Genomic DNA, 70,220 nt, shown 5'->3' with positions numbered 1-70,220 from the left:
ATCCAAAAAGAGAGAAGAAGCCATCTAGCTACTAACTATGGACCCGTAGGTCTGAGGTAAACTACTTACACTTCATCGGAGAGGCTATGGTGTTGATGTAGAAGCCCTCCGTGATCGATGCCCCCTCCGGCGGAGCTCCGAAACAGGCCCCAATATGGGATCTCGTGGATACAGAAAGTTACGGCGGTGGAATTAGGGTTTTGGCTCCGTATCTGGTCATTTGGGGGTACGTGGATATATATAGGAGGAAGGAGTACGTCGGTGGAGTAACAGGGGGCCGACGAGGGTGGAGGGCGTGCCTAGGATAGGCAGGCGCGCCCCCTACCTCGTGGCCTCCTCTTTTGTTTCTTGACGTAGGGTCCAAGTCTCCCGGGTCTTGTTCATTGAGAAAATCACGGCCCCGAAGGTTCCATTCCGTTTGGACTCTGTTTGATATTCCTTTTCTTCGAAACCCTAAAACAGGCAAAAAAACAGCAATTCTGGGTTGGGCCTCCGGTTAATAGGTTAGTCCCAAAAATAATATAAAAGTGGATAATAAAGCCCAATAATGTCCAAAATAGTAGATAATATAGCATGGAGCAATCAAAAATTATAGATACGTTGGAGACGTATCAAGCATCCCCAACCTTAATTCCTGCTCGTCCTCGAGTAGGTAAATGATAAAAACAGATTTTTGATGCGGAGTGCTACTTGGCATAATTTTAATGTAATTCTTCTTAATTGTGGTATGAATATTCAGATCCGAAAGATTCAAGACAAAAGTTCATATTGACATAAAAATAATAATACTTCAAGCATACTAACAAAGCAATTATGTCTTCTCAAAATAACATGGCTAAAGAAAGTTATCCCTACAAAATCATATAGTCTGGCTATGCTCTATCTTCACCACACAAAATATTTAAATCATGCACAACCCCGGTGACAAGCCAAGCAATTGTTTCATACTTTTGACATTCTCAAAACTTTTTCAATCTTCACGCAATACATGAGCGTGATCCATGGATATAGCACTATAGGTGTAATAGAGTGGTGGTTGTGGAGAAGACAAAAAGGGAGAAGATAGTCTCACATCAACTAGGCGTATCAACGGGCTATGGAGATGCCCAGCAATAGGTATCAATGTGAGTGAGTAGGGATTTCCATGCAACGGATGCACTAGAGCTATAAGTATATGAAAGCTCAAAATGAAACTAAGTGGGTGTGCATCCAACTTGCTTGCTCATGAAGACCTAGGGCATTTTGAGGAAGCCCATCATTGGAATATACAAGCCAAGTTCTATAATGAAAATTCCCACTAGTATATGAAAGTGATAACATGAGAGACTCTCTACTATGAAGATCATGGTGCTACTTTGAAGCACAAGTGTGGTAAAAGGATAGTAGCATTGTCCCTTCTCTCTTTTTCTCTCATTTTTTTTATTTGGGCCTTTTTTCTGTCTCTCTTTTTTTGGCCTCTTTTCTTTCTCTTTTTTTATTTTTCGTCCGGAGTCTCATCCCGACTTGTGGGGGAATCATAGTCTCCATCATCCTTTCCTCACTGGGACAATGCTCTAATAATGATGATCATCACACTTTTATTTTTCTTACAACTCGATACTTAGAACAAAATATGACTCTATATGAATGCCTCCGGCGGTGTACCGGGATATGCAATGACTCATGAGTGACATGTATAAAATAATTATGAATGGTGGCTTTGCCACAAATACGATGTCAACTACATGATCATGCTAAGCAATATGACAATGATGGAGTGTGTCATAATAAATGGAACGGTGGAAAGTTGTATGGCAATATATCTCGGAATGGCTATGGAAATGCCATAATAGGTAGGTATGGTGGCTGTTTTGAGGAAGGTATATGGTGGGTGTATGATACCGGCGAAAGGTGCGCGGTATTAGAGAGGCTAGCAAAGGTGGAAGGGTGAGAGTGCGTATAATCCATGGATTCAACATTAGTCATAAAGAACTCATATACTTATTGCAAAAATCTACAAGTTATCAAAGCAAAGTATTACGTGCATGCTCCTATGGGGATAGATTGGTAGGAAAATACCATCGCTCGTCCCCGACCGCCACTCATAAGGAAGGCAATCAAAAAATAAATCATGCTCCGACTTCATCACATAACGGTTCACCATACGTGCATGCTACGGGAATCACAAACTTCAACACAAGTATTTCTCAAATTCACAACTACTCAACTAGCACAACTTTAATATCACCATCTTTATATCTCAAAACAATTATCAAGTATCAAACTTATCATAGTATTCAACACACTCATAAGAAAGTTTTTATTCTTGAATACCTAGCATATTAGGATTTTAAGCAAATTACCATGATATTTAAGACTCAAAATAATCTAAGTGAAGCATGAGAGATCAATAGTTTCTATAAAACAAATCCACCACCGCTCTCTAAAAGATATAAGAGAAGTACTAGAGCAAAATTAGATAACTCAAAAGATATAAGCGAAGCACATAGAGTATTCTAACAAATTATAAATCATGTATGGCTCTCTCAAAAGGTGTGTATAGAAAGTATGTTTGTGGTAAACTAACAAGCAAAGACTCAAATAATACAAGACGCTCCAAGCAAAACACATATCATGTGCCGAATAAAAATATAGCTCCAAGTAAAGTTACCGATAGAAGTAGACGAAAGAGGGGATGCCTTCCGGGGCATCCCCAAGCTTTGGCTTTTAGGTGTCCTTAGATTATGTTGGGGGTGCCATGGGCATCCCCAAGCTTAGGCTCTTGCCACTCCTTGTTCCATAATCCATCAAATCTTTACCCAAAACTTGAAAACTTCACAACACAAAACTTAAAGTAGAAAATCTCGTGAGCTCCGTTAGCGAAAGAAAACAAAAGACCACTTCAAGGTACTGTAATGAACTCATTCTTTATTTATATTGGTGTTATACCTACTGTATTCCAACTTCTCTATGGTTTATAAACTATTTTACTAGCCATAGATTCATCAAAATATGCAAACAACACACGAAAAACAGAATCTGTCAAAAACAGAACAGTCTGTAGTAATCTGTAGCTAGCGCAAGATCTGGAACCCCAAAAATTCTAAAATAAATTTCTGGAAGTGAGGAATTTATCTATTATCATCTGCAAAAAGAATTAACTAAATATCACTTTCCAAATAAAAATGACAGCAGTTCTCGTGAGCGCTAAAGTTTCTGTTTTTTACAGCAAGTTCAACAAGACTTTCCCCAAGTCTTCCCAACGGTTCTACTTGGCACAAACACTAATTAAACACAAAAAACACAACAAAAACAGATGCTAGATAAATTATTTATTAATAAACAGGAGCAAAAAGAAAGGAATAAAAATAAAATTGGGTCTCCTCTCAACAAGCGCTATCGTTTAACGCCCCTAGCTAGGCATAACAAGCAAGAATAGATCTAGGAATTTCCATCTTTGGTAGGCAATCCATAAGTGGCTCTCATAATAGATTCATAAGGTAATTTAATTTTCTTTCTAGGAAAGTGTTCCATGCCTTTCCTTAATGGAAATTGAAATCTAATATTTCCTTCCTTCATATCAATAATTGCACCAATCGTTCTAAGGAAAGGTCTACCAAGAATAATAGGACATGAAGGATTACAATCTATGTCAAGAACAATAAAATCTATGGGCACATAATTCCTATTTGCAACAATAAGAACATCATTAATTCTTCCCATAGGTTTCTTAATATTGGAATCCCCAAGGTGCAAGTTTAAAGAGCAATCATCAAAATCACGGAAACCTAACAAATCACACAAAGTCTTTGGAATCGTGGAAACACTAGCACCCAAATCACATAAAGTATAGCATTCATGATCTTTAATTTTAATTTTAATAGTTGGTTCCCACTCATCATAAAGTTTTCTAGGGATAGAAACTTCCAGTTCAAGTTTTTTTTCATAAGATTGCATCAAGGCATCAATGATATGTTTAGTAAACGCTTTATTTTGACTATAAGCATGAGGAGAATTTAGCACGGATTGCAACAAGGAAATACAATAAATCAAAGAGCAATTTTCATAGTTAAATTCCTTGAAATCCATAATAGTGGGTTTAGCAACATCTAGGGTTTTAATTTCTTCAATCCCACTTTTATCAATTTTAGCATCAAGATCAACAAATTCCAAATTCTTGGAACGCCTTCTAGGTAAAGGTGGATCATATTCAGTCCCATCATTATCAAGATTCATATTGCAAAACAAAGATTTAATAGGGGACACATCAATAACTTTTAGATCTTCATCTTTATTTTCATAGGAACTAGAAGAACACGCTCTTATAAAGGCATCTTTCTTAGCACGCATCCTAGCGGTTCTTTCTTTGCACTCATCAATGAAAATTCTCATGGATTTGAGAGACTCATTGATATCATGCTTAGGTGGAATAGATATAAGTTTCAAAGAATCAACATCAAGAGCAATTCTATCAACGTTCCTAGCCAAATCATCAATCTTAAGCAATTTTTCTTTAATCATAGCATTAAAATTCTTTTGCGAAGTAATAAATTGTTTAATATTAGATTCAAAATCAGAGGGCATCTTATTATAATTTCCATAAGAATTGTTGTAGGAATTACCATGATTATTAGAGGGATTACTAGGGTAAGGCCTAGGGTTGAAATTTCCTCTATACGCGTTGTTACCAAAATTGTTCCTACCAACAAAATTCACATCCATAGATTCATTATTATTCTCAATCAAAGTAGACAAGGGCATATCCTTAGGGTCAGAAGAAACACTCTTATTAGCAAATAATTTCATAAGTTCATCCATCTTCCCACTCAAAACATTAATTTCTTCTATCGCATGCACCTTTTTATTAGTAGATCTTTCAGTATGCCATTGAGAATAATTAACCATAATATTATCTAGGAGTTTAGTAGCTTCTCCTAAAGTGATTTCCATAAAAGTGCCTCCCGCGGCCGAATCTAAAAGATTTCTAGAAGCAAAATTCAATCCGGCATAAAAATTTGTATAATCATCCACAAATCTAAACCATGAGTAGGGCAATTACGTATCATTAATTTCATTCTCTCCCAAGCTTGTGCAACATGTTCATGATCAAGTTGCTTAAAATTCATAATATTGTTTCTAAGAGAGATGATCTTAGCGGTAAGAAAATACTTAGAGATAAAAGCATCTTTGCACTTGTTCCATGAATCAATACTATTTTTAGGCAAAGACGAAAACCAAGCTTTAGCACGATCTCTAAGCGAAAAAGGAAATAGCTTCAATTTAACAATATCATTATCCACATCTTTCTTCTTTTGCATGTCACACAAATCAACGAAGCTATTTAGATGAGTAGCGGCATCTTCACTAGGAAGGCCGGAGAATGGATCTTCCATAACAAGATTCAGCAAAGCAGTATTAATTTCACAAGATTTAGCATCGGTAAGAGGAGCAATCGGAGGCTAATAAAATCATTGTTGTTGGTGTTGGTGAAGTCACACAATATAGTATTATCTTGAGCCATCGTGACAAGCAAGCAAACTAACACACAAGCAAACAAAAGGCAAGCGGGCAAAAAGAGGCAAATAGAGAGGGAGGATAGAGAGAGAGGGCGAATAAAACGGCAAGGGTGAAGTGGGGGGAGAGGGAAACGAGAGACTAATGGCAAATAATGTAATGCGGGAGATAAGGGTATGTGATGGGTACTTGGTATGTTGACTTTTGCGTAGACATCCCCAGCAACGGCGCCAGAAATCCTTCTTGCTACCTCTTGAGCACTGCGTTGGTTTTCCTCGAAGAGGAAGGGATGATGCAGCAAGTAGCGTAAGTATTTCCCTCAGTTTTTGAGAACCAAGGTATCAATCCAGTAGGAGGCTACGCATGAGTCCCTCGCACCTGCACAAAACAAATAAATCCTCGTAACCAACGCAAATAGGGGTTGTGAATCCCTATAAGGCCACTTACGAGAGTGAGATCTGATAGATATGATAAGATAATATTTTTGGTATTTTTATAATAAAGATGCAAAGTAAAATAAAGGCAAAGTAAATAACAAAGGAAATAACTAAGTAGTAGGAGATCAATATGATAAAGATAGACCCGGAGGCCATAGGTTTCACTAGTGGCTTCTCTCGAGAGCATAAGTATTCTACGGTGGGTGAACAAATTACTGTTGAGCAATTGACAGAATTGAGCATAGTTATGAGAATATCTAGGTATGATCATGTATATAGGCATCACATCCGAGACAAGTAGACCGACTCCTGCCTGCATCTACTACTATTACTCCACTCATCGACCGCTATCCAGCATGCATCTAGAGTATTAAGTTAAAAACAAAGTAACGCCTTAAGCAAGATGACATGATGTAGAGGGATAGATTCATGCAATATGAAGAAAACCCCCATCTTGCTATCCTCGATGGCAACAATACAATACGTGCATTGCTGCCCTTGCTATCACCGGGAAAGGACACCGCAAGATTGAACCCAAAGCTAAGCACTTCTCCCATTGCAAGAAAGATCAATCTAGTAGGCCAAACCAAACTGATAATTCAAAGAGACTTGCAAAGATAACCAATCATACATAAAAGAATTCAGAGAAGATTCAAATATTATTCATAGATAGACTTGATCATAAACCCACAATTCATCGATCTCAACAAACACACCGCAAAAAGAAGATTACATCGAATAGTTCTCCACAAGAGAGGGGGAGAACATCGTATTGAGATCCAAAAAGAGAGAAGAAGCCATCTAGCTACTAACTATGGACCCATAGGTCTGAGGTAAACTACTCACACTTCATCGGAGAGGCTATGGTGTTGATGTAGAAGCCCTCCGTGATCGATGCCCCCTCCGACGGAGCTCCGAAACAGGCCCCAAGATGGGATCTCGTGGATACAGAAAGTTACGGCGATGGAATTAGGGTTTTGGCTCCGTATCTGGTCGTTTGGGGGTACGTGGATATATATAGGAGGAAGGAGTACATCGGTGGAGCAACAGGGGGCCCACGAGGGTGGAGAGCGCGCCTAGGGTAGGCAGGCGCGCCCCCTACCTCGTGGCCTCCTCTTTTCTTTCTTGACGTAGGGTCCAAGTCTCTCGGGTCTTGTTCGTTGAGAAAATCACGTTCCCGAAGGTTTCATTCCGTTTGGACTCCATTAGATATTTATTTTCTTCGAAACCCTAAAACAGGCAAAATAACAGCAATTCTGGGCTGGGCCTCCGGTTAATAGGTTAGTCCCAAAAATAATATAAAAGTGGATAATAAAGCCCAATAATGTCCAAAAGAGTAGATAATATAGCATGGAGCAATCAAAAATTATAGATACATTGGAGACGTATCATAGCACAATAGATCGGGAGTTCCGCCGCCAGAATCCTCCGTAGCCACCGAAAGCCAATCTAGACCCGTTCTGGCACCCTGCCGGAGGGGGAATCCCTCTGCGGTGGCCATCTTCATCATCCCGGTGCTCTCCATGACGAGGAGGGAGTAGTTCTCCCTCGGGGCTGAGGGTATGTACCAGTACCTATGTGTTTGATCTCTCTCTCTCGTGTTCTTGATTTGGCACGATCTTGATGTATCGCGAGCTTTGCTATTATAGTTGGATCTTATGTTTCTCCTCCCCCTCTACTCTCTTGTAATGGATTGAGTTTCCCCTTTGAAGTTATCTTATCGGATTGAGTCTTTAAAGATTTGAGAACACTTGATGTATGTCTTGTCATGCGTATCTGTGGTGACAATGGCCCACATGATTCACTTGATGTATGTTTTGGTGATCAACTTGTGGGTTCCGCCCGTGAACCTATGCATAGGGGTTGGCACACGTTTTCGTCGTGATTCTCCAGTAGAAACTTTGGGGCACTCTTTGAGGTTCTATGTGTTGGTTGAATAGATGAATCTGAGATTGTGTGATGCATATCGTATAATCATACCCACGGATACTTGAGATGACATTGGAGTATCTAGGTGACATTAGGGTTTTGGTTGACTTGTGTCTTAAGGTGTTATTCTAGTACGAACTCCAGGGCTGTTTGTGACACTTATATGAATAGCCCAATGGATTGATTGGAAAGAATAACTTTGAGGTGGTCTCGTACCCTACCATAATCTCTTTGTTTGTTCTCCACTATTAGTGACTTTGGAGTGACTCTTTGTTGCATGTTGAGGGATAGTTATGTGATCCAATTATGTTATTATTGTTGAGAGAACTTGCACTAGTGAAAGTATGAACCCTAGGCCTTGTTTCTAGCATTGCAATACCGTTTGTGCTCACTTTTATCATTAATTACCTTGCTATTTTTATATTTTCAGATTACAAAAACCTATATCTACCATCCATATTGCACTCGTATCACCATCTCTTCGCCGAACTAGTGCACCTATACAATTTACTATTGTATTGGGTGTGTTGGGGACACAAGAGACTCTTTGTTATTTGGTTGCAGGGTTGCTTGAGAGAGACCATCTTCATCCTACGCCTCCCACAGATTGATAAACCTTAGGTCATCCACTTGAGGGAAATTTGCTACTGTCCTACAAACCTCTGCACTTGGAGGCCCAACAACGTCTACAAGAAGAAGGTTGTGTAGTAGACATCAAGCTCTTTTTTGGCGCCGTTGCCGGGGAGGTTAGCGCTTGAAGGTATATCTTTAGATTTTGCAATCGAATCTTTTTGTTTCTTGTTTTAGCACTAGTTTAGTTTATAAAAGAAAACTACAAAAAAATGGAATTGAGTTTGCCTTATACGCTTCATCTTTTTAATATCTTTCGTGAGTATGATGGAAAGGAAAATTGTGCCAAAGTGTTAGAAGAAGAATGCATTAGAATGTTTGGCACTAAATATTTGTATGATGAGCATGATTGCAATGTTGTTAGTATGAATTCCTTGAATATCTATGATGTTAATGATATGCAAAGCTACAAGCTTGGGGAAGCTATGTTTGATGAAGATGATATTTTTTGTCCCCCAAGTTTTTATGTGCAAATTTATTATGATGAAAGCATGCCTCCTATTTATGATGATTATATTGATGAAAGTGGATTTGGAGAGGTCATGACTTTATTTTGTGATGAATCCAGTATTCTGGAAGAGGTTCCAATTGATTATGAGAACAAAGTTGCTATCTATGATGATTATTGTGATGACTTGTATGCTATAAAGAATAATGATAACCATGAAACTTGTCATCACGATTTTAGTTTTCAATTGGATTATGCCTCACATGATAGTTATTTTGTTGAGTTTGCTCCCACTATTATTCATGAGAAGAAATTTGCTTATGTGGAGAGTAGTAAATTTTCTATGCTTGTAGATCATGAAAATAATGCTTTATTTGATGGTTATATTGTTGAATTCATTCATTATGCTACTGAAAATTATTATGAGGGAGGAATATATGCTTGTAGAAGTTGCAATAATATCAAGTTTCCTCTCTACATGTTGAAAATCTTGAAGTGTTGCTTGCTTTACCTTCCTATGCAAGCTGATTCTTGTTCACATAAGTTGTTTGCTCACAAAATCCCTATGCATAGGAAGTGGGTTAGAATTAAATGTGCTAGTAATATTCTTCATGATGCTCTCTTTATGTTTCAATTCTTATCTTTTATGTGAGCATCATTGAAATCATCATGCCTTGCTTGGGGAGTTAAATGATAGCGCTTGTTGGGAGGCAACCCAATCCTATTCTTGTTCTTTACTTTTTGTTCCTGTTTAGTAATTAATAATTCATCTAGACTCTGTTTAGATGTGGTTTTATGCTTTTAATTAGTGATTGTGCCAAGTAGAACCTTTGGGAAGACTTGGGGAAAGTCTTTGCGATCATGCTGTTAAAAACAGAAAATTTAGCGCTCACGAGAATTGCTGCCATTTTTTATTGGAGAGTGATATTTAGTTAATTATTTTTGCAGATGATTAATAGATAAATTCCTCATGCCCAGAAATTTATTTTAGAATTTTTGGGTTTCCAGAAGTTTGCATTAAATACAGATTACTACAAACTGTTCTGTTTTTGACAGATTCTGTTTTTCATGTGTTGTTTACTTATTTTGATGAATCTATGGCTAGTAAAAGAGTTTATAAAGCATAGAAAAGTTGGAATACAGTAGTTTTAACACCAATATAAATAAATAATGAGTTAATTACAGTACCTTTAAGTGGTGTCTTGTTTTCTTTCGCTAACGGAGCTTACGAGTTTTCTGTTAAGTTTTGTGTTGTGAAGTTTTCAAGTTTTGGTTAAAGATTCGATGGACTATGGAATAAGGAGTGGCAAGAGCCTAAGCTTGGGGATGCCCAAGGCACCCCAAGGTAATATTCAAGGACAACCAAAAGCCTAAGCTTGGGGATGCCCCGGAAGGCATCCCCTCTTTCGTCTTCGTTCATCGGTAACTTTACTTGAAACTATATTTTTATTTACCACATGATATGTGTTTTGCTTGGAGCGTCATTTTATTTTATTTAGTGTTGCTTGCTGTTTGAATAAAATACCAAGATCTGAGATTATTAAATGTTAGATAGTCTTGACATAGTTGCATAATTATTCGACTACTCATTGATCTTCACTTATATCTTTCGGAGTAGTTTGCCATTTGCTCTATTGCTTCACTTATATCCTTTTAGAGCACGGTGGTGGTTTTATTTTATAGAAATAGATTAACTCTCATGCGTCACTTATATCATTTTGAGAGTCTTTAGAACAGCATGTTAATTTGCTTTGGTTATGAACTTAGTCCTAATATGATGGGCATCCAAGAGGGATACAATAAAAACTTTCATATGAAGTGCATTGAATACTAAGAGAAGTTTGATACTTGATAATTGTTTTGAGATATGGAGATGGTGATATTAGAGTCATGCTAGTTGAGTAGTTGTGAATTTGAGAGATACTTGTGTTGAAGTTTGTGATTCCCGTAGCATGCACGTATGGTGAACCGTTATGTGACGAAGTTGGAGCATGATTTATTTATTGATTATCTTCCTTATGAGTGGCGGTCGGGGGCGAGCGATGGTCTTTTCCTACCAATCTATCCCCTAGGAGCATGCGCGTAGTACTTTGTTTCGATAACTAATAGATTTTTGCAATAAGTATATGAGTTCTTTATGACTAATGTTGAGTCCATGGATTATACGCACTCTCACCCTTCCACCATTGCTAGCCTCTCTGTAAGTGCATCTAGTGCCACCCCTAGTTGGTTTTGGAGTATTGACGACAAACCTAGTTGAGGGACTAATGTGTTTGTGAGAATTGCAGGATAACACAGGTAGAAGTCCCTCATTGATTCGGTTTTACTACCAGAGATGACCCCTAAAAATGTATGAAGACATTGAAGTCAAAGGTGGTATATGAAGATATTCACATTGAAGACTATGACAAAAGAAGACACGATATGAAGCCTATGGAGCTCGAAGACTTAGATCCTTCATAGTTCTTTTTCTTTTGTGTTGAGTCATAGGAACCATCGTACTGTTAAGTGGGGTCCAGGAGAACCAGTCAGAATGACTGAAGTGATGCCTAAACCAAAAACCTATGTCTTCGAGTGAAGATAATGAGAGCGAATCTTGTCCAGAGCCGGACAAGTCAGCTTTGCTTGTAGCCCAAGTAAAGTTGTCGCGTGAGTTTGAAATCTGACCGTTGGAACACGTGTCAGTTCCTTAGTGACCCAGGGTCATTTCGGACAAATCAGGTCAGGTTGCCAAGTGGCTATAAATAGCCCACCCCCTACAACCATCAACGGTTGGCTGCTCAGATTTCAGTGCATGGCTTTTGTCGTTTGAGAGCAACCCACCTCGAAGCCTTTGAGAGAGAATTCCTTGCGAGGATAAAGCCCTAACCACCCAGAGCCAGAGAGAATTGGGCATCACTTAAGTCTTCTTGTCAGTGTGATCTGAGCACTTGAGGACTGTGCATCCTCCAGACGGTTAGGCGTCACGTTCTGAGCATCCAAGAGACATTGTGGATTGTCAGTGAAGGTTTGGGAGTCTACCTTGAAGACTTACCAGAGTGATTGGGCGAGGACTATGTGACCTTAGCTCAAGGAGAATACGGTGAGGACTTGGTGTCCTGAGCTGCGTGTTCAGGACTGGGTGTCCGGGACTGTGTGTCCTAAGGTTTAAATACCTAGCCGCTCCAACCAGACGTACAGTTGTCACAGCAACTGGAACTGGTCCAACACATCATTGTCTTCAATGAGTCACTGGTTTCATCTTCACTTCCTTTTACTTACTGATTACTCATTGTGAAGTCATTGCATGTCTGTTCTATCTTTTGTCTTCACAACGTGAGTGTATGATCTGTTTGGCTTCATAATATCTTCCTACCTGATCCTTATTACACTGCAGCCATTTGTCACTGTGCTTTCACTCTGTTGATACTTGGCCATGGCTTGCCTAGTGTAGTCTACCTTCCGTTGCATAGTAATAGGCATATTTCTGCTGTTTGTCTTCATAACTTCCACGTTTTGAAGACTCTCATAAAAATCGCCTATTCACCCCCCCTCTAGTCGATATAACGCACTTTCAATTGGTATCAGAGCAAGGTGCTCCCTTGTTCTGTGTGATTCGGTTTAACCACCTGGAGTTTTAGCTATGTCGACTGTAGGGATAATTAAAGTCTCCGCTGCGTGCCCCGTCTTCGATGGAACTGAATATCCCTACTGGAAGAATAAGATGCGTATGCATCTTGAAGCCATTGACGTCGACCTATGGTATGTCGTCGAGAATGGTGTTCCCAAGGCTGGAGAAGGTGTCAATGCTGCTGATGTCAAGAAATTCGTTCAACTGGACTCTACTGCCAAGAACATCATCTGTGGTCATCTGACCAAAGGACAGTATGGCCGTGTGAGTGCTTTGAAGACATCCAAGCTGGTCTGGGACTGGCTCTCCAAGGTCAATGAAGGCATCTCAACCCAGAGAGATCAGAGAATCAGCATTCTTCGCAACCTCTTCAACCGCTTCAAGCGAAATGACAATGAGAATGTCCAGCACACATTTGATCGGCTCACTGACATCACAAATGAGCTTCAAGCCCTCGGCGCTACTGAGATCACCAAACATGAAATCGTCAAGACACTGCTGAGATCACTTGATAGTTCGTTTGACATCCTAGCCCTGATGATTCAAGAACGTCCTGATTTCAAGACACTCGATCCATCTGACATACTTGAGAGGCTCAACACACATGAGTTTCAGCTTTCTGAGAAAAGAGATATCTACGGTCCAAACTATGGGCGAACTCGTGTCTTGAAGGCAAAAGCTGTTTCCTCATCTGAAGAAGAATCTGACAGCAGTTCTGATGATCCTGAAGACATTGGAAGGGAACTTGCAATGCTAGTAAAGAAGTTCCAAAAATTCACCAAGAAGAAAGGCTTCAGAAAGTCTTCACGATCAAGCTCAAGGAATAATGAAGCTTCTGCTCATGACTACAAGAAGAAAACATGCCACAAGTGCAAGAAAACTGGACACTTCATCTCTGAGTGTCCATAGTGGGACAATGAGAACAGAAAGAAGAAGAAGAGCAAGGAATATGACTCTGACGACAAAAAGAAGAAGAAATACACAAAGTCTTCTTCCAAGTCTTCCTCAAAGTCTTCATCACACAAGAAGAGCTCATCTGGCAAGGCACGTGCATTTGTTGGCAAGGAAATGGATTCAGAGGAGGAGTCCGCTTCTGAGGAGGCGGAGGTGGAGTCTGAGGAGGAGTCTGATTCTGGCATTGCAAGTCTGGCTACAGCATACGTCGCCAAGTCCATCTTCAACACTGAAGACAATGACCTCATCACCAACACCGATGCAAATGACAAGGACTACTCCACTCCTACCTACTACTTCATGGCACGCGGTGCCAAGGTAAACAAACGCACTACTCACTATCAAACATCTAGTGACGATGACTCTAATTGTGATTCAAAACCCAGTTACAAAACACTCGCTAAAATTGCAACTGAACAATAGAAAGCCATGGAACATATTCAAAAACTCTTAGACAGAAGCGACGATCTGTTGGGTGCTGAAATGACTCGATCTGAATCCTTAATTAAAGACATAAAAAATCTTCACGTTAAGTATCAGGAACTTGAAGATCGTCATGATACTCTCTCAACAACTCATGAAAAGCTTTCCTATGATTATCTTCAAAGAAAGCAAGAACTTGAGAAATTGAGTGCGGCTCATGAATATCTTCAAAAGGAAAACGAGTCACTTCGCGTCGAACAGATCAGTTCCGCTCAGGAAGGATTTGAACCATCATGTCTTAAATGCATTGAGCGTGATAATGCTACTTCTGTTGCTGAATGTTCCACTGCTACTGCTGTTGCAATATCTTCAACTGTTGATGTGGTAACTAACCCCTCTGCTGAGGATACCACTGCTATTGCTGATGAGAATGCTAGGTTGAAGACATTGCTTGAAACAGGGATGTACAAAAGCCTTAAAGGGCATCAGACGCTATGTGATGTCCTGAAAAAGCAAATTCTGAACCAAAACCCTAGGAAAGAGGGTGTAGGGTTCGTAAGGAAAATAAATGCAGATGGCTCTGACTGGAAACCTGAGCAGTACCCCAAAACCAAGTGGGTTGCTACAAAGGAACCTTCAGCAGATCCATCCAATTTATCTGGCTTCACTTGTGCTAACCCCATTATCATTGATGAATCCTTTGATGCAAACTATAAACTGTTTAAGTATCAGAATGGTGAAGTGTTTGCCAGGTACATTGGTACTAACTGCAGGAATGGACCGCCTATGAAGAAGATCTGGGTTCCGAAAACGTGTCTGGAAAATCTTCCTGTGAATGTCTTCATGACACCTCACATGAAGAAGACAAACCTCAGACCAAAAGCATCATACGGTCCAAAGGCTTCATACAGACAGAGGACTCACCTGAGTCGCACTAACGCAAATGTTTTGCAGGGAAACCATAATCAGGCATATGAATATGAGAGCCATTCATCAAACCGTCATGTTCATATGACCAAGAACTATTCTGCCTATTCTTATGAGTACTATTGTCCGCCTGCTAGACTGTTTGCTAGGGTTCCAAAGCCAAAATTCTCAGATGCTGCACTTAGACTTATTGCTTCTAAGCCACCCTTGAAGATGTGGGTGGTTAAGAAAGCTTAACTCTCTTTTGCAGGGAAAGGTCTCCAGCAGAAAAACAAAATCTTCTGACGCTATTGCTGGGGACCTTAAAAATCTTGTAGGACGCAAGATAAAATGCCCGAATGGCATCATTATGTACTTCGTTCCTGAATCGCATGCTACTCTCCCTATTAGTCCTAATCTGGATCTAAGTTTTCATAACCCACTGGTTCGTCAAATGTTTTGCTTCACAATTCTCTTCGTGAAGCCTATCCCCCAAAATGCACTGTAGGGTACGACACCAGCGTCTTCAAAGTCTTCAGAATGGATTATTGACAGTGGGTGTACAAATCACATGACTGGCAAAAGAAGCCTTCTTATGGACTCAACCTTACGTCCATGCGACAAGAGCCACATCACATTTGCTGACACTGGTAAAAGTAAGGTATTGGGTCTAGGTAGAGTTGCAATCTCAAGGGATCAACACATGGATAAAGTCATGCTTGTTGAATCCCTTGGCTTCAACTTAATGTCTGTCTCAATGCTTTGCGATTTGAACATGATCGTAATGTTTGGAAAATATCGTTGCCTTGTACTAATGGAGTATGACAAGTCTCTAGTGTTTGAAGGGTATCGAAAAGATGATCTGTATGTGGTAGATTTCTCAGCAGGACCACAGCTTGCAGTATGTCTTCTAGCAAAGGCTTCAGAATGCTGGCTATGGCATCGGAGGCTTGGACATGCTGGCATGAGGAACCTCCACACTCTTGCGAAGAAGAAACATGTCATAGGCATCGAGGGCGTCAAGTTCAAGAAAGATCACTTATGCGGTGCCTGTGAAGCAGGGAAGATGACGAGGGCAAAACATCCCTCGAAGACAATCATGACCACTACTCGACCCTTCGAACTGCTTCACATGGATCTTTTTGGTCCCACTCACTACTCAACTTTTACTACTACTGCTTACCTCTATGGCTTTGTCATTGTTGATGATTACTCTAGATATACTTGGGTGCACATAACCCTTTATAAGACTAAAGTGCAGGATGTCTTCAGACGCTTCGCCAATCGAGCTATGAACACTTACGGCGCCAAGATAAAGCACATCAGAAGTGACAATGGCACTGAATTCAAGAACACTGGCCTTGATACATATCTTGATACCTTGGGAATCACACATGAATTCTCAGCTCCGTACACGCCACAGCAGAATGGCGTCGTCGAACGCAAGAACAGAACACTCATTGAGATGGCCAGAACGATGCTAGATGAATACAAGACTCCAAGAAAATTCTGGACTGAAGCCATTGACACTGCATGCCATACAATCAATCGTGTTTATCTTCACAAGCTTCTAAACAAGACATCTTATGAGCTCTTTACTGGCAAAAAGCCAAATGTCAGTTACTTCAGAGTATTTGGTGCAAGGTGCTGGATCAAGGACCCACATCACACCTCAAAATTTGCACCAAAAGCAAATGAGGGTTTTATGCTTGGATATGGAAAGGATTCACACTCCTACAGAGTCTTCAATCTCTTTCATTACAAAGTGGTTGAAACAGTGGATGTGCGGTTCGATGAGACCAACGGATCACAAAGAGAACAGCTGCCAAGTGTGCTAGATGAAGTTCCATCCAGTGAATCAATCAAGCTAATGGGAACTGGAGAGATTATACCTTCTGAAGCTCATCCTGAAGAAGAACTTATCATTTCAGCACCTGATCAATGCACCTGGTCCACTCACTTGTTCAAGGGAAACTCAGCTAGCAAATTTCTGTGGGCACTTCGCATTCGTCTCAATATCAGAACCCAAGAAAGTTGAAGAAGCCTTCATGGAACCTGAATGGATTCAAGCTATGCAAGAAGAGCTTCAACAGTTCGAGCTGAATAATGTATGGGAACTAGTTAAGCGTCCTGATCCACGGAAGCACAACATAATAGGCACCAAATGGATATATCACAACAAGCAAGATGAGCATGGTCAAGTTGTCAGAAACAAAGCTCGTCTCGTTGCTCAAGGATATACTCAAGTGGAAGGCATTGACTTCGATGAAACATTTGCTCCTGTGGCTAGGCTTGAAGCCATACGCATACTGCTGGCCTATGCAAATCATCATAACATACTTCTATATCAAATGGATGTGAAGAGTGCCTTTCTCAATGGCAAGATTGAAGAAGAAGTATATGTTGCACAACCGCCTGGCTTTGAAAATCCAAAACATCCTGACATGGTATACAAGCTCAACAAGGCACTGTATGGCCTCAAACAAGCCCCTAGGGCCTGGTATGACACACTCAAATACTTCCTGAAGAGCAAAGGCTTCATACCTGGTTCCCTAGATCCCACTCTTTTCACGAAGACATATGATGGTGAACTGTTTGTGTGCCAAATATATGTGGATGACAATTATCTTCGACTGCACCAATCAGAAGTACAGTGAAGAGTTTGGATATATGATGCAAGAGCAATATCAGATGTCCATGATGGGGGAGCTGAAGTTCTTCCTTGGTCTTCAAATACGACAACAACGCAATGGCATCTTCATATCTCAAGAGAAGTATCTCAAAGATTGCCTGAAGAAGTTCGGTATGCAAGACTGCAAAGGCTTCACAACACCAATGCCAGCCAAACATCATCTGGGTCCTGACGACAATGGTAAAGAGTTCGATCAAAAGGTATACCGCTCCATGATTGGTTCTTTACTTTATTTATGTGCATCTAGGCCAGATATTATGCTTAGTGTTTGCATGTGTGCTCGATTTCAAGCGGCACCAAAGGAGTCGCATCACTTAGCTGTGAAGCGAATTCTTCGATATTTGGCTCACACCCCAACTCTAGGATTATGGTATCCAAAGGGCTCAGAGTTTGATTTGGTTGGATTCTCGGATGCTGATTATGCTAGTGACAAAGTTGATCGCAAGTCTACATCAGGCACATGTCACTTTCTGGGACGATCACTTGTATGTTGGTCTTCAAAAAGGCAGAACTGTGTATCTCTCTCCACTGTTGAATCTGAATACATTGTTGTTGGATCGTGCTGCGCTCAGCTTCTGTGGATGAAGCAAACACTCAAGTACTATGGCATTCATCTGAAGAAAGTGCCACTTTACTGCGACAACGAAAGCGCCATCAAGATTGCCAACAACCCAGTTCAGCACTCGAAGACAAAGCACATTGAAATTCGTCATCACTTTCTCAGAGATCATGTTGTGAAGGAGGACATTGATATCATACACGTCAACACTGAAGAGCAATTGGCAGATATCTTCACCAAGCCCTTGGATGAGAAGAGGTTTTGCAAGTTACGGTGTGAGCTAAATATCCTAGAATCCTCAAATGTCCTGTGATCAGGCACACATCCTAACCCTTATGCATATTGATGACTTAGATGTGCATCACACGAAGTAAAGTATATCTTCAATCAATGAAGACATACATTCTGAGTGTGAATACATTAATGTGGAATTTGACTTCGGAGCGCCACGATAATTGTGCGCCGTGTCTGGGTCTAATACTTCCTATACGGTGGGTAACGCCACCACCAAACGTTCTATTTTGAAGTGTTTCACTCATGCGTTACCTTGCAATGTCTTCACATTTGGTTTGGCTTCAATCTCAACATGTCTTCATGATTATCTTCACTATGTTGATTATATATATATATATATATATATATATACTAGTGTTCTGTCCTCTACAGCATTCACTTATAGCTATGTCTTCATGTTGAATCTTTTGAACTAAGTGAATGTGATCGGACCCCAACTTCTCTATGCTTCCTATCTCAAATACTATCTCTCCAAGTCATATGCATTCTATTGAAACTGTCGAATGTCTTCACTGCATCCTTGTCAGCAGAAGATACAGAGACAACCATTAAGTCCGTTTTCAATGCTCATTCCTCCACATAAAATCCGGAGAAGTAGGAACGACCACCCAACAATCCAGGCGTGCGTGGGACGTGGAACAAACCCCAAACTTCCGCAAACTGGCCACGCGTTCCTCAGATGCGAATCTCCAGGGGCACCTGTGTAATAGCACAGTGTCGCCCCTGTGTCTATAAATACACACTCACAGCGGTAACTATCTCTTCTTCCACCCTCACACGAACCCTAGCGCCACCGCTAGCTCTAGACGACGCCGGCGACGAAGCGCTTCGCTGCTGCAACCTCTCCGACGCCGTCTTCACGCCGACCGCGGACATCGTCCTCTCCTCCGTCGCCAAGTTAGGGCACGGACGAGTGAACTGCTCGGCCTCATCTCCCACTCCGTCTAGCAGTTCTCAGTGTGGTAAATAAAACTCCCTTTTTACAGCACCGTTGATCCTATTGATCTGTCACATTCTACCACAAGTAGTTTCTGTTCACACAAGCTAGATCTATCTCAAACTGCATCTCATAACATGCCTAGTATATTCACTTGTGCTTCACAAAGTAGTTAGATTCCTCACTTGTACTGATCTGTGGATTCGTACAAATCTGGAACCAACTTCTTATCTATGAGTGAATGTCTTCGCACGATGAGGTCAATGTCTTGTAAACTGATTTATCTTCAAAATCTTCTGAGAATGCATATGACCTCTTCCCCTTCCCTCGCACCTTAATGCTGTCACAGATACATGTCCGTGGGAGAATCCTTTGGTTCTCATAGTCTGCATTCATTTGCAGAATTCTTACAGCATCACATAAATTCTCCTGAAGCCAGTTCCTGTTGGTCCAGCAAAAGAAAGCCTTTGAACGTATTGAAGCCTTCCAAGATAAGGTTTATGGCTTCAGAAATAGCAGCAAGGAAGGGGGGCAGACAGCGACGTGGAGGAACATCCAAAGATCTGCCTGATGAACTGGCAGAAATGTATAAAACAGATCCTAAAGAGAATTATGGTTAGCGCAAGACCCGAATCCAATGGATTCAACGCTATTGGGCAGAACAATGGTTCAAGTACCGCTTCACAACCCAAGAGTATGCTGAGAAGAGTGCCATCAAAAGACCGTGGGGAGACATCTTATTCAAGAACCTTGTACCCAGGTCCAAAGATGAAGCTATTGCCCAAAGCTTCTATCCATGCATGGTTCGTGGGCCACAGCCTGATGATGCACATCCGTCGTCACTACTCTGGTGTCGAGACGACAATCTGTTCAAGCGCAACTTCCAGTTTGCCCAAAACTCAGCGAAGCAGAACAAGAAGAAATTTGGGTTAGACTTCAACCCTGGTCCCTCAGCACCAAGGGCAGATGGCACGCGAGAAGCAGAACCTAATGTCATCGGTCCATATGCCAACCTTGAAGGCCTCATCACCTACATCTTGGTTCAAGGGACTGCAGTGAATGAGCCTGCAGCTGATACTGAGTCTGATGAAGCGCCTGCAGTGCCGAAGCCAAGGCAGTTGAAGAAGCCAAAAGCTTCAAAGCCGGCCCCTTCACCAAAAATATCAAAGGCGAAGCCATTGGCGACTGCACCTCCTGAAGACAGTGTGCAGTCTGAAGACTTATCATGCGTCTCAAGGCACCAGAAGGCCAAGATGCCTCTGTCTCACACTGGCAAAGAGCTCACAGCTGTTGCCATCCTGCGCAGTGAAGCCATTGATCTGTCAAGTGATGAAGATCTTGGAGATGACGCTCTTGAGCAACTCATCAAGAGCAAAGAAGAAGCAGAAATCTTCAACAATCTGCCTCTCTTTGATGTCGCCATCATCCACAACTTCATTGACGAGTGGTTTGCCACACCAAACATCAGCTTTGAAGATCTACAGCTGCCCGTTGGCCTAAGTGTCACCTTCCAAGGTGCTATAGCTTCAGAACTTGCCATTGCCCAGCGCATTGTTGAACTGAAGCAGAAAATTGATCATGAAAAGGCTCAGTTCAAGAAGAATATGGCCAAGCTCAGCGTGCAAGAAGTGAAGAGCTTCAAGATCATGTTGCATGAGCTAAAGGAAAACTTTCTGAAGAAGCGTGCAGAAGCTCAGGGTTCACATGAGCGGATGAAGTCTCTGGCTGACAGATGTGTGCAAGCCTACAATGAGGCTGAGAAGCGCAAGGCACTTGGGCGTCCTGGCATCGACCCCAAGATGGCCGCAAAGAAAAAGAAGAAGACTGTTCCAGCTGAACCAGAGGCACCAAGGCAGGAAGCAGTTCCGCTTGTCTTCCCAACTGCAATGACTGGCTCGAAGCCAAAGAGCCGGTCAACAGCTTTAGAGCTCAAGAAGACAAGAACTGCAGAGGCTGAGGCCAGGAAGAGGAAAAGCTCTGAAGCCTCTCCTACTGCCCCCAGCAAGAAAAAGGGAAAGATCAAGAAATCTCGGGCTGCTCCCACAGAGCCCTTGATAGTTGAACCCATTTCTATGGTTCACCCTGACGCAGAACGTCAACTGACGGTTCATGAGCCTGCTTCCACAGAGGCTCCTGAAGCTGAAGACATTCCAGCAGCCGACCCCATCGCTGCTGAAGACATTGGTCATCATGACAATGTAGAAGATGATGCAGCCCTTCCTCAGTTAGAACACAGCGAACTCATCAGCGTTGGTCGTCCACTAACGCCAATTGCACAGGATGCTTCATGGGCGGATCGCCCTCAAGAGGAAGAAGACTATGAGGCCCAGCCAACTCCAACTCCTCAGGCGTCGTCTGCGTTCCGCAGGCTTCGCAAAGGTCCAAGGCCTCAAGTCTCTGCTGAAGACATTCCGGCTGCATCAGCCGCAGATGAAGTACCACAAGATCCCACTCCCCTGCTCCACCAAGAAGCAGTTCTCCAAGAGAACGTGCTTGTGTCCGACCCTCCAGCTCGTCAAGTGGAGGAAGCAAATCGTGAGGCTGCCACATCTAACATTGAAGCTAATGTGGAGCCCTCCCCACCAAAAGCTTCAGAAGACAGCGAAGCTACTGATCCTGACACTTCTGTTCCTGAGTCTGCTGCCGGTCCGCAATTCAACTACCATGTTCAGCACAGGCCTCAGGTTCAGAAGCCAATCCCAAGACTGCCAAGGTTCCCAGGTTCTGCATCAGCACCTGGTTCCTTCAACATCAATAGCTTCAGGGCAGATAATACTTTCTTCAATAGCTCCAAGAACCCCTATTCAAGGGAAAGGATTTCATCAGATAGGTTCTGGAGCTATCCTCAGCGCAGCTACTACTCTTGCATACTATACAACCAAGGTCGCATTTTCCCGCACAAGCGCCTTGATATTGAAGCTATTGCTGGTCTGCCCTGTCTAGAGGAAGCGTTGGATTGCTTCAAACAAGTGGGTCTGCTGCAGTTTGTCACTGATGAAGAGCATTGGAACGAAGAGCTCCTGCTACAATTCTATGCCACACTGCACATCAAAGGATACAACAGAGATCCGAAGACTTGGGTCCTGGAGTGGATGACCGGCAACGTTCATCACGAAGCCAATGCATTGATATCATTGAGCTCACTAGCCTGCCCACTCCAGGTGAATTCTTCGAGCAAGGCTGTCGGCTACACACTGAAGCTATTGAGAGCATATTTCAGAGGCTTGAACCGAATATGAGTCAGATGCTCTCCATGATGAAGCCATTGCCCCATGATGCTCCTTATCCCACAGAGTTCTTTGTTGAAGACCTTGAGTACCTGCCCAGGACCATCTATCACATCATTCGGCGGACTCTCTGGCCCATTAAAGGACACTCTCCAAATGCCAAGATCGAGGGTGCAATGAAGACTCTGATATTCTGTATCCTTCATGGCAAATGCTTCAACGCACAGGATTTCTTCATACGCCAACTAGCTGCATCAGGCTCAGATCTGTTTGGTTTAAAGTTCTATGCTCCTTGGGTAATGAGGCTGATCAAACTTCACTCTGCCATCTCGTATCAACCCTCAGCCCGCAACCATCGGATCTTCTTGCCTGATGTGGATACCTCTGCTGAAGCCATTTATCCTGAACCTGCCAAGCAACCTCTGAGTCTTCAGAATGCAGAACACCAGAGCTTCACTCAAAACGTTGAAGGTGTTGAAGCCATCTCCAGGGTATATCCTTTGGCTGGCACTACACGTGCACCACATCCTGCTTCAACTGAAGCCACTGACAGTGCCACTGCTTCAAGACCCAAGAAGCGCACTCGTGTTCTCAATGACCGAGAGCTTCTTGTGGCCCTTCATCAAAAGCAGGATAGGCATCATGACTGGTTGAAGAGACAGATGAAAAGCCTCTTGGTGGATGTAAATCGCATCCGAAATCTTGCCACCAAGAATGCATTCGTTGCCCATGAAACCTGTCACCGCACATGGAAAGGGCTAACGATGATGCTTCAACACCTAAGAGACATTGTGGATTGCCAGTGAACGAAGTCAGTGAAGGTTTGGGAGTCTACCTTGAAGACTTACCAGAGTGATTGGGCGAGGACTATGTGACCTTAGCTCAAGGAGAATACGGTGAGGACTTGGTGTCCTGAGCTGCGTGTTCAGGACTGGGTGTCCGGGACTGTGTGTCCTAAGGTTTAAATACCTAGCTGCTCCAACCAGACGTACAGTTGTCACAGCAACTGAAACTGGTCCAACACATCATTGTCTTCAACGAGTCACTGGTTTCATCTTCACTTCCTTTTACTTACTGATTACTCATTGTGAAGTCATTGCATGTCTATTCTATCTTTTGTCTTCACAACGTGAGTGTATGATCTGTTTGGCTTCATAATATCTTCCTACCTGATCCTTATTACACTGCAGCCATTTGTCACTATGCTTTCACTCTGTTGATACTTGACCATGGCTTGCCTAGTGTAGTCTACCTTCCGCTGCATAGTAATAGGCATATTTCTGCTGTTTGTCTTCATAACTTCCACGTTTTGAAGACTCTCATAAAAATCGCCTATTCACCCCCCCTCTAGTCGATATAACGCACTTTCACTCTCTATTACCGCGCACCTTTCGCTGGTATCATACACCCACCATATACCTTCCTCAAAACAGCCACCATACCTACCTATCATGGCATTTCCATAGCCATTCCGAGATATATTTCCATGCAACTTTCCACCGTTCCGTTTATTATGACACGCTCCATCATTGTCATATTGCTTTGCATGATCATGTAGTTGACATTGTATTTATGGCAAAGCCACCATTCATAATCCTTTCATACATGTCACCCATGAGTCATTGCACATCCCGGTAGACCGCCGGAAGCATTCATATAGAGTCATATTTTGTTCTAAGTATCGAGTTGTAATTCTTGAGTTGTAAGTAAATAAAAGTGTGATGATCATCATTATTAGAGCATTGTCCCTGTGAGGAAAGGATGATGGAGACTATGATTCCCCCACAAGTCGGGATGAGACTCCGGACAAAAAAAAGAGGCCAAAGAAGCCCAAATAAAAAAAGAGGCCATAAAAAAAAGAGAAGGCCCAAATAAAAAATAATAAAAAATAAAAAATGAGAGAAAAAGAGAGAAGGGACAATGCTAGTATCCTTTTACCACACTTGTGCTTCAAAGTAGCACCATAATCTTCATGATAGAGAGTCTCCTATGTTGTCACTTTCATATACTAGTGGGAATCTTTCATTATAGAACTTGGCTTGTATATTCCAATGGTGGGCTTCCTCAAAATGCCCTAGGTCTTCGTGAGCAAGCAAGTTGGATGCACACCCACTTAGTTTCTTTTTGAGCTTTCATACACTTATAGCTTTAGTGCACCCGTTGCATGGCAATCCCTACTCACTCACATTGATATCTATTGATGGGCATCTCCATAGCCCGTTAATACGCCTAGTTGATGTGACACTATCTTCTCCTTTTTGTCTTCTCCACAACCACCATTCTATTCCACCTGTAGTGCTATGTCCATGGCTCACGCTCATGTATTGCGTGAAGATTCAAAAAGTTTGAGAACATCAAAAGTATGAAACAATTGCTTGGCTTGTCGTCGGGGTTGTGCATGATTTAAATATTTTGTGTGGTGAAGATGGAGCATATCCAGACTATATGATTTTGTAGGGATAACTTTCTTTGGCCATGTTATTTTGAGAAGACATGATTGCTTAGTTAGTATGCTTGAGGTATTTTTTTATGTCAATATTAAACTTTTGTCTTGAATCTTATGGATCTGAACATTCATGCCAAAATGAAGATAATTACTTAGAGAAATATGTTAGGTAGCATTCCACATCAAAAATTCTGTTTTTATCATTTACCTACTCGAGGACGAGCAGGAATTAAGCTTGAGGATGCTGATACGTCTCCAACGTATCTATAATTTTTTATTGTTCCATGCTATTATATTATCTGTTTTGGATATTTTATATGCATTTATATGATTTTTGGGACTAACCTATTAACCCAGAGCCCAGTGCCAGTTTCTGTTATTTCCTTGTTTTAGAGTATCGCAGAAAAGGAAAATCAAACGGAGTCCAATTGACCTGAAACTTCACGGAACTTATTTTTGGACCAGAAGAAGCCCACAGAGTATCGGAGATGGACCAGGAGAGTCCCGGGCTGCCCACGAGGGTGGGGGGCGCGCCCCCCTGTCTTGTGGCCAGCCCGGAGATCCACCGACGTACTTCTTCCTCCTATATATACCCATATACCCTAAAAACTTCGAGGAGCACAATAGATCGGGAGTTCCGCCGCCAGAAGCCTCCGTAGCCACCGAAAGCCAATCTAGACCCGTTCCGGCACCCTGCCGGAGGGGGAATCCCTCTCCAGTGGCCATCTTCATCATCCCGGTGCTCTCCATGACGAGGAGGGAGTAGTTCTCCCTCGGGGCTGAGGGTATGTACCAGTAGCTATGTGTTTGATCTCTCTCTCTCTCGTGTTCTTGATTTGGCACGATCTTGATGTATCACGAGCTTTTGCTATTATAGTTGGATCTTATGTTTCTCCTCCCCCTCTACTCTCTTGTAATGGATTGAGTTTCCCCTTTGAAGTTATCTTATCGGATTGAGTCTTTAAAGATTTGAGAACACTTGATGTATGTCTTGCCATGCGTATCTGTGGTGACAATGGCCCACGTGATTCACTTGATGTATGTTTTGGTGATCAACTTGCGGGTTCCGCCCATGAACCTATGCATAGGGGTTGGCACACGTTTTCATCGTGATTCTCCGGTAGAAACTTTGGGGCACTCTTTGAGGTTCTATGTGTTGGTTGAATAGATGAATCTGAGATTGTGTGATGCATATAGTATAATCATACCCACGTATACTTAATGTGACATTGGAGTATCTAGGTGACGTTAGGGTTTTGGTTGATTTGTGTCTTAAGGTGTTATTCTAGTACGAACTCTAGGGCTGTTTGTGACACATATGAATAGCCCAACGGATTGATTGGAAAGAATAACTTTGAGGTGGTCTCGTATCCTACCATTATCTCTTCGTTTGTTCTTCGCTATTAGTGACTTTGGAGTGACTCTTTGTTGCATGTTGAGGGATAGTTATGTGATCCAATTATGTTATTATTGTTGAGAGAACTTGCACTAGTGAAAGTACGAACCCTAGGCCTTGTTTCCTAGCATTGCAATACCGTTTGTGCTCACTTTTATCATTAGTTACCTTGCTGTTTTTATATTTTCAGATTACAAAAACCTATATCTACCATCCATATTGCACTTGTATCACCATCTCTTCGCCGAACTAGTGCACCTATACAATTTACTATTGTATTGGGTGTGTTGGGGACACAAGAGACTCTTTGTTATTTGGTTGCAGAGTTGCTTGAGAGAGACCATCTTCATCCTATGCCTCCCACGGATTGATAAATCTTAGGTCATCCACTTGAGGGAAATTTTCTACTGTCCTACAAACCTCTGCACTTGGAGGCCCAACAACGTCTACAAGAAGAAGGTTGTGTAGTAGACATCAGCAGCAAGCAACAGTTTTCCTCAAGTGACCAGAAGGTTTATCGAGCCAACATGAGTTTGAGTACACATCTAGCGATCAACACCTACACACATAGATAAATACTACCTTGCCCCCATGAAACTAGCAAGGTTGTCAATCTCGATAGTTTTGCTGGTTATAAAGGAATTGAAAGCACACGTGTATGGAATATTTGATTGTAGCAACAAAGTAAAAAAGACAATGTAAATTCTAATTGAAAGATTATAAGGAGAAGATGGTTCTGGATCCATAGGTTCATTTGTGGTTCTCTCGAAAGGACAACATGGTGTGGTGAGCAATGATGTCTACTACACAACCTTCTTCTTGTAGACGTTGTTGGGCCTCCAAGTGTAGAGGTTTGTAGGACAGTAACAAATTTCCCTCAAGTGGTTGACCTAAGGTTTATCAATCTGTGGGAGGCGTAGGATGAAGATGGTCTCTCTCAAGCAACCCTGCAACCAAATAACAAAGAGTCTCTTGTGTCCCCAACACACCCAATACAATCGTAAATTGTATAGGTGCACTAGTTCGGCGAAGAGATGGAGATACAAGTAGTAGATAATGGTTTTTGTAATATGAAAATATAAAAACACAAGGTAACTAATGATAAAAGTGAGCACAAACGGTATTGCAATGTGTTGAAACAAGGCCTAGGGTTCATACTTTCACTAGTGCAAGTCCTCTCAACAATAATAACATAATTGGATCATATAACTATCCCTCAACATGCAACAAAGAGTCACTCCAAAGTCACTAATAGCGGAGAACAAACGAAGAGATTATTGTAGGGTACGAAACCACCTCAAAGTTATCCTTTCTGATCGATCTATTCAAGAGTCCATAGTAAAATAACACGAAGCTATTCTTTCTGTTCAATCTATCATATAGTTCGTACTAGAATAACACCTTAAGACACAAATCAACCAAAACCCTAATGTCACCTAGATACTCCAATGTCACCTCAAGTATCCGTGGGTATGATTATACGATATGCATCACACAATCTCAGATTCATCTATTCAACCAACACAAAGAACTTCAAAGAGTGCCCCACAGATTCTACCGAAGAGTCAAGATGAAAACATGTGCCAACCCCTATGCATAAGTTCACGAGGTCACGAAACTCGCAAGTTGATCACCAAAACATACATCAAGTGGATCACGTGATATCCCATTGTCACCACAGATAAGCACATGCAAGACATTACATCAAGTGTTCTCAAATCCTTAAAGACTCAATCCGATAAGATAACTTCAAAGGGAAAACTCAATCCATCACAAGAAAGTAGAGGGGGAGAAACATCATAAGATCCAAATATAATAGCAAAGCTCGCAATACATCAAGATCGTACCACCTCAAGAACACAAGAGAGAGAGAGATCAAACACATAGCTACTGGTACATACCCTCAGCCCCGAGGGAGAACTACTCCCTCCTCGTCATGGAGAGCACCGGGATGATGAAGATGGCCACCGGAGAGGGATTCCCCCCTCCGGCAGGGTGCCGAAACGGGTCTATATTGGTTTTCGGTGGCTACGGAGGCTTCTGGCGGCGGAACTCCCGATCTATTCTGCTTTGCGATGTTTCAAGGGTATGTTGATATATATAGGCGAAAGAAGTCGGCCAGGGGGCCACGAGACGGCCACGAGGCAGGGGGGCGTTCCCCCACCCTCGTGGTGGCCTCTGGACTCTTCTGGCCCACCTCCGGTACTCCGTGGGCTTCTTCTGGTCCCAAAATGATCTCCGTGAAGTTTCAGGTCAATTGGACCCCTTTTAATTTTCCTTTTCTGCGATACTTAAAAACAAGGAAAAACAGAAACTGACACTGGGCTCTAGGTTAATAGGTTAGTCCCAAAAATCATACAAAATAGCATATTAATGCATATAAAACATCCAAGGTTGATAATACAGTAGCATGGAACAATCAAAAATTATAGATACGTTGGAGATGTATCAAGAAAATTACAGTTGAGAATCGATTAAATTACAATGTTTATAATATGAGTATCATACACAACCCCTCTTGAAGATTGACCCCAACTTTGCTGGAGAAAGAAGAATAAACCTGAGAGCATATACGAATAAAAATTATGCAACAAAGAAAAAAATAGACCTCAAAAGAATTCATGGATATATAAAATTGATCATAAAGTGGCAATTCATCATATAACAACAAGCACACCAACAAATTGGATCGGATGGTTTGCAATCATGTAGGGTAGCTCATGTGATATTTGTATTGTGAAACATGGAATACAAAACCTACTAGCACTTCTAAGAACCCATAGTTCAAAGAAAACTACTACAGACTACTGGATCATGATGGCAATGTAAAGACAATCCAACGATAGTTCTCCAGTTAAAGCTGAGGCCTCATGAGATGCCAACGACTAATGCGGTGGGATCGGTGATACCGTGAAGTAATAATGCCGATGCTAGTTAAATAAAGAACCGCGCTAACACACGACTGTGATGTGGCATGATACACGCATAGTCCTCCACATCTACACTACTATTAAACAAGAGAACATGGCAGACGAAAACTCTGCCAGGCCCACGCTCGCACAAGAGAAACAACCCACGCCCGCGCACAAGGGAAACAATCAAACAACCCACGTCCAATTTATATCTACACTACTATTAAACAAGAGAACATGGCAGACGAAAACTCTGCCAGGCCCACGCTCGCATAAGAGAAACAGCCCACGCCCGCGCACAAGGGAAATAATCAAACAACCCACGTCCAATTTATATGGAGAACAAAACAATCGCAAAAGGAAACCACACGTCCGTTCCGCATGCATTGTTCAACAATACAGAAAGAAAGTTGCTAAATTAGGGCAACCAATTTATTATCCCCCGCCTCTGCTGCCGTTCCACGTTGCCATCCAGGTGTACAGGTTAACCCGTGGCATCGCTGCCCTGGGCAGCCGGCGAGGCACCTGACCACGACGGCGACGACAAGCTCTTCGGCGACAGAGGTGCTGCGCCCAGACTAACTGAACTCTATTGTCATCCAGACGTCCAGGTTTACCCGCGCCATTGCTGCCCTGCGCAGACGGCAAGGCACCAGACGACGGCCGCAACGACAAGCTCTTCGTCAATACAGGTACCGCCCAGACTATCTGAACTTTGTTGCCATCCAGGCGTCCAGGTTGACCTGTGCCATTGTTGCCCCGCGCAACCGACGAGGGACCCGACGACGGGTGCGACGAGCTGACCTGCCCTGCGCCATTCACGTCTGCGCCCTTCGCCAACAAAGGTGCCGCCCAGACTGTCTAAACTTCGCGAGGCTTTTACATGCCGCCACCACCCAGACTGTCCCGCGCCATCGCCGCACTGCGTGTACGACGACGTCACGACACCGATGAACTGCTCCGCAGGTGCATGCTTATTTGCCAACATGTTACCAGTGTGATCCATTTGATTGATCCTCTTTCTTTTCTGCATATTATAATGATAAAAACATGTTGGCATTCTATAATTTATCAAAAAAAGAATGAATCTTATGGCATGAGCATATGCTAACATGATCCCTATTGTACATACCCGACCTAAACCTGAAATCGTACCATGAAGCCTTGGCAAATGCACATGGTACTGACCTCACCTAAAAGCCTCACCAAGCTGCATATGGTTCACCCATTGCTCAGTTAAAGTAATATGAACATAAAAATACCACACTCTGAAAGAGACCTAGATGAATAGTATTACAAACTACTACATCCTGTTACATTATGCCAAGTATATTAATGCAAATTGAATTCATTTGGGTAGCAGACCTAGATGAATAGCATTACAAACTATTATATTCTGTAGCATTATGAAAGTAAATTAATGCAAATTGAATTCATTTGGGTAACAGACCTAGATGAATAGTATTACAAATAACTACATCTTGTAGCATTATACTAAGTATATTAATGCAAATTGAATTCATTTGGGTAAGCAGAGGCACCACAAGAAAGTTCTGAAGGTAAACAGTTGGTAAAACTCTACTATGTTTGTATTTCGGTAATACTATTCCTTCAAAGATAGTTGTATGATGACACTCTTGACATTCACAGGGTTGAAGGACTTTGTATGGCCCCTACCACTCCCAACAGGTAATGATCATAACCCAATCACTCGATTGTTGCTCAACTGCTGAATTGTGTCATGATTTGCAGACCCTAAAGAAATAAAAAGGCAGATGGATAGAGAGCAATATGCACAAAATAGGGATGAGATTAATAAGAGACGGCGTTAGGCCTACAAACAGGAAAAAAAATTGCCACTGCCAAGATCAATGGCCTAAATAACAGAGTACACACACAATTGGGTGTATCACAAGGTAATGATGATCAACTTCATGATATACGGCCCAGTTGTATTATTATAGAATGATCTATTCTTCATATATTCAGACCGTAATGAGATTAAGAATCAGATGGAAATGGAGTGGTATGCACAAAATAGAGAGGAAATATTAAAGCGACAACGTCAAACCCGCAAGCAAAATAAGCATATTGCTGCCGTCCTCAATGGCAGTAACATTGTGTCACTCATGCCAGCTACCGGACAATTGGCAGTCACACAACTGCAGAACATAACATGTGCAGGTGGTGCAGTACCAAATTTCATGCATTTCAACAGAGACATCCTCGACGAAAAAGAGAATATTTATGAACATGATGAGTCCAATTGGTTGCACAGAAATGATGCGTACCAGATGCAATGAATTTCAAGACAAATGACACTCACCCAAATGTCAAACTGTTTGAGAACCCCCAACTCAGTAGAATCGCTGACCTACATATCCTAGAAGAGTCTTTAAAAAAAGGTTAGTTCATCGATTTTTTAATGGTGCTAAATTATCAAAAGTGTTTATTTCTTCTTTCTTTGGGCACTCTATAGTTGATTCAGGTACAGAGCCTTTTTATGGCATCAAACAACATCTACCAATCCAACATAATAATGATCACTCACGCATTCAGTGATCAGCAAGTAAGAAAGTACCCTCTTTAATCTACACTACTATTAAACAAGAGAACATGGCAGACGAAAACTCTGCCAGGCCCACGCTCGCACAAGAGAAACAACCCACGCCCGCGCACAAGGGAAACAATCAAACAACCCACGTCCAATTTATATCTACACTACTATTAAACAAGAGAACATGGCAGACGAAAACTCTGCCAGGCCCACGCTCGCACAAGAGAAACAACCCACGCCCGCGCACAAGGGAAACAATCAAACAACCCACGTCCAATTTATATGGAGAAAAAAACAATCACAAAAGGAAACCTCCCGTGTCGCCTCTCTGCCTCCCCGCGGCGGCCTGAGACCGTTGTGTGGTGGTGCGCCAAACGTCCCCGGCGACCCCTCCGTCCGTGCCCCTCGCGCTACTCCTCTCCCTCCGTCTACGCTGCCGGCTCCTGCGCCACTGCTCCTGCTCCTCCCCCTCCTCCGCGGCCGGGCGAACCGAGGCCGAGGCGGCGACCGGGGCGCGCGCGTATATGCGGCACCGGCGTTGTATTTGGCGTTGCCCACGACGGTGCGGATGCCAGAGGCGTTGGTGCTGCAGCAGCATGCCCAGGGACTCCTTCGCCGTAACTGCCGGGAGCACCGAGGACGGTGGCGGCGGCTTTTTTCCTGAGAGCGGTGGGGAGACAGTGGAAGGGATAAGGTATGTGAAGTGTGTGGGTGTGGATAACTGAGAGGAGGTAGCGAGGGGCGTGTCCAATTTTTTCTTCATCGATTCCTTTTCTTTTTATTATCACTGGCCTTTTTCATCATTCTTTTTATAGAAATGCTACACACACGACACCGAATGCATGATTTATGCACGATGAGTGAGCTCGGCTTTTCATTATGTCTGCGCAGGGCCATCGATGAGGGTGGCTAAGGTGGGTGTCGGTGTCAAAACCGGCGGATCTCGGGTAGGGGGTCCCGAACTGTGCCTCTAGGCCGGATGGTAACAGGAGGCAGGGGACACAATGTTTTACCCAGGTTCGGGCCCTCTTGATGGAGATAAAACCCTACGTCCTGCTTGATTAATATTGATGATATGGGTAGTACAAGAGTAGATCTACCACGAGATCAGAGAGGCTAAACCCTAGAAGCTAGCCTATGGTATGATTGTATGTTGTTGTTGTTGTTGTCCTACGGACTAAAACCCTTCAATTTATATAGACACCAGAGAAGGTTAGGGTTACACAAGGTCGGTTACAAAGGAGATATCCATATCCGTACTGCCTAGCTTGCCTTCCACGCCAAGTAGAGTCCCATCCGGACACGAGACGAAGTCTTCAATCTTGTATCTTCATAGTCTAACAGTCCGGCCAAAGGATATAGTCCGGCTGTCCGGAGACCCCCTAATCTAGGACTCCCTCAGTAGCCCCTGAACCAGGCTTCAATGACGATGAGTTCGGCGCACAGTATTGTCTTCGGCATTGCAAGGCGGGTTCCTTCTCCGAATACATCACAGAAGAATTTGAATATGAGGATAGTGTCCGACCCTGCAAAATAAGTTCCACATTCCACCGTAGAGAGAATAATATTTTCGCAGATCTAATTTGCTGCTTGTTTTGGCAGCATGACGTTGTGTCATGGCCCGGTGATTATTCGAACCGTTTTTCTTCAACCAGCTCTACACATAATGTGAGGCGGTTTCTTGACACGTCTTGTCAAAGCAAAGATCGTGTTCCCCCAATTACGGGATTCTCATTAATGCGGTCATGGGTAACCCAACCGTGTCTAGGACTCCTAGATTATAGGCAAGTCCTAAACGCTACGGAGAGAACGCTTGATATTCACCCTCTTTATAAAGGGACAAGGTTTTCGCTTTTCCCCTCTCGTGCTCAATCGAACCCTTCCCCCGCCTCGAGTTCTAACACCCAAAGCCCAGGTTAGGTGCTCCGGATCTTTAATCATGTCCGGATCCAGCCTTCAAGGCCGATGGATGCCCTCCTCCATTATGGAAGAGGACATCAAGAAGTTGAGGGAGGCCAGATACCTGACCGCTGAGGTTTCGCATCAGCTGGCTGCTCGAGGGCAGGTCGTCCCTACTCTTGAACCCAACGAGAATGTTGTGTTCGTCTCCCACTTCCTCCGAGGCCTAGGCCTCACTCTGGATCCCTTCGTCAGGGGTTTGATGTTCTATTACGGGCTAGACTTCCATGATCTAGCTTCGGACTCCTTTCTCCACATTTCGACATTTATTGTCGTGTGTGAGGCCTTCCTCCGCATTACCCCTCACTTTGGCCTGTGGATCAAGACCTTTGAAGTGAAGCCGAAGATGATCGAGGGGCAACATGCAGCGTGCGGAGGTGCATCAATTGGCAAGATGGCAGGAGCTCCATGGCCGAAAGGTTCCTTTCCAGAGGTGTCCAAATTATGGCAACGGGAGTGGTTTTACGTCACGGCTCCCAGAAGTGCCAAGTGGGCGGCTGCCCCCGCTTTCCGCTCGGGCCCCCCCACCACGACTGATGTCATGGATTAGCAGAGGTCTGAGCTTGGGTCCAGCCAAGGACGTGCCTATACTGCAAAGCCGCATTCGAGATCTCTTCGAGGGAGATTTTAATTTGGTCGTGGTAATACAAGTTATGCTGGTTCGTCAAGTCCAGCCTTGCAAACACTGGCCCCTTCGCTTGTGGGAGTTCAACCCAAAAGGACCGCATGCCATTCAAAGTTTCCTCGGCCTGACGCACGAGGAGATGTACAAGTCATCCTTCGGACCTCAAATAGAGTGTCCGGATACTACCGAGGACGTGGGCCTGAGCAGTAACCGCGCCGCCGAACAAGTAAGAAATCCTCTAGCCGACACACTGTCTTTTATTCATCATGAAGTTATTTCTGAGAGTTCGCTCACCAGGACTGGCTAACAAAGGCGAAGATGATTCGGTGTTTGGCCCCCCTCCCTGAGGGTTTGGAAAATCCGGTATTGAAAAAGATGCTCGAGCTCGCACCTTGCCCGGAGCCCTCGAAGGAAGATACAGGGGGGATAATACGGGCGGACGTGGGCCCCCATCGTTGCCAGTTCCAACCGAGGGAATGAGCATCTCCATGAAGGAGGATAACCGGGGGAGGAAAAGGACTGCTTCCGAGGATCCGGAAGCCGAGGCCTCCAAACGGGAGAAGAAGTCTCCGACAGAGGGTCCTGCCTAGGGGGGTGCCTTTGCCGCACAAAGTCCGTGGGGGGATCAGCCCTCCAACGAGTCGTAAGTGATCCAAAATACTTTAATAGTGAAGGTATACCATCTTTTTTCTGAGAAAATAACCACCGCATATATCTTGCAGTTCGGGCCTTAGCCCCTCTCAGCTGAGCTCGTCTTCGGGGGATCTTCTTCCGGAGATGATGGAGAGCGAAATGCCTCCCCCGGACTCCTCCGCTCAAGAAGCGGGCGACCCTGAAGTGTCGTCACGGAGGGCCTCTCCGGATCCTGTGAGGCCAGAAGATAATCCCATAGACCCCCGAAGTCCCCAGCGTCCGGCTCCCGAAGAGAGCAAACAAAAGAGTCCGGCACTGTCTGGTATGCGGTCGGACGTTCTGAGGGAGCTGGTGGGGCGAGCGGCCATCTCAGAAGAACACCGTACACTGATGGGTACGGTGATGGAGAGAATTTCGTCCGCCGAAAGCGGATTACATGAAGCCTTTATGAGTCTACTGACAGGCTTTGAGGTACGTGAGATAATATGTGATAGTACCGCACATGTTAGGTGTGCCCTGTGTAGATAGTAGCCCCTGAGACTCTGGTTGTCGTCGAGAACGGCGGCGAACAGAGGATCATAGTCCCAGGCAATAACCAGACTGCCCTTATGTGCAGGTTGTGGAAGCTCCGGTGGCTAGCCGGACTAATGAGTTTGCCGAATTAAAATGGCAACTGGATGCGGCAGATGCCGACATCGAGCTTGTTAACAAGAGGCTTGACGAGGCACATGGTAAGTGTTATTATCTGGTGAACGCCACATAGTAAGAGCAACATGATGCCAGTATCTTTAATATGTTATGACTGCAGATGGAGCTGCCACCGTGGAAACCTTGCGGACAGAACTTGCCCGAGCCAAGGAACAAGCGAGGATTAGTAATGCGGCTGCTTTGAAGGCGGCCGAAGAGTTGAAAGCCGAGAAGGCCGCACATTGCGAGAGCCAAGAGAAGATGGCCAAGATGGCCGTAGAATTAAAAGACACTGCTGACCGTTGCCGGCTCCTTGAAAAAGAAAACCGAGCGAAGGCAACAGACCTTGAGAAGGCCACGATGGCGGACAAAGACACCCGCTCTGCTATGAGAGCGAAGAAGGAGGAGCTGCGGGAAGCCGGGGATATTGCGGCTGGGAAGCCCTTCATGCTACGGAGGAAGTTTGGAGATCCACGGTATGCCCCTCTGGATCGGCTATGGAGTTCAGCAGATGCGTATATGGACTTGGCGGCGAGCGCTGCCGATGCGGCCAAATACTTCCAAGGTCAAACAGATCGTGAAGTGGACAAGTTGTTCTGGTCGCAATTCAATGTTCCAGAGCGTCCACTTCCATTGACTGATCAGCTAGCCGAATGGGCCGAACTAAATAGGTTGTACGGACTTGCCATGAGGTCTGTCGTGGATCAGCTATGGCCGGAAAAGCCAAAGCCGAACAGCTACTTCAGTTTAGTGCATCGGTACCTTGGTGCGGTACCGCGCATTAATGCGATGAAGAGGTCGGCGTGCATAGAAGGCTCACGGATGGCCCTTGCCCGTGTTAAAGCATACTGGGCGGAGATGGATGCTACGTTGTTGCGGCGCAGGGTTCGGCCATAGGCCGAGTGGCTGCCGAGCACTATTTCGAGGAGGTTCTCGAGGGTGCTCGTTTGATAGAGGCCTAGTGCTCGAAGAATATTATGTTTGAGTGACATGTATTCCCATTGTAAACACAATGTTTTTATGAAATTTTATAAGGCTATGTTTATACTTTTGCCCGAAAGTAATATGATCCCTCCTGTGCGGACGTTTATGTATACATGTGTATAACCTAAAAGATTGCAGTCGTCGGCTTCAACCCCCACGCATATAATGCGGAGGTGTTCGCAAAAACGCGTGTTCACACTTAACCCAATGTCTTGGTCCTATTAAGGAGGTGATAGCGCAGCGAACGAGGCAACCGGACTATAGTGCTTTAACACTTTCACTTAGCCATAGGAGTTTGACAGTGGGGCTACTAGATAGCCCCTGGTGGCTCTGCACTCTCCCGATCTCGGGGTGCGTACATGCCTGGCCGGAAAATGACCCATCGTTAAGGCGGAGGAATTCTAACATTCCGATAGGTCATCGAGTGGTTGACCAGTCTCACGCTATATCATGACAGTCAGTTTTCGGCTTTCTCTACTGAGGTGCTCGTCCGGATGAACCAGGGCACAATCGCAGTAGTTCTCCTGGTGCTGCCTTAGCCGATAAAGCGGAACATAAGGCACCAAAACACAGGAGCCGGGCAAACCCAACATTTGACCAAAGACAATGATTCGGAGATGATGCATATAAGGCCAAACTCGTGACGCCGAACACTCCCTAAGGTGTTCGGTCTTTATGGTATAAACCGGGCCTAAATAGTGCCCTTGGTAAGAATCCCCTTGTGTCCAGGTACGTGCATTATTCTGACGTGGCCACATGCCAAGATGTCAGCATCCTTCTCAATTGTGCTGAGAATTCGGTGGATGTGTATCAACAAGAGACAGTAAAAAAGGTTTACGCGGGGTCTTAATCTAAAAAGAATCCTTGGAACGGGTCCCTGCTGCACGTCTGCGCCTGTGTCTCCGTTGTGCCGTATCCTGGACGGGTGTAGCACGATGATCATCTGTAAAAGAGAGGAACTTAGGTGAAAAAGTTGTCGTGCAAAAATATAGTTTTTAAAGAAACCATGTATAAGTCAAGATGAGTAAAAATTGCCACTTGTCTGCGCGTTGAGCCCCTTGTAATTGTAATAGGGGTGTGACCGGTATGAATTACATATAGCTGCGCCAGACTCGTCTAACCGTGTCCATGGTCTTGACGACCTGTTAAATGCTTTAGTTGGTGAGGCCGTTTTTAGTGTGCGGCTGCCAAGGCAGTCGCACTCTCTTCGGCGCGCAAAGATCGCTTAATACTTCCGTTCACTGTAATGATGCCACGTGGGCCGGGCATCTTGAGTGTGAGGGAAGCGTAGTGCGGTATTGCATTAAAGCGAGCGAAAGCTTCGCGTCCAAGTAGTGCTTGATAGCCACTTTGGAACGGAGCGATGTGGAAGGTTAAATGTTCGCTACGGAAGTTATCGGGGAAGCCGAATATAACCTTTAGTAGCAGGGAGCCTGTGCAATGAGCCCCTGGGCCTGGCGTTACTCCTTTAAAGGTAGTATTGCTATGGCAAATTTTCGTTGGGTCTATCCCCATTTCGCGGATTGTATCCTGGTATATCAGGTCTAGACTGTTGCCACCGTCCATCAGGACTCGTGTGAAGTGGTATCCATTAATTATTGGGTCTAATACCAGGGAAGCCCATCCTGCACGTCGGATACTTGCTGAGTAATCACGATAGTCGAAAGTGATCGGTTGAGACGACCAGTGGCAGGACTCCGCGGTGATAGGCCCTTGGGCATATTTTTCTGGGAGTGCCGTTTTGTTTCTCCCCTTGATCACGTGTAACACGTTTACTGTTTTGACTTCTGGTGGAAATTTCTTTTGTTCCCCACTGTCTTGCTTGAGAGGCTCATCCTCGTCTTCGCTTGGTGTATCCTCCCCCTTGTGTACGGTGTTGAGCTTGCCGGACTACTTGAAGACCCAACATTCTCTGTGGGTATGATTAGCGGGTTTACCAGGGGTGCTATGGGTCTGACATATTTGGTCCAGAATTTTGTTTAACCTGGACAGTTCGTCTCTGGCGCCTTTAGAGGGCGGCTTTTGCTGACCTGGCCGAGAGCTTTTGAATCCGGCGTTTACTGCCGTGCTCTTCGTGTTGTCTTCTTTATTCCAGCGTTTGTTATTGCTATTGCGCCGTGATTTCCCGTTTCCATCTCTAACTTCGGATGTACTGGGGTCGCTGGTGCTGCATCTGGCTAGCCAGCTATCCTCACCCGCGCAAAAGCGGGTCATGAGGCTTGTTAATGCTGCCATTGTTCTCGACTTTTCTTGGCCGAGGTGTCTGGCAAGCCATTCGTCACGGACGCTATGCTTAAAAGCTGCCAAGGCTTCGGCGTCCAGACAGTCGACAATTTGGTTCTTTTTAGTAAGAAACCTGTTCCAAAGCTTTCGGGCTGACTCTCCGGGCTATTGAGTTATATGACTCAAATCATCCGCGTCCGGAGGTCGGACATAAGTCCCTTGAAAATTTGCCCGAAAGGCGTCTTCGAGCTCTTCCCAACTTCCAATGGAGCTTTCGGGGAGGCTCTTAAGCCAGTGTCGAGCTGGCCCTTTGAGTTTGAGGGGTAAATACTTAATGGCGTGGAGATCATCTCCCCGAGCCATGTGGATATGGAGGATATAGTCCTTAATCCAGACCCCAGGGTCTGTTGTTCCATCGTATGCCTCTATGTTTACGGGTTTGAATCCCTCTGGAAATTCATGGTCCAGCACCTCATCGGTGAAACATAGGGGGTGTGCGGCACCCCTATATCTGGGTGTACCACATTGTTCGGATGTTTGTTGTGTTGCATCGTATACTAGAGCACGCTTGTGTGGTCCATAGATTGATCTGGTTTCGTCGTCCTTTTGATGCGAGCCCCCGCGTAGACCGCGTATTGGCTTATGTGCGGCGTTGCTTGCCGCTTTATGTTGGCCGTGAGGTCGTCTATCCGGCCAGATGGCTATTTTAATTTTTGGTTGTGGGGGGTCTAAGGTCTCCTCATCGAATTCAGGTAGCAACTTCCACTTTGGGTAGCTCTTGGTGGGGCGATTGCCGCCATACCTCGCTGCTGTGTTGAGTACTTTACTCCATCTGATTTGGAGTGTGTCCTGCGCAGCCTTGAGCCTTTACTTCTGCTTTTTCAGACTCCTCACGGTGGCAACAAGCCTTTGACGGGCATTCTGCTGCTCCGGGTGCTTGTCCGGCGTTATGTCGTCTGGACTATTATCTTTGACAGAATTGGTTTGTTCGGTTTGATTCTCCGTATTGCCGTGGTCCGGCGGTGGTTCGCCCTGCTCCAACGCTGGGTCTGTATGATCGTTATTTCTGCTGAGGCGGGATTTGGGGCGGTGCTGCTGCCGCTTTGACTGCTTCTCGAGGGGACAAGCCTTCGTAGCGTCCTTCCGTTCCTCGTCGTCGTCTTCTTTTGGTGTGTCCACCATGTATACGTTATATGATGAGGTGGCTTTCCAATGCCCTATAGGCGCTGGTTTATGTTCGTCTCCTACATCGTCGTCCATACCGTCGATGTCTTCAGAGTCGAAGTCGAGCATGTCGGTTAAATCATCGACAGTGGCTACGAAGTGGGTGGTGGGTGGGCGTCGAATTTCTTCGTCGTCCGCATCCCAATCCTGTTGGCCATAATCCGGCCAGGGCTCTCCTGACAAAGAGAGAGACCTTAGTGAATTCAGAATGTCGCCGAGGGGCGAGTGCTGGAAGATATAAGCGGCGGTGAATTCCATGATCGGCGCCCAATCAGATTCGATTGGCGGGGGCGCGGGCGGTTCGGAGTCCGAAAAAGAGTCCGACACCTTGGAATCACGGGCTGTGCAAAGTATTAGGCTGGTGTTCGGCTCGATCGCCGTTGAGACTGCAGCCCCTGAGGCGGTGTCTAGCCACCCGTCCTCAATTGGCGCAGTTGGCTCCGAGCTAAGGGTCGGAGCTGACGCGGGCCCGGCTCTGGGGTACTGTTCGGCGGCAGAGCTAGGTCATACCCATCGTGACAGTGCGGCGCGCCCGGCTGTGGCTCGAATCCGTCGAAGATCAAGTCTCCGCGGATGTCGGCCGTGTAGTTCAAACTTTCAAATCTGACCTGATGGCCAGGGGCGTAGCTTTTAATCTGCTCCAGATGGCCAAGCGAATTAGCCCGCAGTGCAAAGGCGCCGAATACGAAGATCTGTCCATGGAGAAAAGTCTTACCCTGGACCGCATCGTTATCGATGATAGTAGGAGCCATCAAGCCTAACGGCGACGACACCGAGGAACTCTCAATGAAAGCACCAATGTCGGTGTCAAAACCGACGGATCTCGGGTAGGGGGTCCCGAACTGTGCGTTTAGGCCGGATGGCAATAGGAGGCAGGGGACACGATGTTTTACCCAGGTTCGGGCCCTCTTGATGGAGGTAAAACCCTACATGCTGCTTGATTAATATTGATGATATGGGTAGTACAAGAGTAGATCTACCACGAGATCAGAGAGGCTAAACCCTATAAGCTAGCCTATGGTATGATTGTATGTTGTTGTTGTTGTCCTACGGACTAAAACCCTTCGGTTTATATAGACACCGGAGAGGGTTTGGGTTACACAAGGTTGGTTACAAAGGAGGAGATATCCATATCCGTACTGCCTAGCTTGCTTTCCACGCCAAGGAGAGTCCTATCCGGACACGAGACGAAGTCTTCAATCTTGTATCTTCATAGTCTAACAGTCCGGCCAAAGGATATAGTCCGGCTGTCCGGAGACCCCCTAATCCAGGACTCCCTCAGTGGGCGACCGCACATGGCCCCCAAAATCATTAATCCTGCGCTAATTGCACTTCATGTCATGCACGATCGCTCATCGGCCAACGATTTCTTTCCTTCTCTATGCATCCGCATGCACGAGATTTTTTACCTTGATTATCTCCCATGCATGCACGCGATTCCTTTCCATCTCATCTGATTAGTTTTGTTTTTTGCCATCATTTAGTTCCGGATATTTTGGCACGGTGACTGAATGCGCAAGGATTAGGGATGGAAGAAAATCAGCATGAAGATCGCTCCATTTGTTGGTCCATTTCTTTTTTCCGTAGACTTTTATTTAGTGGAAACAATCCTTTGAAGGGAATCAAAGAGCTGAAATAAAAAAAGGTCAATGGGAGTACGATTTCTTAAAATTTGAAGACACTATTTTATATTTGATGATCATATAACGCAAATGTGTAACCAAGCTTACTCCGCACGACGTGGTTCACACCATACGATCGGTTGCTCAGCAGAGAGATATAATCTTGGGTGATATATGTGACGATAAGTGTGCATTACATTAATTGATAGCCAAACTGTAGCATAATTTATTTTTCGCACCGGGGCCCCAAATTTCTGGAGACGGCCCTGTGTCTGCGAATCTACTTTACAACCGCACTTCTGTGGCCGATCCTTGCACGACAGTTAATCCGGTGGTGTGCTGCAGTTTTAGTTTATGGTTGGATGGTTGGATATGTAGCATCGTCCAAACATCGTGCAAGAAAGTCGTCTGCATAGCAGCTCTTTTATGTCTGATGCATGGATCAGTACCCTTGGATCAGTTGTCGTCCAAGAATCGGCTGCAAACTGTCGTGCGTAAAGTAGTTATGTTCTGTTTATATTACTCCCTATGTTAAGATCTTATATTATGGAACGGAGGGAGTAGTTATCTAATTTTTCTATTGGAAGTTGACGTCTGGGTGCGATCTTTTTACAGGATTACAACGGTTTAAATAAGCGTTCTGTCATGATTGTTTTGATAGTTTATAGAACTTTTTGTTGAGGATAAATCATGTAGGTCATTTTGTGGCCTTTTGTTGGACGAACATGTTTCAGCCCGTCGTTCTTGTTGGGCCGAAACCCAGCCCATCCTTCGTGCTTAATACAGCCGCCTAACGGCTTAGGTTTTCCCACACAAACGCCCCCCTGTCCACGCGCAGCTAGGGTTTCGCTCCGCCGCGACCGCACGATCCAGACCCTTACACTTCCCTAGCCCCACACCTCCCGGCGGCGGCGGCGAGCAGTCAGTGGCAAGATGAGGCCTGTTCTCATGAAGGGGCACGAGCGCCCGCTCACGTTCCTCAAGTACAACCGGGACGGCGACCTGCTCTTCTCCTGCGCCAAGGACCACACGCCCACCGTGTGGTACGCCTCCAACGGCGACCGCCTCGGCACCTACCGCGGCCACAACGGCGCGGTGTGGTCCTGCGACGTCTCCCGCCACTCCACGCGCCTCATCACGGGCAGCGCCGACCAGACCGCCAAGCTCTGGGACGTCCAGACGGGGAGGGAGCTCTTCACCTTCAGGTTCGACGCCCCCGCGCGCTCCGTCGACTTCGCCATCGGCGACCACCTGGCCGTCATCACCACCGACAGCTTCATGGGGAAGATGCCCACCGCGCAGGTCAAGCGCATCGCCGAGGACTTGCAAGACCGTACGGTCCACTCACTCTCCTTCGCCTCAAGTTTCTAGATGTCTAGTTGTGTCGTGAATGTGGATTTTGAGGTGTGTGTTGGTGGTTTGCAGAGACGGAGGAGTCGGCGCTCGTGATCTCCGGCATCACGGGGAGGATTAACAGGGCCGTGTGGGGACCCGGCAACCGGACCATCATCACGGCTGGCGAGGATGCCACCATCCGCATCTGGGACTCTGAGGTTAGCACCCCATGCTTGCACGTAGTCCTGTTGAGTCCTGCTGGCGATTGTTTCTACCCTATTAGGGTGTCTGGTGCTATGGACCTCTGGCAATATGCTTATTGGCATGAACTTATAACTATTGTTGCATGATTGTCGATGTAGTGGTTGTGGATAGCCACTCATATTGTTCAATAGTTTAAAATGTTGCTTGAGCTCAGGGCTTTATATTTCACACGGTACCTGAATTTCCATGTCATGTGGCCTGTTTCCGTGAGTTTCTTATTACCAACAACACCTCGAATTAACACAGCAAACTGTTAATATGTAAATCTGGCCATATGTTTCTTGGTGGCTGCTTAGTTCTTAGTCCGTTTGACTAGAGTATTTCCCCCCCTCTAGAATTGCATTTTTCTCTGTGTGGTTTGTTTACTAGACAGAATGAAGGAACTAATAGGTTATCTCATGCAAAGTTTATATCCACTATCTATCTTGTCATGCAATGTTTGTTGGTACATGCTAGGTGTTGTTGCTTTCCCATTTTGTATGATGTTATGCATTTATGTCCTATTTTCTCTTGGGCCTGTAGACTGGAAAGCTGCTGAAGGAGTCAGACAAGGAGGCTGGGCATCAGAAGGCAATTAGCTCACTATCAAAATCCTTAGATTGGTCTCATTTCCTCACAGGTTCCTTGGATAAATCTGCTAAGGTGATACTTTTGGGATTGCTGCCCTGATAATCTGTACTTTATTTTTTCTTGTTATATGGATTCTTCTGACATCTGTTATGTGGCAGCTATGGGATGCAAGAACACTGACCCTGATAAAGACATATGTCACAGAGCGACCAGTTAATGCTGTTGACATGTCTCCTACTCTTGATAATGTATGCTCCTCTATCTGTCGCCTTCCTTATCTGTCATTGTTCTTACGTTGCTGCGAGCATTTCAATGTATGAGCTCTCTCAAAGCACATGGGGCTGTGTTTTTAATTCTTGGTCTTTTCACAAGAAGCTAAAAGCATATATTTCCGTGGGCAACCATGAAGTTGGGAGTGACTATGAATTTGTAAATGTGCTCTTCGATTCAGCCCTTTTGGTAATTATTGAGTTGGATAAGATTACTGTGTATGTGCTCTGGTCTTGAGTGCCACATATGTTTGTCCTGCACATTTATTTCCTACCTTTGATTTCTTGCTCTCTTTAGTTAAGGCCAAGTTTGTCAAAGTGTGTGAACCATGATTCCTTTGCACATTTGTTATCTTAATTTGTCAGCTTCTGTGTTTAAAGCTCATCCCATGTATGCATGGTGCTGAACTAAATTGGTACATTATAATGGTGTTTTTTGTTATTCTATATGGAAACTCATTTGTATTTTCTAAACAACATATTTGTTTGCGGTTCATAGGTGGTTATTGGAGGTGGTCAAGATGCAATGAACGTTACTATGACAGATCGCCGTGCCGGTAAATTTGAGGCCAAATTTTTCCACAAGGTGAGCTAGATTCCTTTGTATATTTTTACACAGATGCCTCTTGACTCTCTATGGGAAGTTACATTCTGTCCGTATATATTGTCAAAATCTGTAACAGGATTTTGTTGTTAATTTCAGATTTTACAAGAAGAGATTGGTGGTGTTAAAGGACATTTTGGACCAATCAATGCATTGGCATTTAATCCTGATGGAAAGAGGTTATTTCATATAACATTGTATTTTGATTTCTATATTCGTGTTCTGCCTCTGCACTTGGGTTTGTGTTATGCCTCTGTTTCACACTTGGTATGCTAATTTGCTCAATGATTAAGCCATGTAGATTCATGGCGATATACGCTATTCTGAATCTTTAGGATGTCATCAAATGTTATGAGAGCAGACCTTGATTTTGAATTTTATATGTTAACTAACCCTTTTTACCATTTCATGTTGATTTCTCAATTTACATTTTGCCTCTGCACCTTGGGTTGGCAATATGCTCTGTTTCACTTAGTTTGCTAATCTTCTCAATGATTAAGCCGTGTAGATTCATGGCGATATACGCTATTCTGAGTCTTTAAGATGTCATCAAACTTTATGAGAGCAGATCTTGATATTGTTTTCTTGTTCATATTTATTTATCTCCCGTGGGTCAAGTATTGTGAAGTAATCCTCACTCGCCACTTTATTTTCTAACTTCTTAAGTCTTGACTCATCCTCTGTATCCTGGATTCTACATGGGCATTGGGTTTGACTTATCTGTTACACATTGTTCATCTTTGTTATCTGCTTGTGACATATTTTGTTTCCTTTGTGATCTCATGCCTTTGCTTACTACCTTTTATCTTGTTGAATACTGGCTTTTCTCTTGTGATTTTTTCTCAACGTGTAGCTCAGTGATTAGAGCCAATTACATTGGCAATATACACTATACTGACCATATTTTGATGAAAAGTTGTATATGAGAGCTACATGAAGTAATTCTTATCACCATTCTATTGTCTTTAATCTCGAGTCTTAATGAATCCTCTCTATCTTGGCCTTGAGTTTTGACTTTTGGGTAACACATAACTTATCATTTCCATCTGTTTGAGCACATGTTGTTTCCTTTGTGTTTTGGTGCCTTTTCTTCACACCTTCTATCTTATTGGATCACTCTCTTTTCTCATGTTTAGTAATAATGATGCTCAGTGATTATAGCCAATTACATTGGCAATATACGCTATACTGACCATATTTTGATGAAAAGTTGTATATGAGAGCTACATGAAGTAATTCTTATCACCATTCTATTGTCTTTAATCTCGAGTCTTAATGAATCCTCTCTATCTTGGCCTTGAGTTTTGACTTTTGTGTAACACATAACTTATCATTTCCATCTGTTTGAGCACATGTTGTATCTTTTGTGTTTTGGTGCCTTTTCTTCACACCTTCTATCTTATTGGATCACTCTCTTTTCTCATGTTTAGTAATAATGATGCTCAGTGATTATAGCCAATTACATTGGCAATATACGCTATACTGACCATATTTTGATGAAAAGTTGTATATGAGAGCTACATGAAGTAATTCTTATCACCATTCTATTGTCTTTAATCTCGAGTCTTAATGAATCCTCTCTATCTTGGCCTTGAGTTTTGACTTTTGTGTAACACATAACCTATCATTTCCATCTGTTTGAGCACATGTTGTTTCCTTTGTGTTTTGGTGCCTTTTCTTCACACCTTCTATCTTATTGGATCACTCTCTTTTCTCATGTTTAGTAATAATGATGCTCAGTGATTATAGCCAATTACATTGGCAATATACGCTATACTGACCATATTTTGATGAAAAGTTGTATATGAGAGCTACATGAAGTAATTCTTATCACCATTCTATTGTCTTTAATCTCGAGTCTTAATGAATCCTCTCTATCTTGGCCTTGAGTTTTGACTTTTGGGTAACACATAACTTATCATTTCCATCTGTTTGAGCACATGTTGTTTCTTTTGTGTTTTGGTGCCTTTTTCTTCACACCTTCTATCTTATTGGATCACTCTCTTTTCTCATGTTTAGTAATAATGATGCTCAGTGATTATAGCCAATTACATTGGCAATATACGCTATACTGACCATATTTTGATGAAAAGTTGTATATGAGAGCTACATGAAGTAATTCTTATCACCATTCTATTGTCTTTAATCTCGAGTCTTAATGAATCCTCTCTATCTTGGCCTTGAGTTTTGACTTTTGGGTAACACATAACTTATCATTCCCATCTGTTTGAGCACATGTTGTTTCCTTTGTGTTTTGGTGCCTTTTCTTCACACCTTGTATCTTATTGAATCACTCTCTTTTGTCATGTTTAGTAATAATGATGCTCAGTGATTATAGCCAATTACATTGGCAATATACGCTATACTGACCATATTTTGATGAAAAGTTGTATATGAGAGCTACATGAAGTAATTCTTATCACCATTCTATTGTCTTTAATCTCGAGTCTTAATGAATCCTCTCTATCTTGGCCTTGAGTTTTGACTTTTGGGTAACACATAACTTATCATTCCCATCTGTTTGAGCACATGTTGTTTCCTTTGTGTTTTGGTGCCTTTTCTTCACACCTTGTATCTTATTGAATCACTCTCTTTTGTCATGTTTAGTAATAATGATGCTCAGTGATTATAGCCAATTACATTGGCAATATACGCTATGCTGACCTTGTTTTGATGAAAAGTTGGATATGAGAGCTATATCGTCCTCTGAATTTATCTTGGCAGATCTAACCTGCAATATTGCTTGATCATGCTTTCTTGCACATTCTGTTTTATTGTACCTGTTGAATTCCTCATGTAGATGGTATGGCAGCTCAGTGATTTTAGCCAAATAAACTTTGGTCATATACGCTATTATGAATATGTTGTTGTAAAATAAATTTATGAGAGCTACCAATCCTTCCTTCTTTGATACTGTTATATTTCTTTGGTGATTTATGTTTATCGAAATGCTTTTGAGAAATAGGATTTTCACCTCCCTATTTGAGCTTCAGTTCTTGATTTCTCATGTATTTTTACGAATTCCAGTTCTAACGACCCATGTTTTCCCATGTAATGTCCATAGCTTTTCGAGTGGTGGGGAGGATGGATACGTGAGGCTACACCATTTTGATCCTGAGTATTTCAACATCAAGATGTAAGCCTGTGAATTTCTCAAGGTAAGACTTGTATCCCTTGCAGACAAATAACTGCAACTTCATACATTGTTGTTACTCGATGCTCTTGTTCTCGAGCGATCTCAGCGTATCGTCTTCTATGTTGTTACAAAATGTCTTGTGCTTCAGGCTTTTGCTTACATGGTCATTTCGGGGCTGCTGTTTGGTTGGTGTCCAGGCCAGGGTAGAACCAAACAAGTTTATACTAGGCCCTGTTGAAGCACCATTATTTTTCAGGCACAGTTCGCCATTTTCCGACCTTGTTTCAGGCTGCAGTTGAAAGACCTCCCTCGTACTCTGGAGTGAACATAGTTTTATTTTTTTGGCTCAGTTTGTGCAACAACTTTACTTAGCTGGATGATCTACTCTGTAATACTCCTTTCGTTCACTATTATAAGATGTTCTAACTTTTTTTCTTCTAAATCGGATGTATGTAGACGTGTTTCAGTGTGTTTGTTCACCATATGGAAGTATCAAGAACATCTTATATCAGTGAATAAAGGGAGTGGTTCCTTTTTTTTTGTGGTGCAATCAGCAATGGAGATGCTTAAATTGGTGATCTCGTGTTGCTTTACTTGCCAGTGTTTAACTGAAACCTTCTGCTTACGCCCAAGAATTATGCGCAGTTAGGCGTCTTAGATCGACACTATTGGATTTCTAGTTCACATAAATGCTATCTTGCTGCATACTGCTACTAACTAATAAAACGATTTGAGTCTAAACGTTACTAGCAGGTTATAAGCGTGGCGCACGCCGTGGCCGTTATTAAGTTAGATGCATTGGCGTTCAATCGTGTCTAGTCGCGTCAAAGGCCAGTTCTTTTGGTGGCATGAAATTTAAACCGTCTTCCTCGTTAATTGAAGCTTTTGAACTACTCTCTCTGTTCTTAAATATAGTCTTTTTAGAGATTCTAATATGGACTATATTCGAAGCAAAACAAGTGAATCTACTCCATATTTAAATCTTTAAAAAAACTTATATTTAGAAACGGAGGGAGGGAGTAGTTATGAGATTACGCCTGAACAAATTTTGTAAGCGGATTGTTTTCTATGCTGAAGAAAGGCAACTTATTTTTTAAGCCACCCAAAAGAACCGGCGGTGACTAGTTTGGTCCCTAATCTCCTCGTTGGTTCAGTTGAATTCGCAACAATGTTTGCGTAAGCTCTGCCAAGTAATTGCGCCAATTCTCCCTAACATCGATGTCGCCGCTTGAATTTGTGGTAATTAATACTCCCTCTGGTCCTTTTTACTCTGCACATTGGATTTGTCGAAAATCAAACTTTGCTAAGTTTGATCAAATTTATATTAGAAATTATTAGCATATATAATATTTAATAAATATAATATGAAAATATATTCAAGATGAATCTAATGATATTGATGTCTTACGTGAATGTCTATAATTTTTTATATAAACTTGATCAAAGTTGGATGAGATTGATTTCGGACAAACTAAGTAAAAAGAACCGGAGGGAGTAGTTGCATACTTGCTATTATCGTCGCCTTCCTAGGCTCCATGGAATCCTTTAGAAGCCACCCATGCCCTCCAGTAGCGCCTCGTCACCGAGCGTGCTTCCTCGCAAGCTCCATCTCTGTTAATTGCCTTCCCGTGCATCCAGTGCCTTATCGAGCATGATCATGTGCTTAGGGTGAGCTCGTTGTCCTTCCTCTCTTCTTTGAGCCCCGTGAGCATCTCCACTCGTTCCCTCAATAGACTCTTCAGTGTGCCTTTTTTAACGCTGGTGATGAAAAATCGTTCCAGTCGCGCCTTCAGATCATTGTTTATCGCTGGTTTGGGCCGAAATAACAACTGGCGATCCAAAGCCGAACCCAGCGCGCCAGGAGGCGCCTAGGGGCACCGACTGAAGCGAAAATGCGTGTGGGCCCGCGCTGTCCGCGACTTTGGACGATTTCCCGCCGTTTTCTTCCCCCTTTTCCTCCATTCTCCCCCTTATCCCTTCCTTCTCCCCCGCTGCTCCCTCCATTCTTCCCCAGATCTGCCTGCCATGCCACCGAAGAAATATGCAGCCCTCGCCTAGCCACTGATGGCATTGTCCAGCCAAAGCAGAGGAAGCCGATGGCAAGGCCCCCCGACATGTCGAACGCTGAGTGGAAGGCCGACGTTGATCGTCACCACCGACCGGCGAAACTGGCTCTTCATGAAGAAGGCCAGGGACGCGGCGGCGACGGAGCAGAGATAGGCGTCTTGCGTAGGGATGAAGAACCTTCCGCCCGGCCACTCCCCACAAGCCGTGTGAGGGAGCCAGCAGAGCGTCGCTTCGCCGGCCAACTTCTTGCCATCACTATGGGGGTACATGCCCTCAATGACAGTGGAATCTCTGAAGACTTATATTTAGAAACGGAGTGAGTAGGCATGGCTGCAGGAAAAAAAGTGTGCCTCAAAATCTAGGAAATTGAGCCCTGTATACCGAGTGTATAGCAGAAACAACTCCGTGAATGTTATCTAAAATCTTTCGCACCACGTTCAAAGGCTCAAAGCTTCTGCATCTCTAGCAGCAGCCGCTCCAGATCCTCGCGCGAGCTCCCGCCTTCCTTGGTCGCGCTGGCCGCTTCCGCCGCGAGCTCCTTGGCGCGCGCCCGCGCGGCGCTCCCTCCCTCCCCGACAGCGCCGGCCAGCACGGCCGCGAGCTCGCCGGAGTCCGGGGCCACGCCGATCCCGCCCGCGCACGCGCTCACCGCGACGCGCGCCTCGTCCTCGAGCAGCCGCGCGTTCACGAACTGATCCGCCGTCATCGGCCACGCCAGCATGGGCACGCCCGCTGCCGCCGCCTCCAGCACCGAGTTCCAGCCGCAGTGCGTCATGAACCACCCCACCGCCGCGTGCCGCAGGATGGCCACCTGCGGCGCCCACCCGCGCACCACCATCCCGCACCTCGCCGCCTCCGCGCGCGCCTCGAACCCTTCCGGGAGCACCGCGCCGTCGCCCGCGGCCCACAGGAACGGGACGGCGCTGCGCTCCAGCGCCTCGGCTAGGGCCGTCGCCACGGCCGGGGTCAGCACGGCCTGGCTGCCGAAGCACACGTACACGACCGAGCCCTGCGGGAAGCCGTCCAGCCACGCCCCGAGACCGCCGGCGACAAGAGCCGCCTCGCCGCCACGATCTCCGGAGCTGCTCGTCTCCGGCGCGAGCGGACCCACCGCCCACACGCGCTTGTACCCCAGGTCCTCGAGCGGCGAGTCCAGGTACCTCCCCTCGAGCGCACGGAAGGTGTTCGACACAAACCCCCAGCTCTCCAGGTTCCAGAGGAAGTTCTGCCTCACGGCCTCGCCGACCTGCTCCCCCACCTGGCCTTCCATGTAGCCCCTGTACATCCCGGAGATCTCCCTCCACTGAAACGCCGGCTCGCCGGGAATCGCCGGGAACGAGACGCCGAACCCGTCATCGGCATCCGACGGCCGCTTGACCAGCCGACGGAACAGCGAGTGCGGGACGGCGGTGCCGAGGACGCCCGAGGGCGAGAAGACGATCCGGGGCACGCCGAGATCCGCCGCGAGGGGCTGCGTCCACGCGCAGAAGAAGTCGGACACGACGGCGGCGACGGGGTGAGGGTGCGACCTGGCCCACGCGAGGACGGGCTGGCGGAGCGCGGCGAGCGCGTGGATGAAGACGGGGAAGTAGGAGGGCGGGCAGCTCCTGGTGTTCTCGAGGCCTGGCGGGAGGGAGGGGTGCGCGGGGAAGGGGAGGACGAGGGGCTGGACGGAGCCGGGGTGGGCGGCGAGGAGAGGGGACAGGAGCGGCGCGTTGGCGGGCGTGGTGACGACGGTGAGGCGGAGGCCGCGGGACGCGAGCAGCGCGGCCAGGTCGAGCAGCGGCAGAGCGTGGCCCTGCGCCGGGAAGGGGACGACGAGGAGGTGCGGCGTTGACGGCCGCTCCGTCGCCATGGCTGAGGCTTGGAGATGAGCTCGTTGGCTGAGAGAGTTTGCCACGCCTTGCTCTTTGACTCTCTACTCCGCAGCATCCCACTAAATTTGCTGGGGCCCACTTTTTTTATCACCTCACCACACACGCATCCTTGAAGGGAGAGGACTTTCACCGCGCTACCACCGTCGGCAGACGAGACGCTGAGAGCAAGCAGTGTCCAAATCCTGGAAAGTGCAGGGAGTGCTGATATTAACTGAATTTTGTATGGCAATTCTTTTTTTGAAATCACTCAATAGTGTTGTTCTGATCGATTGTTATGACTGAATGAGAATTTCGGTTGCTACTTGTACATAATTTAACCGTTTAAATGGCAAAATATTTTAGTGCTTGATTGAGTGCTAGGACTGAAAAAGTGTTCAGTGACAGTGAGTGTTCTTGTGCATGTGCAGAGCTGAACAGAATTGGGTGTTCTTTTGCATATGAGTGCTCTTGCGTTATAAGTGAATTGAATTGAGGGTGGAAAGTGTGAATGGATGTTAAACTGGGATTGTCACAGAATACTGAATGCGAATTACTGAATAAGAGTTCTTGTTGGTACTTGTACATGTGAGTAATTAAGCACATTTGAACGGCAAGTGTTCAAGTTACTTGCTTGAATGAGTGTTCTAGCAAACTTGTGCATGCCCAGAAATGGACAGACAATTTGTGCATGTGCAGGGATGTGCAGAACTGGCAAGTTATGAACGTGTAGAGTTGAACAAAACTTAATAGAACTGTTGCCAAGACCTAAACATAATAGAATAGCAAAATGCTGAACTGTTCCCAAGAATTAAACAAGTGAATAACAGATTGTTGAATGCTGCGAGAACTAAACAGCTGAATGGCAGGCAATATAACTCTGCAGTTTAAAAGAAATGAGCAGGGAACTTCACCCGCAAAAAAAAAAAGCAGGGAACTTGTGCAAGTCTAAAGAAAATATTGGGTCAAATACAACTGAAAAAAAGGGATGTGGTCTATTCTAAAATTTGTGAGATCTCATCCGAAAGAGAAAAGACAGGGAAATCTTTATCAAGTTCAAGTCAAAGCTAGTGACGTCGCAATTACTACACCCGCTTCAGGAGATGGACAGAAACGACGAAAAGTGCCTGCAACTACCGGGCTCCAGGGCTCCCGGTATTTGAAAATTTTGAAAAACACAGTTTCGTTGCTTAAAAAAATCTTATATCAAATACATGAATACACACACACATTCGTAAAAATCTGAAAAAGAAATACTTTGTATTTTGGGAAATACAAAAAGAGAAATTTCTGACAAAAAATGGCACACCTTTTCTCTTATATAGTGTCAGAAATTTGTTTTCTTTTCTATAGCCCAAAACAAAACGATATTTCTACCAAAACTTGTTACGGGTATTCAGAATGTATATATGTATCCCCGTGGAAAATTTCATATTTTTTTGAAACTTCAAAAATATAAATTTCAAAATGTTTAAATATAGAGCAGTGGAGCTCGGGTGCTGCAATCCCTCTCTCCTCTGGAGTCCTTTCCACGGGTTCGAGCTGCTGTCCTGTCTGTCGTCGGATGCACAAGGAACGGACGACGTGCAACGACGTCCCTCTGCAGTAGCTCGTTTGTACTGCTTCAGAGGACCTCGTTCCATGAAATCCAACACCCAGTGGAACGACCGGCCGCGGCCTTTCCAGTTTCCACGTCCAGCCACGGACCGGCGGCCTACTCACGCACAGGAGCCTCTCCCGTCTCGCTCTTCCGTCCCCGAACCAATTCCCCTCTGCTCCTCTAGGCGTTCGTTCCGATTTGCCGCCGGCCGCTTGCCTCGCGCCTTCGCCGTGTCGCCGTCGCCGGGCCCTATCGCCAGCGCCAGTCGGCAGTCTGCAGCAGGCCGTCGTGCCCAGACGCCCAGTAGGCTCAGGCCGTCAGCCGCCCCGATTTGTCCGGAGGCCGGGGGCAGGTACGGTCCTCAGTCCACCCTCTCCATTCCCCATTTCAGTAACAAAGATGAATGATGCATCATTACCATGTCAGACAAGCACTGTTTGAAATATCTGAACATATTGGACCTCTAAGCTACAATCTGAATATAATCCAGTTACATATTCAGAAGCATGCAAATTGTCTAGTACATAGAATTTTAGCATGCCTGTAAGACCGTATTAGGCCATTTTGATCTATTTCTATGTGCTATTGGTAAACTAATTAGAACGTTCACATGTACTAATATTTGTTGTCAGTTTTTTTTCTTTGAGGTGGAGTACCAAAAACATTCGGGAGCAAACTCCACTGGATTCTGATTGAGCAGAGCCACATGGAGACGAGCCTGCTGAGAAGCCGTACCTTCGCTCCGCTCCCATCGACGCCCCGGCCGGTCTCCTCCCAGCGCCGCCGCCGCCGCCGCCGGCTTCCCTCCATAACATTCTTCCCGCCGCAGCCTCCTCCGCCAAGCGTGGGTGCCGCCCTCCCTTGACCTCTCCTTGCTCCCCTTCTCCCCCGCTGCGTAAACTCTTCGCTTCTTATCCGCAGCGAGGGGACAGGATATGCAGCAGCGCAATGCGGCAGCGGCAGGAGTGGGTGGGGGACTGGGTCCGGAGCAACGACACGCTCGTCCGCGCCCTCCCCATCCTCGTCGGCGGCGCGTCGCTCCTCGCCGTCCTCCTCAACCGTGCCGTTTCCGGCATCGCCGCCGTCTCCGACGCCTCCAGGTCTCCCTGCACTACCAAATTGCTCTCTTCTTTCTGCCCGCAGTTCCGTTCTGTCCTCGGTGTTTGTAGATCCCCAAGATTGCTCATTTGGTCTTTCTTTGTTCTCCAAACAGTTCGCAGTCGAGGGCGGACATACTCACCTTGGCGCTCTCTGTAACTGATATTCTTGCCGGCCTTGTTTGGCTGTCAATCCGCCCGAAAACCATTTCTCAGGTGAGAATTACTCCCTCCGTCCCAAAATAAGTGTCTCAACTTTGTACTAACTTCTCAACTTTATACTAACTTTAGTACACGGTTGTACTAAGATAGACACTTGTTTGGGGACGGAGGGAGTATGTACTATCTTATAGCTTGATCTGTCTCATATTGGGATTCCTGGACTTAATTTGTATTGTGATTTCTCCATGTTAAATTATGCCAGGTCGTTCCTCGAGGTGTCGATTGTAAGCGAGTAGATGCGGATGTATCAAGTTCTGCTCTTCATGAACTCCTTTGGTAACTATTCTACTCATGCTCGGTTTATGGTTTTATTTTACTTTGATTAAAAAAATCTGTTTTCATTTTACACAAGAAACAAACTAGATTTTCTGTTGTGAAGCTGACTTCATCAGAACCTGAACTAAACAATCTCACCAAGTTCTGTGTTGAGTACTTATTTGATATGAAGGAATTCATGTTGTGAAGCTAGATGCTACTTATTCTCTTATAAATAGGACATGGGATTCCCTGACGGCTGCAACTTGTTGCAAATCATTGGTTGTTGTGTATGGAGGTAATTGCATTCTTCAAATTGGGGTTGCTGCAGCCTCTCTACAAGATGGTAGTGCAGTTACTGTGGATGCACAGAGGTTCATCCAAGGCTCCCTTTACAAGAGTGCCATGGAATCCAAGAAGCGTGAGTGCCGTTTGTTATTTAGAAGTTTTTATGTTGGTTTCAGAAATTTCATCGTGGTTTTCTTGCAGAATCGTATCTAGCAAATCTTGCTTTATATCCTGGAAGGACTGAGCTGCCATTTCTACCAGCTAACACACAGGTGCAAATTCGTTTAATTTTGGATAAATTATTCGATGTTAGGATGCATTCAGACGATTTAACTTGGTTACATCTCACAGTATCATTTAAGCAGAAGATGACCTGAAGCTCCCTTTTGTTTTGGATAGCAGAAAAATTAACTCCGCGTCATGTTTACAGATGCTTGTATGCAAAATGCAAATCATTTGTTTATCTAAAAATACGAATGCACAGCATTTTACAACTTTTCTGGTCTACAGGCTCTAATATTGCAGCCAATTGGTGACAAAGGAATTGCAGTTATTGGTGGTGACACTATAAGGGGCTTCACCAATCTTGATCAGGTATACTGTTTCGTTCAAAATGAGCTTGTTAGTATGTTTTATGTTGAATACTTGAATTAATAATTTTTCCTGAAATATGTAGCTCCAGTCTATAACTTACAAGCTAAAGAGCACCACACATTGAACACTAGACTTGCCAGACAATTACTCATCATCCAGTGATCTTCCTTGCAGGCATGGATTGGTATGATTGCAGACAAATTGGATGCTACATTGTCAAAGTCTTAAGCTCACATTCTTCTCTGGATATTCGATTGATGATCATTTCTCTCTTAATTGGCCATACACCCAGACCATATTTACTGGATCCCAGAAGTCATCAGGGTACGTGTGGGAGCTGAAATGGGAGTTTACAAAAGAACATCTTCCACACCCTAACATTACAGACTCGGCATTTGGCGAAATTTGGTTGACCAAAATTATGGGATTATATATATGCCCAACCGCTAACAACGCGCATGATCCATCCTTTCAAAGTTTCTGAAATGAATCACAAATGAGGAAGCAGCTGCCCTGCTTTTCAATCTGGCAGTTAAGGCTTTAGCCCTGATTTTAGAAAACGCAGAGCAAGGTGCGTTTACTATATGTGTGGTGCCTAATTTGTTGATACTGTTACCATGGTGGAGCCATCTGATCAAACATTCTAGTACATTTGAAATTCTTGCTGTACTACTTTGAGGCAGTGTCAGGAATGCATATCAACTATCATAAGAGTGAAGTTATGATAATCTCAAAAGAAGAGAGTGAAGTTATGATTGTGGTCTGTGATTTAGAGGAGTGGCATTTGGGCAGTTAACATGCTTAACTGCAAATTGAGGAGCTTTCCTTTTACTTGCCTTGGAATGCTTATCCATGACCAAAAATTGACCAATGAACAACTTATTAATGGGATTGTGCAAGAGGTCACTAATAGAGCGAAATTGATGACATTTCTTTTTTGACAGCAAATTTACACGCCAAGTTGGAACCTGCAGTACAGCGGCGCTTTACTCTGAACAGAAAACACCACAAAACGCATTTTCATGACACCCGTGAGTCGAGCACTGACACATTCTATGACCCTCACATTTTTTTTTGAAAAGGAGGAAAACCCCTGGCCTCTGTATCAATCGATGCATGCAGCCACATGCAAAACTATGACCCCCACATGGAATACGTAACCTCGAACGCATCGCATCGATCTCTTCCTCCAACCCCGGTGAGCCTCTCCGTCCGGCCTCCAATGGCGGCTTCCTCCCCCGGCCCCTAAAACCAACCGGGAAACCATACTAGGTAATCCTCGTCTGCGCCGTCCCCTCCCGCTCTGAAGATCCACCAACTCCGGTGGGCACCTCCGCTCTCATCCTCCTCCTTGGTAAGGAGAGGGCGTGCTGCTCATCTAGGCGCTGCTTACTTACATTGCCCGGAGTAGCCACTTGATGGGAATAAGGGTAGCTTGGGTTCATGTTGCAAGGATTATCTCCTCCTGCTGCTTGTGGAAACTGTGATTCCTGTTTTTTTCGTGATAAATTGTTTGTGCTCTCAAATATACACATTAATATGTTACTGGGTATGTCAAATGCTTTACTAGGGTCAATTTCTGCTGCTACGGTCCCCTATCTTTTACTGGCTTGGCCGATTGAGGATGCGATTTTTCAAATCTTTGGAATTCGCGGGAAGCCATGTAAAGGCATCTTCAACGTGGACTCTTAAACTGTCCATCTAGACCACGCGGTTCAGATGTGTTTTATCATCCAACGCGAGTCTTCACCGGTTTGTGACCGATTCAGACATCCTTTTCCCCACAAACGGGGGTGAGGCCTCGCGGGAGTCCGGACCATTAACACGCGAGTCCGACAACCTTGGCCCACCAAAAATCCTCTCACGTGCTGGCACTCTTTTCCACCGGAGCATCAGCGTTCATTCATGCCGGCCGAGAGCAGACCCTGGCACTTACTGGAGCCGGCACCGCCCAGGGCTGCCATTTTACGCCTCGTCAAGATGTTGACTTGGACCTACTTGGCCGTAGCCGCCGCCAGGCCTTGACTTGCTTTGCGCAAGTCGCCGACCACTTGACCCGCCATCAGTGGCAATCCAATCCGCCGACTTGGACCGGCCCTCCTACCTCGGCCGCCTTCGCCGGCTTTCACAGCCGTGTGCCTGCGCCTCGCCTGCCACCGCTCTTCCAAGCTGCAGTTGGGCCTCGCCTCCTCCAAACTGCTGCAGTGTTTTGCCTGCTCAAACCGCCGCCGGGCCTCAATGTTGTGACCGCGACTCCGCCTCTGCTGGTGAACCGGCCTAAAACTACAGAGCCACCGCCCCCATCGCCATGCTTTAAACCGCCCTTGCTGTATCCGCGGGTGCACAGAGCCGGCCTACTGATTTTGGACACCGCCGCCGTTACGATTGAGCCGCCGTTGAGTCTCCTCCGCCTCACTGACGGAGCAAGCAAGACGCGCTGGGGTTTTCTACTGCCGGCCACACTTCTTCAAACCGTTGTCGCCACGGTAAACCGCCGCGCCGACCGGCTTTGAGCCGCCTGCCGCGCCGCATTGTTAACCCGCCTTGTTAACTCGCTACTGCTGCTCCCCGCGCGCCGGTTCACCACAGCTGCGAGCTGATGCCGTCCCCGCGCGCCTTCACCGGTTTGAGAGTCACCGACAGGCTGCCCCGGCCTCAAGTTGCCTCCGTTGTCGGGCTTCAGTGTATTTTCTTCAGGTTCAGCAACATCTGCACGTACATCAGCCAACTGCATATGAAACCAAGGAATTACTTCATGTACTGTTGATTTTGTCAGCCGCGGCAGCTATCTTCTGAAGTTAATATAGATTTAATGACATGGCAATGTGTACAGTCTGCAATACTGACCATAAGATCTATAGCTGCTGTTAGCAGAGAGCAAGCAGTTGATTATGCAGCCGTGGCGACTGAAGAAACTGATTTTGAAGATATGATTCAGTAGGAAAGGATTGGATCAGCTGCTGATTGGGAACAGACGGTCTGAGTGGTGTTGCTGTTGTTGCTGTCAAATTTGAGAGATCTGCTGAGGAGTTCACACGTGAGCCGACGGTCTTAAGGCTGAGTCAATCTTCCTAACAAGAAAATCCCAGCCAATGCAAAGTACTAGTAAGGCTAATGCCAATTGATGAACGGGGCAAATATGCATGTAATATTTCACGTCAAGACATTTGTGCCCGAAGCAGAGATAAGAAAAAGCTCTATGGACTCGCCGAACAAAACAATCAGGTCAATTGACTCATGGCCAAGGTATGATCCGGCCCTCGTGCGCCGGCGTCGGAGGCGATGTATACATCTGCATAGCCCGTGCCGGGTGTTTAAAGAACCGAAGAATAACTCGGAGGGTTTCTGCTCGAACCGCCGGGACCATATTGAGTCGCCGACCTGCTTAAACCGCCTCTGTCGTGATGAACGGATTATCCGTTGTCCGAACAAAAAACATTAGGTGATATCCGTCCGGTTTGTTTTCATAGCACATATTAATTTTTGTGTGAACAATTACTTTGACATGTGATATTTTTTGACGCAGGACAATTGTTCATTACAAATGAGGCGTTATATTACGGGCACGGAGCACGCGCTAGCAACGTTCAGCACCGGCGTTTCGTCCGTGTCATACCACCCGGTGAATGAATGTGTGCAAGTCGCCGTCCCTGTGGCCCGGTTTACATCAGCTTGCCGGGACCGCGCCCGCGATTAACTTGCCCGTTCGTGCCGGTTTACGATGCGGAGGACAACTAGCCCGTCCGCACCGGCCTATAATATCGCGGCTGACTCATCTGTCTGCTCCGACGGCGGATTCACCCATGATTTATTTCCGCTTCACCATGATGATCATCAACTCCGCAGTGGATAATTACTGGCCTGGCGTATCAGGTGAAATTCATCCAGTATATTTTTATATTATGTATTGCTTTCTTTAAAAGAGCAATTACCCCGGCTTGCAAAGTTATCTAATGCAGGACCCTAAATCACCATATTGGTGAAAATCTAAAAGCCGTCAGAAAATTTCCGGCTTAAGAAGAAGGATTCCAGTTTAAAAATCCGGCTCAAGGGAAAGCTGTCCCCCACAGAGTTTTGAAGCTCTCAATATCCGGTTTAAGAATTTCTGGTTCAAAAGAATAATCTCTCGCAAGTTCGAGTTCTCAGAAGAAATTAAGGGGACCAAAGAGAGTTTGTTGCACATCACAACTCAAACATAGGTGCCCCTTGAGCACAGCTCATAGTATCATTTGGGGGCTTGGTCGTATTCGAACCATAGCTACACCTCTTGATCTGGCTATCAAGCCAATATTATCATAAGAGCACAACTCTGGTTACTTCGGTACTCCAGCTATCAAGCCAAATATTATCATACGGGGCCAAAGAGAGTCTGCTGCACATCACAGCTCAAACATGGGTATCCCTTGAGCACAGGTCACAATATCACTTGGGGACTATGTTCGAACCATAATTACACCTCTTGATAGGCTTAAAGCCACCAGGGAAATCATTTGGGGGCTCTGGTCGTATCCGAACCACAGCTTATACCCTCTTGATCAGCATAAGGGCATCAGGGAAATCACTTGGGGGCTTGGTCGTATCCGAACCATAGCTACACCTCTTGATAGGCATAAGGCCACTAGGAAAATCACTTGGGGGCTATGGGTTCGAACCATAGTTACATCTCTTGATCAGCATAAGGGCACCAGGGAAATCACTTGGGGGCTTGGTCGTATTCGAACCATAGCTACACCTCTTGATGGGCGCAATGCCATAATTATGACTACATGGGGGCTCTGGTCGTATCCGAACCATAGCTTAAACCCTCTTGATCATACATATACATCATCATATATTGCATCATACGTTGCATCATCATTACATCATCATAGCATGTATATACCGGCTTATATGGCAGGAACCGGTTTTTCAAACCAGGTTATATTATCCAAAATCTTTAATAGCCAACACGGCTGTATTTTAATTATGGTTATCAATAACCAGTATTATGATTAAGGTTTTCAAAGTCGCTTTAGCGCAATGGCTATCATATTATCAATGGATATGATTTATTCTACAATTGAAGGAATAGTCCCGAGTCGCTGCAGGCTTACAACCCGGCACTTGGGGGCTACATTATTCAAGTTAAGATTACATCAAATACACAAGTCTCATGTCGCTGCAAGCATGCACCATGACACTTGGGGGCTAATGCAAAGTCATCGTTTGCTCACTTATTGAAGACCCGACCCATCGCAATGAGCCGTCCCTTGGGGGCTACCAATTGCTCCTGTAAAACAATTCAAGGTACACAAATTTTCATCTATTATTGAAGGATCCACTGCTCAGTTGGTAAAGCACAAAGCTCTCAACCTTGTGGACATGGGTTCAAGCCCCACGATAGGGGTTACATCGTATACTGTTATTCTCAGTGAGGTATATATAAAGTCCCAGCTCAATATTATCTTACTGAGTCGGCCCTTGGGGGCTACACGTTGCTGTTCAAGTCTACATGATCATATCTATAAAGTCCCTGCTCATTATTGCATAATGACCCGGCCCTTGGGGGCTATACTGGTTGAAGTTTTTATAAGCATAAGGCAATTTCAAGTCCCAGGTTGCTGCAAGCATGACAACCCGGCACTTGGGGGCTACATATATGGAATACTCAGTTCTGACTGGTGATTGAGATGAACAACTGGGATTTCTTCAAGCTTGTGACATTCGTATTTGAAGCAAGTCTTAAGCTGTTGCTATGCTACCTTCTTAAAACTTGGGGGCTACAAGTGATGGGCATATAAGAGGTATATTTTCAAGCTGGATGTTAACTACAATTATGACCCGGTGCCATCAATATTTGTAAACTGGCAATGATAAACCGACAAGTTTAAGTCTTAAACCGGCAAAAGTTCTACATTCTTAAACCGGCAAAGTTCTACATTCTTAAACCGGCTGAAGATCAGATGAGTATTTCAAAGACCAATATTTTTGTTAAGTATTGGGAGCTGAGTCAAAGAAGTTATTCTTCACAAATATTTCTCTGTGACAAATCAATGTCAGCAAATTGATTATGAAGATGGCCTATTGACCCGGATTTTCTAGAAGGAAATGACAAGGATTCAAAGATGCTCAGGATCAGTTTAACATGGATAAATCCAAATTAAACTGGGGGCTAATGTCGGGGATATACCCCGCGGTATGACCCGGCCAAAGTTGTAAACCGGTTGGGACTTGGTAAACCGGCAGACAGTTAAGACAGATGGCTATGACGAATGGTAAACCGGCAGGTGGTAAACCGGCAAAGTGTTAAGGCAGGTGGTGAACCGGCAGGAGTTAAGTCAGATCTTAAACCGGCAGACCATCTTAAACCGGCAGACCATCTTAAACCGGCAGACCATCTTAAACCGGCAAACAGTGATAACTGGGTTGCCAGGAGTTATGAAGCCCAAGATGTTAAGAAGCCCATGAAGATAAGTTAGAATAGTTAAGTCTTAAGTCTGAGTTGGACTCTACATGTAACCCGCCTCTTCAACATATATAAGGAGGGGTAGGGCTCCCCAAAGAGGGACAAGCAAGAAGAAACAATCTTAGGGCTAGACACAAAGAGGAGAGCCGGTTTATGATGACTCCCTCGTGATGATAATGAGACCTAGCCTCAAACAGCATGCAGGGTTGTTACCGGATGATGTTTCCCAGGGCCCGAAGCTGTCTAAATCCCTGTCTTGTGTTGCGTCTCTCGATTCCGCTCAACCCCTCTCAAGCTACCACATAGATGCGTTGGCCTCACGACTAAGTCCTCATACTAGGACATCCGTCGTGACAATTCCACGACAGGTCCCATCAAGGCCACCGCCACCATCTTGCCAGCCTACATAACCGGTGGCTTGCCCGCTTCGCGGGGGCGTAGGCCACAGGCCCATGGTGACCTTCTTCCCCTACCCCCAAAACCAACATTTATCGGTGCTTCACGAAAGTGGAGGCTACTCTTCCCCTTCCACTGAAGCATATCCCTTCATTGCTCACGACCGTCCTATGAGCTTGTTGTCTGACATGGGGAAGACATGTCATGGGAATAGGGATCCTCAGTGGCTGGCGATAGACTAGGTTAGAATAGCCTAGCCTAGTACATTATAGCTTAGCTAATATGTCCGAAATGTAAATGTTTTCATCTGGCTTATATGAAAATCATCTAGTTTGCACTCGCCCGGTTTGTTGAGATGTGGTTTGAATTGTAAGCGGCTATGGTTGGGTGTCTAGCTCCCTCGGTGTTCGCGGACGAATGAGGTGTCTGATTTGGGGGGTAGCGTTGGAGATGCCCTAACGTGCTAACAACTACCGCTATAGTTCTATTGTACAAAAATAGGATTTTAATCATTTCATTATTTTGCATCAAAAAAATTATAGAACATACGGGAGAATTGCATGTGAATATATTAGAAGTAGAAGAAAGGGGGGAACTGTTCCTGCCAAGCGTGCAGTCAAACAAAACCACAAGAAAAAGGGTGAGTGTTGGGGATATTACTACCAATATGACCCGCCCAGGAGGGGCCGGGTCAGCCCGAATGGCGGGTTACATAAGAAGCCCAATATACATTCAAGATGATAGTTTATGAAACATATAGAAGGCCCAAAGGCCTGGGGCCGGCTTAAGGCCCGATATTGTAAACCGTCGTATGTAAGGAAATACTTGTAAGGAAAGGCATGTAAGGGAAGTCACCGAGCCGGACACGGTTATGAGCCGGCCGGGACTCTGTAGGCCACCAGGCGTCAACCCGTGTATATAAGGGGACGACCCGGTGGCAGTTTAGGGCAAGAAACAACCAAGTCGATAACCAAGCCGGCGAGTTGAGCCTCTTGGAGATCGAAACCTCAGCAATACCAATCCCAACTAGACGTAGGCTTTTACCTTCATCGTAAGGGGCCGAACTAGTATAAAAACTCTCTCGTGTCCTTTGTCCCGATTAACCCCTTTAAGTTTCCTAGTGCGATGGCCCTACGACTAAGTCCTTGCTCTAGGACATCTGCCGTGACAACTCCATGATAGTTGGCGCCCACCGTGGGGCCAGCGCACGGTGGATTTGAGTTCTTGAAGGGCGGCTTTGAAGGGCTCAAGGGATACGCTGTGGGTCGGATGACCAAGAGTCGTCGCGGCAAACTCTACATCGACGACGAAGGCTGGGGCCCCAAGGCCGGCTCGATCGAGTACGGGTACCGGGTCCCCTTTGGCGGAATTCACGTCTTCATCGGCTGGATCGGCGAGTCAGGCCCTGAGCCGGACGTCCACACCAACCTCATCGAAACGGCTCAGCGCGCCGGGTCCGCCCGTGTTCAATCTGTTGTGAAGCATGCTTTCGTAGGCTGCGTCCATGGCGGCGAATACTCCGAAGGATCGATGGAAGGCGGGGAGACGGCCATCTTCTCTGATACTGCATCATCAACAGGTGAGACGGACTCGTTGTACCAACTGCAAGACGGCATGCTCGGGGGCTGTTCCGATGGTAGCAGTATTCCGGACCCCCTTGAGCTGCCGAATTGGGCCGAAGTCTTCATGGCAGGGACGCAGCCCGGGCAGAACTGCACCGCAGCGACAGCAGCAGCCACCGGGTCGGCAGCTGCCGGGTCAGGAGACCCCGCGTGCCCCCCGGCTCAGGTTCTAATGGACCTCATGGATAAACTGACAACTCTGTTAACCGCTGTGGTAGAACCGGCGGATAAAGCCCAGCATGATGCAGAAGTGGCACGCTTGCGGGAGGAGATGGTGCAAGCTAAGGAAAATCTAGCCGCGGAGGAAACCCAGATGGCAGCAGAACGAGCAGCTCTGGATGCTCGTGCCCAGCAGCTTCAAGCAGAAACTTTCCGGCTCTCGGTGGATCTTAATGCATTGAACGAGGTCATGAGGAGGAGACATCAGAAAACTCAGTCGCGTCTGCCTCTAACGCTGGATCCAAGGAACCTGTTCCATACACCCGGAGCTGGGGGAAGCAACCCACCGGAAGTAAACCGGGTCGCGACACCCGGTGCACCGGTTCAGCCACGGACCATGGAGCCACCGCGCATAAATACAGCTCCTCCTCGTTATGTAGCAACACCTCCGGGTCACTTCTCCAACCCTATGGAAAACCTCATCGCAGCGTCGGCTCGTCTGGCAGCTCTCCCAATGGAAAGCGACTCGCCAGCAGCCATTGAAACCCGGAGGGTAAGAGAACTACTTCAGACAGCTTTGGCCCAGCAGGATGCATACTCCTACAATCGAGACAGGATTCATTCAACCCCTCGCCCAAGCCGGAGCCCGAGCTACAGTAGGCACATGGAGTCCGCAGAAATGTCAAGTAACGCTCAACGCCACAACCGGCCATATAGGCATGAGTCGGTGTGGGCTGGAGCCCTTAACTTGGCGGATCAGGAGAGGATTCGTCAAGAGGCAGAACGGGCGGCTCAGATAGTAGCAGAGCAGGCGGCTCACCAAACCTTTCCGGCTTATCCAGCAACCTCGATTGAGGCAGGAGTGGCCACAAGAACCGGAGGCGTACCTTGCCTGGTCCCAGCCATACGCAATGAGCGGTTGCCCAAGGATTTCAAGGGGCCTCGTAAGGTGCCTAATTACACGACTGACTTACAGCCAGGGGCTTGGATTGAGAGTTATGAGATGGCTATGGAGCTGTTGGAGGTTAGCGATGCTGCAATGGCCAAGTATTTTACCATGATGTTGGATGGAACGGCTCGGACCTGGTTGAAAGGATTGCCACCCAATTCTATCGGTTCATGGGCAGAGTTAAAGGCACGGTTCATCCAGAACTTTAAGGATACATGTAAGAAGCCAATGTCGATTGTGGACCTGACCAATTGCAAGCAAGAGGATGGAGAATCTATAGCCCATTGGGTGCGCCTGGTCAAGGAGATAATACATTCATCTGATAAGATGGATGCTGGCTCAACAATTTTGATGCTGGAGAAAAATTGCCGTTTTGAACCTCTGAAGCAGAAGTTGGGGTGGCTTAAATGTGACTGTAATGACATGGGAACGTTGATGGCGGCTCTTGTCAAGTACGCTGATTCTGATACCACCAAAGATCCGGTGTCTGACGAAGAAAAGACAACTCCTCGAGGTAATAAACGTAAGGCTGATGAGTTTGTTGCCAATACCAATGCACAGGGTGGTAATCAGCGGCGCAAGGGCAGACAACCCCCTCGATCGGGCGGGTCAGGCCCCACCCTTGAGCAGTTGTTGAACGAACCTTGTCCAAAACACGACACCCAGGAGAAACCAACCACCCACTTGTGGAAGGATTGCACGATCATGAAGGCATTTAAAAATTCAAATGCATTTGATGGAGGTCACGGCCCAGGTGGCGGCTCAGGTGGAGGCGGCTTTCAGGGCCCGGGCGCCGGTTCAAGCGGAGGAGGTTTTCACGGTTAGGGTTATCATGGTCACCAAGGAGGGTATAATCAGCAACACGGCCAAGGGAATCAGCAGAATAGCAATCCGGCTATCAGAGCAACCCGAAGCAGTTGAGTAGCGGAGAGTATCATGTCTTTACTACCAGTCTATGTAAGAGGGACCAGAAGCTCCACAAGAGGGCCGTCAATGTCGTTGAGCCGGCAATTCCACGTTATTTACGTTGGTCGGAGCAGCCTATTGTATGGAGCAGAGAGGATCACCCGCCCCGGGTTGATAATCCGGGTCACTTGGCTTTGGTAGTGGCACCTCAGGTTGGTGGGTACAAGTTTACTAAGGTACTCATGGATGGAGGCAGCAACATCAACATCCTTTACTATGAGACGTTTCGTCGGATGGGATTGACGGATACAAATCTTAAACAATCCAACATTGTTTTTCATGGTGTGGTACCTGGTAAGTCGGCATACCCAGTTGGTAAGATCGAGCTGGAAGTAGCCTTTGGGGATGAGTATGACTCCAGAGCAGAAAAATTAACCTTTGAAGTGGTTAAAATCAAAAGCCCATATCATGCTCTGTTTGGGTGGCCGGCTTATGCCAAGTTCGTGGCTCGACCGTGTTATGTATATTTGCAGCTCAAGATGCCGGGTCACAAGGGCACCATTACAGTCCATGGGAACCGGAAGATAGCCTTGAAATGTGAAGAGGGGGATGCTGCCTATGCTGAATATGTTTGTGCAACAGAGGAGTTGACATTCTACAAGGATCATGTTGACCCGGCGGACATGACGTCATTAAAGAAACCAACAACAGAGCATGAGCCGTAGTTAAAATTCAAATTAGCTGATGACGCTAAGATGGTTGACTTTGTGCCTGGCGATTCATCCAAACAGTTCATCATCAGCGCAAACTTGGATTTGAAATAGGAAAGCGCGCTCATTGAGTTCATCCATGAGAACCGGGACATCTTTGCATGGAAACCTTCAGACATGCCGGGTGTCCCGAGGGAACTCGCTGAGCACACTCTTAATATCGATCCAAAGTTTAAACATGTTAGACAGTTTCTCCGGCGGTTCAATGAAGAAAGGCGCAAGGCCATCGGAGAAGAGGTGGCCCAGCTCTTGGCAGCTGGGTTCATTGTGGATGTCTTTCACCCAGAATGGTTAGCTAACCCGGTGCTTGTACTAAAAAAGAATGGCACCTGGCGTATGTGTGTGGATTACACAGATTTGAGCAAAGCTTGTCCGGCTGATCCTTTTGCTCTTCCCCGTATTGATCAGATCATTGATGCTACGGCGGGTTGCGCACGGTTGAGTTTCTTAGATGCTTACTCCGGTTATCATCAGATTAAGATGGCAGTCAAGGATCAAGAGAAGACAACGTTTATAACTCCTTTTGGGGCTTTCTGCTATGTGTCTATGCCTTTTGGGCTTAAGAGTGCCCATGCGACTTACCAGCGGTATGTGCAGAATTGTCTTCACAATCAAATTGGGCGCAATGTTCATGCCTATGTGGATGATATAATGGTGAAATCCAGGGAAGAGGAAACCTTGGTCACAGACCTAAAAGAGACTTTTGATAATCTTCGGCTTTACAAGATGATGCTTAACCCGACCAAGTGTGTTTTTGGAGTGCCAGCCGGCAAGCTCTTGGGTTTTCTGGTGTCTAAACGAGGTATTGAAGCTAACACGGAGAAAATCAAGGCAATTACATCTCTAGCCAAACCAACCTGCGTCAATGATGTTCAACGACTGGCGGGTCGTGTGGCCGCTTTGAGCCGGTTCATAAGCCGGTTAGGGGAAAAGGCTATGCCTCTGTATCAGTTGATGAAGAAAACAGATGTTTTTGTTTGGAGTGATGCTGTGAACGCCGCTTTTGAGGATCTGAAGGCACAACTGGCTGAGCCGCCGGTCCTAGCTGCTCCAATTGAGAAAGAGCCGCTATTGTTATACGTGGCTGCCAACTCACGGGCTGTTAGTGTGGCTATGGTGGTAGAGCGCAAGGAGGCTGGCAAAGAGCATCCGGTTCAGCGGCCGGTTTATTATGTCAGTGAAGTGCTAATTGAATCTAAGCAACGATATCCACATTGGCAGAAGCTTGTTTATGGGGTGTTCATGGCAAGCCGGAAGCTTAAGCGTTACTTTCAGGGACATCCAATCACTGTGGTTAGCTCTGCTCCTTTGGGGGACATTATTCAAAGCAAAGAAGCCACGGGGCGAGTTGCCAAGTGGGCAATTGAGCTTGGGTCTCATGGGCTGAAGTATGTTCCACGTACTGCAATTAAGTCTCAAGCCCTGGTTGACTTCATCAATGACTGGACAGAGAAGCAGATGCCAGAAGAGAAGCCATACAACACATATTGGACTATTCGTTTTGATGGATCCAGGCAATTGGAAGGCTCGGGGGCTGGAGTCGTATTAACTTCCCCACGAGGTGATAAATTTTGTTATGTGTTACGGTTGATGTTTTCATGCACTAACAACGCATCAGAGTATGAAGCATTGCTCCATGGTCTTCGAGTGGCAAAGGAGATGAGCTTGAGCCGGGTCAGATGTCTTGGTGACTCTGATCTAGTGGCTCAGCAAGTATCTGGCAAGTGGGATTCCAAAGACCCTCTCATGGCGGCTTATCGCCGAGAGGTCGATGCTGTTGCAGGATATTTTAAAGGTTATCAGGTGGAACACATTGACCGTTGAAAGAACGAAGCAACTGATGCTTTAAGCCGGCTGAGGTCTCAGCGTAAGCCGGTACCACCCAACACCTTTTTAGATGTTTTGCATAACCCCTCTGTCAAGTTGCCCACAGAAGAAGATTTAGCTGTTCCTGACCCGGAGGCGCAGTTGGTGGCGGCTCTTCATGTCATCCCAGATTGGACGGTGCCATTCTTGGCTTACATGACCCGGGGAGAGTTGCCAGCGGATGAGACTCTGGCTCGGCAGATAACCCGGCGATCTAAGTCCATGACGATTTTGGATGGAGAGTTATTTCATCGCAGTGTTTCTGGAGCGTTTCAACGGTGTGTTTCCCCCGAAGAAGGTCAAGAAATCCTTCGTGAGATCCATGAAGGCGATTGTGGTCATCACGCCGGGTCAAAATCTTTAGTGGCCAAGGCGTTTCGTCACGGTTTTTACTGGTTGACAGCTCATGCTGATGTAGAATATCTGTTCAGTAGATGTGACGGATGTAAAAAATTTGCACGATGAGCGCATGTGCCGGCTCAAGAGCTCTGGATGATTCCAATCACTTGGCCATTTGCAGTCTGGGGGCTTGACATGGTGGGACCTTTCAAAAGGTCTAAGGATAAAAAGACACATCTCTTGGGGGCTGTTGATAAGTTCACCAAATGGGTTGAGGCGGAGCCTGTGAGTAAGTGTGATGCAGCCACGGCGGTTCAGTTCATGAAAAAAGTAATCTTCCATTTTGGTTTTCCACACAGTATTATCACAGACAATGGCACTAATCTATCCCAAGGGGCTATGGAAGAATTTTGTCAGCGAGAGCACATCCGGCTTGATGTTTCTTCTGTAGCTCATCCTCAATCCAATGGTCAAGATGAGAGAGCCAATCAGGAAATTCTGAAAGGGCTAAAACCCTGGCTTATGGTTCCTTTACAGCGAACGCCGGGTTGTTGGGTAGAGGAGTTGCCTTCAGTGTTATGGAGCATCAATACTACACCCAACAGGTCTACGGGTTACACACCCTTCTTCATGGTTTATGGAGCAGAAGCAGTATTGCCCAGTGACATCCGTCATGACTCGCCCCGTGTGGCGGCTTATGTTGAAGCTAACAATGAAAAAGCCAGACAGGATGAGCTTGACTTGTTGGATGAAGAAAGAGACTTAGCAGCAGCACCATCAACAATTTATCAACAGGACCTGCGTCGT

The 70,220-nt window shown here is 45.4% G+C and overlaps 3 protein-coding genes and 10 non-coding genes across 20 annotated transcripts; 12 read left to right on the top strand and 1 right to left on the bottom strand.

Moving 5' to 3' along the window:
- The first annotated feature begins 42,606 nt into the window (after positions 1-42,606).
- On the top strand, positions 42,607-48,522 carry LOC125540032 (eukaryotic translation initiation factor 3 subunit I). 2 transcript variants are annotated; one of them, XM_048703602.2, is made up of 8 exons: positions 42,607-43,140; positions 43,233-43,360; positions 43,929-44,048; positions 44,135-44,224; positions 44,745-44,831; positions 44,949-45,028; positions 47,914-48,007; positions 48,183-48,522. In XM_048703602.2, the coding sequence occupies exons 1-7, from the start codon at positions 42,741-42,743 to the stop codon at positions 47,987-47,989; spliced, it is 981 nt and encodes a 326-aa protein (XP_048559559.1). In that variant the 5' UTR covers positions 42,607-42,740; the 3' UTR covers positions 47,990-48,007; positions 48,183-48,522. The 2 variants fall into 2 exon arrangements, with proteins under 2 accessions (XP_048559559.1, XP_048559558.1); XM_048703601.2 differs by having other exon boundaries at positions 48,134-48,522.
- Positions 45,128-45,209, top strand: LOC125541872 (small nucleolar RNA U54). Its single transcript, XR_007297712.1, has one exon. It is a non-coding gene; the product is annotated as a small nucleolar RNA U54 (small nucleolar RNA).
- LOC125541873 (small nucleolar RNA U54) lies at positions 45,335-45,416 on the top strand. Its single transcript, XR_007297713.1, has one exon. It is a non-coding gene; the product is annotated as a small nucleolar RNA U54 (small nucleolar RNA).
- LOC125541866 (small nucleolar RNA U54) lies at positions 45,701-45,780 on the top strand. Its single transcript, XR_007297706.2, has one exon. It is a non-coding gene; the product is annotated as a small nucleolar RNA U54 (small nucleolar RNA).
- On the top strand, positions 45,995-46,074 carry LOC125541869 (small nucleolar RNA U54). The gene has a single exon (XR_007297709.1). It is a non-coding gene; the product is annotated as a small nucleolar RNA U54 (small nucleolar RNA).
- On the top strand, positions 46,289-46,368 carry LOC125541868 (small nucleolar RNA U54). Its single transcript, XR_007297708.1, has one exon. It is a non-coding gene; the product is annotated as a small nucleolar RNA U54 (small nucleolar RNA).
- Positions 46,583-46,662, top strand: LOC147987104 (small nucleolar RNA U54). The gene has a single exon (XR_015617839.1). It is a non-coding gene; the product is annotated as a small nucleolar RNA U54 (small nucleolar RNA).
- Positions 46,878-46,957, top strand: LOC147987103 (small nucleolar RNA U54). Its single transcript, XR_015617838.1, has one exon. It is a non-coding gene; the product is annotated as a small nucleolar RNA U54 (small nucleolar RNA).
- LOC147987102 (small nucleolar RNA U54) lies at positions 47,172-47,251 on the top strand. The gene has a single exon (XR_015617837.1). It is a non-coding gene; the product is annotated as a small nucleolar RNA U54 (small nucleolar RNA).
- Positions 47,466-47,545, top strand: LOC125541870 (small nucleolar RNA U54). Its single transcript, XR_007297710.1, has one exon. It is a non-coding gene; the product is annotated as a small nucleolar RNA U54 (small nucleolar RNA).
- Positions 47,660-47,740, top strand: LOC125541871 (small nucleolar RNA U54). The gene has a single exon (XR_007297711.1). It is a non-coding gene; the product is annotated as a small nucleolar RNA U54 (small nucleolar RNA).
- A 949-nt stretch (positions 48,523-49,471) lies between the features above and the next one.
- On the bottom strand, positions 49,472-52,121 carry LOC125540031 (flavonol 3-O-glucosyltransferase UGT89B1). Of its 5 annotated transcripts, none has more exons than XR_007297143.2 (2): positions 50,434-52,120; positions 49,472-50,350 (listed from the first exon to the last, which is right to left on the bottom strand). XR_007297143.2 is itself a non-coding variant. In XM_087545122.1 (2 exons), the coding sequence occupies exon 1, from the start codon at positions 51,905-51,907 to the stop codon at positions 50,498-50,500; it is 1,410 nt and encodes a 469-aa protein (XP_087401248.1). In that variant the 5' UTR covers positions 51,908-52,121; the 3' UTR covers positions 49,472-50,350; positions 50,485-50,497. The 5 variants fall into 5 exon arrangements, 3 of the variants coding, with proteins under 3 accessions (XP_087401248.1, XP_087401249.1, XP_087401247.1); XR_007297144.2 differs by having other exon boundaries at positions 49,472-50,343; XM_087545122.1 differs by having other exon boundaries at positions 50,485-52,121.
- A 1,432-nt stretch (positions 52,122-53,553) lies between these two features.
- Positions 53,554-56,762, top strand: CCB4 (cofactor assembly of complex C). 3 transcript variants are annotated; one of them, XM_048703598.2, is made up of 9 exons: positions 53,554-53,857; positions 54,153-54,349; positions 54,427-54,605; positions 54,719-54,818; positions 55,027-55,100; positions 55,319-55,500; positions 55,569-55,639; positions 55,878-55,961; positions 56,136-56,762. In XM_048703598.2, the coding sequence occupies exons 2-9, from the start codon at positions 54,212-54,214 to the stop codon at positions 56,187-56,189; spliced, it is 882 nt and encodes a 293-aa protein (XP_048559555.1). In that variant the 5' UTR covers positions 53,554-53,857; positions 54,153-54,211; the 3' UTR covers positions 56,190-56,762. The 3 variants fall into 3 exon arrangements, with proteins under 3 accessions (XP_048559555.1, XP_087401246.1, XP_048559554.1); XM_048703597.2 differs by having other exon boundaries at positions 53,555-53,857; positions 54,138-54,349; positions 56,136-56,761; XM_087545120.1 differs by lacking the exons at positions 55,878-55,961; positions 56,136-56,762 and adding an exon at positions 55,719-55,848 and having other exon boundaries at positions 54,138-54,349.
- Positions 56,763-70,220: the final 13,458 nt, after the last annotated feature.

Source organism: Triticum urartu, chromosome 2A (assembly GCF_056163025.1).
Source record: "Triticum urartu cultivar PI428250 chromosome 2A, HENAU_Tu73, whole genome shotgun sequence".
Classification (NCBI taxonomy): Eukaryota; Viridiplantae; Streptophyta; class Magnoliopsida; order Poales; family Poaceae; genus Triticum; species Triticum urartu.
The sequence above is the reverse complement of the archived record's forward strand: the minus strand, read 5'-3'. Positions and strand labels throughout refer to the sequence as shown.

What these genes read in the sequence shown, in the direction of transcription:
- LOC125540032 (XM_048703602.2), top strand. Translation starts at nt 42,741, where the DNA reads ATGAGGCCTGTTCTCATGAAGGGGCACGAGCGCCCGCTCACGTTCCTC. An exon ending in TGTCTCCTACTCTTGATAAT is followed by an intron (nt 44,225 to 44,744) that starts GTATGCTCCTCT and finishes TGCGGTTCATAG; the next exon opens with GTGGTTATTGGAGGTGGTCA. An exon ending in AGGCCAAATTTTTCCACAAG is followed by an intron (nt 44,832 to 44,948) that starts GTGAGCTAGATT and finishes TGTTAATTTCAG; the next exon opens with ATTTTACAAGAAGAGATTGG.
- LOC125540031 (XM_087545122.1), bottom strand. Translation starts at nt 51,907, where the DNA reads ATGGCGACGGAGCGGCCGTCAACGCCGCACCTCCTCGTCGTCCCCTTC.
- CCB4 (XM_048703598.2), top strand. Translation starts at nt 54,212, where the DNA reads ATGGAGACGAGCCTGCTGAGAAGCCGTACCTTCGCTCCGCTCCCATCG. An exon ending in GCTCTTCATGAACTCCTTTG is followed by an intron (nt 55,101 to 55,318) that starts GTAACTATTCTA and finishes TCTTATAAATAG; the next exon opens with GACATGGGATTCCCTGACGG. An exon ending in GCTTCACCAATCTTGATCAG is followed by an intron (nt 55,962 to 56,135) that starts GTATACTGTTTC and finishes TCTTCCTTGCAG; the next exon opens with GCATGGATTGGTATGATTGC.